This window comes from Triturus cristatus, chromosome 1_2, assembly GCF_964204655.1.
Source record: "Triturus cristatus chromosome 1_2, aTriCri1.1, whole genome shotgun sequence".
Classification (NCBI taxonomy): domain Eukaryota; kingdom Metazoa; phylum Chordata; class Amphibia; order Caudata; family Salamandridae; genus Triturus; species Triturus cristatus.
The window spans coordinates 1,169,306,142-1,169,378,230 of record NC_140580.1 but is presented as its reverse complement, the minus strand read 5'-3'; positions in this window follow the sequence as shown (position 1 = coordinate 1,169,378,230).

Genomic DNA, 72,089 nt, shown 5'->3' with positions numbered 1-72,089 from the left:
GGAAGGCACGTACCTCTCTTTGTGTAGATGGCACAGACATTTGCGCAATTGCTTGGATACGTTCTGGGGTTAATCATCTTCCCTCCTTTGACAAGATATGACCCAAGTAGGTAACCTCTCGACGAACATATTGTAGCTTGGAAGGTGAAACCTTATGATTAAGATCGGACAAGTGTCGAAATAATGCAACCGTCACATTCTTACATATTTCCTCTGAAACAGCAGCGATCAACAAATCGTCCATGTACTGAATAAGAGCAGCACCAGACGGCAAAGAGAAAGCATCAAGATGACATTTCAAAGCTTGAATATAAATAGAAGGACTTTCACAATAGCCTTGAGGTGCGCGCTTAAACCGGAAGCTTCGGCCTCCAAGAGAGAAGCCAAAAATATCTCTACTTTCTTCAGCAATAGGAATACTAAAGAAAGCATTTTTCAGATCGATAACAGAAAACCAAACTGCTGTGGAAGGTATCATTGTCAACAGTGCAGTGATATCTGGGACAACTGGAAACTGTGGTACAACAATTTTGTTTACCTCCCGAAGATCAATCACAAAACGATAAACAGGAGGCTGAGAAGGATCAGTGCATTTAAGAACAGGAAGAATAGGGCTATTACATATGTTTCCTCTCGTTTCCTCAACCACTCCCTTCTGAATCAAATCATGAATGATTTCCAAAAGCGCTTTTTCACCTTCAGTGGAAATTCTATATTGAGGAACGCGTGGTAATTCAGCATTGGGCTTGAGAGTAACAACATACGGTGGGATCTCAAGACAACCAACATCATTTGGACCCGTAGCCCAAAGCGTCACAGGAAGAGAGAGCAATTCAGGTGGGAACTGGTCTTTAGACAAATACATTGGAGAAGTCAATTTCTGTCCTAAAGTAAGATATACACCAGAAGGAGAACAAGATATTGTGGCATGCAATCTTTTTAGTAGATCTAAGCCCAATAGATTCTCACCGCAACCATTCGTTAAGAGAAGCGGAGCTTCCAAATCATAAGGGCCAATTGAAATAGGCAAAGGGCCAGAGACCGGATTACGAACTAGGGCGCCAGAAAAACCTACAGATACATTTGTTAAGCCAGACAAAGGTGCCCCAGGGAGTTTTGAATGAATGATAGAACTTCTCATCGCACCAGTATCTAAAAGAAATGGCTCTGAAACACCCATTGTAGTGACATTAACATAAGGTCCACTCTGATCTACTGGAATCGACACAACTCCCTTACTTTGTCCATGGCTGTCCTAGTTAGCATGAAGACCTTCATTATCGCCTTCAACATAACAATCCTCATTGTAGTATTGTGTAGACCGAACGTTTTGCTGATCAAAGTAGTTCACAGAATTAGGAGGAGGAAGGGAACGCTGTTCTTCAGTCAACATACCCCGACCTCTACCTCTGTTTACTGACTGGAGGCCATCACGACCTCGTGAAGCAGATGGTGTGCCATTACGCTGCAATAAAACCGGACAACTATTCTTAAAATGACCTTCCTCCCTACAATAGGCACATTGATTAGGACCTAACAAAGGTCGCGAAATATATGGCTCAGGTTTTTGATACACCCTCTGAAACTGCGGAGGCTGTTGAAACTGGGGCTGAGCATAACGAGGTGGATAAGCCTGTTGCAAGAGAACCTTAGTTTTTAATTCTTTAGTCTTTTTCTCTTGCTTATCTTTTTCTTCTTTATCTCTATTTTCATAATACTGAGCAGTAGCCAATATCTGGGCTGAAGAAGAAACAGCCCATGAACTCTCGGAGTCTTTCAACTTGTGTGACAGTTCGGGAAGCAAATTAAATACGAACTTATCCACAAATAATCGCTGTCCACCCTCCGTAGTCATATCCTGACCACTGTGATCAATGAATGTCCCCTCGAAACGAGTGAAGAAATCGGAGACACTCTCATCTTTCTTCTGTTTACACGCGGCTAGTTTATCCCAGTTAACTCTCAAGGCAGGCATCATTGTTTTCATTAATGTAATAATCCTACCAGGCAGTTCTGAAATCAAAGGGTCAGGCTTCGCACCACCCACTTGGTTGTTATCTGCGGCAGTTATAGCATCCCAATTTCCACCTAATTCTTGGGCATGATTCTCTTTACGAATTTTAGCCCATAATGCTTGTGGGACTACATTCCCCATCAACATGTCAATATCTGCTAAATTCATGATACAGGCATCAACGGTTTGTGACAATTATTTATAATAACCTGCAGGGTTCTTACGAGGATCCGGTAAAGACTGTTTAAGAGCCAAAACCTCAGATCTTTTCCAGGGAACATGTACCCATATACGCTGGAAGTGAGCAGGAATAGCTAGATTAGCACCTGCTGCTGGAACCTCTTCTCTCCATACCGGGGGAACCTCTCTCATTGGGTAATTTTTCAGTGTCAACCTAACTGAGGGATCGGAGTCAAGAAAAGTCTGTGAGGTAAATAAGGTTCTAAAGGTAACAAGTCACTTTACGGCGTCCTCAACCTTGGAGCCCACAATGAGACCCTTATCAAAATCAGCCTGAATATCAACAGACCCTGAGGAACCGAACCCAAATCCATATCCTCCCATCCTTTAACGAGTGTATCACACATGACATTAAAGACATATCTCTGCGTAGGCGCATTCCACTGTGAGAAGGTAGGCATAATGTCGAGCACACTATACTGGGGACCCTTCTCAATCCATTTACGAGCGAGGGAGTTTAACCTTTCTCGTTCTTCAGAAGCGGGGAACTGACTACGAGACTGTCTTTGAGAAAAAGCCGGAGACACATTTAAGGCCTCAAAGAAAGGAGATAAAAGACCAGAAACCGTATCTGTGAGTCGTTTACGCATAGACAGAGAATTGGACATAAGAATAGGGGACAAAGTATTGGGCAAACTAATTGAAAAGGAATCGGTAATTACCGGGGGAGCAGAGGGCAAAGAAGATGAAGGCAAAGGAGTCAAAGGCAAAGCCGGCAGAGGCGGCAATACTTGAGGGGGCAAATGTGGAAGAGCCGGAGCAAGCGGAGGCGCAGCTGGCGGCTGAGCAGGCTGAAACAATGGGGGTGCATTAGCACCTTGTACACAGGGCGGAGGCACTCTCAATAAGTGAGACATCAAGGGAGCTTCCTCTGAATCCTTTCTTTTATCGGAAGGGGAAGCTGGCAACATCGGATAGCATTTATCTATCGCCATATGATGCTGTCTCTCTGAAATTTCCATTGCATTATCGACTTCATCATCTTTAAATTGTTGAGCAGCCTGTATAATTATCATACCCTGTGTTTTCCTATCTCATTTTTCTTGCTTAATTTTTCTCTGGCTTCCTTACGCCAAAGGCGGAAAGAGTCAAACATTGCCGACCAGGCTTTTCTTTTAAATAAAATAGCTTCCAAATTATCTAGTATGTCAGGCTCAAAACTACCATTTTCTGGCCATTTTAAAACACCATCATTCTTCGTGTATCGGATCCATGCCTCGTTAAAGGCATTGGGGCCAACACCCTGTTTAGAATAGAGCTCATAAGTGGGAGTTCCAACCGAAGGAATCGGACAAGAGTCCTCCAGCCGGGAATCTCTATTACAGCCAAAGCAACAAAGTTTCCTAAACTTAGTCAGACCAGGCATCGTTATTTCACTGGACTGTTCACAAACATCAAGGGGGTCAAATTCAGTTAACACAGCACAAATGTACTTACCCCTCAGCTTCGGTTATTGCAATACCCGAATCAAAGACCCAAAGAACCTAAGAACCAAAGAACCAAAGGACCAAAGAACCAAAGAACCAAAGGACCAAAGAACCAATGTGGGAGCGACCCACCAATACTTAACTAAGATGTCTTCTTACACCAACAGAGGCCCGTCTATCGTCTTGCCTTACCATACATCATCAAAAAGAGGGCCAAGGCAGGGCGGTAGTCAGGGCAGCAGTCGTCAGTAGCCGTCAGGAAGGAGTAACCACGCTGCAAAAGACCTTCGGACCACTTTCGACATACAGGGGTCGCTTGACGTGGCTCGCGATTCCTCCAGAATTTTCTTGCGGGGTTCCTCACGACCTTCAGGCAGAACCACTACCTCTGAAACCGCCCAACATTGGGCGCCAGTTGAAGAACCAGAACCTTTTGGGTCTGGCGGCGCAGGGTACGCCTTAATCTCCTGGGTTCTCCTGCTTCAGCTAACAGAGACACGGGGACACTCTGTCGGCGTAAAAGATCAGATTTTATTAGCTGCAGCTAGTACAGTTGTCCTAGAAGTACACACGGTATGTTCTCAGGAGACAGCCACTTCACTCCGTGGCGTACAATCTTATATTGGTATAGAAGACATATACATTAACCAGAAAACACACCTCTTACACACATCGAGAGCCAATAAGGAAAGTTTGAGATGGGACAGAGCCAATAGAGAAGATTGGAAAACAAGGTATCGTGTAACTCGAAGAAGCCTCTCCTTCAATTGTGTTTGCCACCCCTCCCCACAGGTTAAGGTATTAACGTGTCTGTAACTGACTTGCAGGTGGCGAGATACGTTTGTGTGTTTTGGAGGACAGTTGTGAAACGAGAGAATACGAGCAGAAGACAGCGAAGGCCAGAAGATAAGATAAAGTCAGGAGAGAATAGTGTGAACCAACAGATAGTTGAGACAGGGATTAGAAAAACCAGACAGGGATTAGTGTACTCGGCCAGTCTCTAACACCAGCTTCGTAAACAGAGGCAGAAGGCTATTTTGACACAATATTGCAGGAAAAGCAGAAAAGACTTCGTCCGTCGTGCTGCCTGAGTGAGGGCAACACAAAATGGCGGCAGTTTACAAAATGGCGGGTCAATACGATCGAGATCGAAAATTGAATTTCCTCACTGTCCCTCTGTCCCGCACTCTGTCCTGCCACCTATCCTCATGTTCTTGCCTCGCCATGCCTGTCTCTCTGCCCCGCACTCTGTCCTGCCATCTATCGCCATGTTCTTGCCTTGCCGTGCCTGTCCCTCTGCCCCGCGCTCTGTACTGCCACCTATCCTCATGTTGTTGCCTCGCCATGCCTTTCACTCTGCCCCGCACTCTGTCCTGCCACCTATCCTTATGTTCTTGCCTCGCCGTGCCTGTCCCTTTGCCCCGCACTCTGTCCTGCCACCTATCTTCATGTTCTTGCCTCGCCGTGCCTGTTCCTCTGCCCGCACTCTGTCCTGCCACCTATCCTCATGTTCTTCCTCACTATGCCTTTCTCTTTGACCCGCACTCTGTCCTGCCACCTATCCTCATGTTCACACTGATCTCTCTCCTTCCGTGCCTGTGCGCACGCAGGACAAAACATATGCATGTGCTCTGCCTCTGCTTGCGTTGTTAAACTCCTGGTCGCTCGCTCCCTTTCTGTCTTTATTAGGTCCCTCGTGTTCTATTCTCTGCCGCATGGTATTTACTTGAGCTTATCTTCACTTTTGCCCCCTCAACACACAATAGTGCCGTACTCTGTTCTGCCATCTATCCTCATGTTCTTGCCTCACCGTGCCTGTCCCTCTGCCCCGCACTCTGTCCTGCCAGCTATCCTCATGTTCTTGCCTCGCCGTGCCTGTCCCTCTGCCTTGCACTCTGTCCTACCAGCTATCCTTATGTTCTTGCCTCGCAGTGCCTGTCCCTCTGCTTCGCACTCTGTTCTGCCACCTATCCTCATGTTCTTGCCTTGCCGTGCCTGTCCCTTTGCCCCGCACTCTGTCCTGCCACCTATCCTCATGTTCTTGCCTCGCCTGTCCCTTTTCCCCGCACTCTGTCCTGCTACCTAGCCTCATTGAGGATATTTGATTACGGTTCCATCTTGCGTATTGACACCATTGTGATGTTGCCCTCTCTCAGGCGCCGACGACCTTCGTACCTTTCCTTCGTACTCTGAACTGTAACATGTTAAATAACCTTTTTCTGTCCCTCTGAGCAAAGGATATTCTGGGACCCGGCTCGAAGCAACTAATTTCCGTGATAACCATCTATTGACCCTTGGTGATCTTTCTCTGCCTCCCCCTTTGTTTTACGAACCACCACCTGCATCACGCAAACACGTCCTGTTGTAAATTAATTAAACTTAGGAATGCTCATGCGACCTGGCCTATGGGGTCAGGTAGAGAACACGACCCTAGGGAAGGAATTTCTATTACCTGTTATCCTGTATCTTGTAAAAGGAATGTTTGCTAGTGGATGACATGTTTTTGCACAATGAGGGTGTTGTTGCTTTAGGGGATTTAAGCGCTATAAAAGACTGTGAGCCGCGGATTGAAGTGGCAGTCTCCTGAGAACCTACCACTGGTGTACTTCTAGGACAACTGTACCTAGCTGCGGCTAATATATTGAAGTTCCTATGCCAACAGAGTGTTCCGTGTCTCTGTACAATTAAGCAGGCGAACTCAGAAGATTTCAGGCGTACCCTGCGCCGCCAGGCCTAATTCAGCCTGGTTCTTCAAATGGTGCCCTCTGTGGGGAGGCCTCAGAGGTCGTGGGTCCAGCCCGAGGATCATGAGGAGCACCGCAAGGAAATTCCGGAGGACGCGCACCACGTGATCGACCCCTGCATGTCGTAAGTGGACGAAGGTTTTTACAGTGTGGCTTCTCCTTTCCAACGGCTGCGAAGACCTGCTGCCCTGACTGCGGCCACGCTTTGGCTCCCATGGTGATTAGTATTACGAGACATTAGACGGACCTCTGTTGGCGTAAGAAAACATCTGGTTAAGTTAAGTATAGTGGCCACTCCTTTGTCTTTGTTTTGTCTTTGTTCGACTTTTGCAAAAGCCGAAACCGAGGGGTGAGTGCAGTTTTTGTACTATAAAGTGACTAATTAACCCCTTGAAGTTTGTGAGGAAACTAGTGTGATAGCGATGCCTGGTTTCTGTAAGTTTAGAAGATGGTGTTGTTGTTGTTGCGATAGGGATTCCCGACTGGAAGACTCTTGTCCAATTCCTCCGGCCGGGACTCCCACTTATGAAGTATATTCTAAACATGGTACTGGCTCCATAGCCTTTAATGAGGCGTGGGTTCGCTATACTAGGAAAGGTGGTGTTTTACGGTGGCCGCAGAATGGCAGTTTTGAGCTCAATATCTTAGATAATTTGGAGGGAACTTTGTTTAAACTAAAAGCCCGGCCGGCTATGTTTGACTCTTTTCGCTTATGGCATAAGGAGGCCAAACAGAAAGAAATAAAACAAGCTAAAAGAGATAGGAGGGATATGTCTATTATACAAGCTGCCCAACAGTTTAAAGATAATGAGACTGATCATGCGATTGAGGTTTCAGATAGGCAACGTCGTATGGCGGTAGATAAATGTTATCCAGTGTTGCCAACTTCCCCTACAGAGGAAAATGTGGACCCTGAGAAGGATCCTTTAATGTCCCATCTGTTGAGATTACCTCCGCCCTATGTGCAGGGGGCTAATGTACCTTTTGCACTATCGCCTGTCCCGGGAGCGAATGCACCTTTATTATTAGCACCTGTCCCACCTGTCCCACCTGTTCCACCTGTTGTTCCACCTGTCGCTCCTCAATCGGTTCCTGCACCCCCATCACAGCCTCTTCCGGTATTACTGAGCTCTCCCTTACCTTCGTCTCCCTTTGTACCTATTACTCCCTCTTCTGCCCCGCCTAATATTCTGTCTCCTGTCCTAATGACGAATTCTCCCTCCGTTCGGAGGCGAATGGTTGATGCCGTTTCTAGCCTTTTGTCCCCTCTCTTTGGGACACTTCAAATGACCCCTGTTCCTCCTCGTAGACAAACTCGTAGTCAGCTCCCAGGTCCAGATGAACGGGAAGTGTTAGATCTTCTTGCCCGAAGGTGGATCACGAATGGCCCCCAGTATAGCATGCAAGACATTATGGTCACCTTTCAGCAGTGGGAGGCACCAACGCAGAGATATGTTTTTGATACTATGTGCAACATTTTAGGTCAAGAGTGGGAGGATATGGGATTGGGACCAGCCCCTCAGGGCCGGCTAGATGTTCAGGCCGAGTTTGATAAAGAGCTGATTGTGGGCGCAGAGGTTCAGGATGCGGTAGGGAAGCTTGTCACATTTAGAATGATGTTTGCTTGCCGGTCTTTGCCAGAACGCGATTCCTCTGTTAGACGAAAATTAAAACACTATCCTATGAGAGAGGTTCCCCCAGTGTGGAGAGAGGAGGTCGCAGCTCAGGGTGGTAATCCTCTCATACCTGCTCACTTTCAATGTGTGTGGGTACACGTTCCTTGGAAACGATCTGAGGTATTGGCCCTTAAACAGTCCTTACCGGACCCCCGTAAAAATCCTGCTGGGTACTACAAAGAGTTGTCCCAAACTGTTGATGCATGTATTATGAATTTGGCTGATATAGACATGCTAATGGGTAATGTGGTCCCACAACCATTATGGGCTAGGATTCGAAAGGAGGACCATCCCGGGGAATTGGGGGGTGATTGGGCTGCCATACTTGCCGCGGACAGACTCCTAGTGGGTGGTGCCAAACCTGAGGCTTTAATTACAGAACTCCCAGCAAGGATCATTGCCTTACTGAAAACTATGATGCCCCCTCTGCGAGTTAATTGGGATAAGTTAGCAGCTTGTAAGCAGAAAACGGATGAAAGCGTCTCTGATTTCTTCACTCGTTTTGAGGAGACGTTTATCGATCATAGTGGTCAGGATATGAGCACGGAAGGTGGCCAACGACTGTTTGTAGATAAATTTATGTCTAATTTGGTTCCGGAAATATCTAATGAATTGAAGAATTCCGAAAGTGCGTGGGCGGTCTCCTCTTCTGCCCGGATATTGGCTAATGCTCAGTATTATGAAACTGGGATAAAGAGGAAAGAAACAAACTTGATAAAAAGACTAAAGAGCTGCAACAAGACAGTTGCAGAGGCCTGGCCCTTTTGTTCCCCGACCCTCACTGGGCCAGAATCAATGCGCTTACTGTAAAGAAGAAGGCCATTTAAAGTATAATTGCCCGGTTTTGTTACAGCGTACGGGCGGCATTCCCCGGTCACGAGGCCGGGGTGGTTATCAGTCAGCACCCAGAGGTAGAGGACGAGGTACACCGCCTAATAACCAACGTTCCATGCCCCCTGGAAACTCCACAAATTATTTTGATCAGCCAAATGTTCAGTCTACCAACTATTACAATGATGATTATTATACCGAGGATGAGAGTCAGAATTTCCAACCTAGCTAGGACAGCCATTGACAAAGTAAGGGAGTAGTATCAGTTCCAGTGGACCAAAGCGGGCCTTATGTTGATGTGGTAGCACTAGGTGTTACAGAGCCATTCCTATTAGACACTGGTGCGACGAAGAGCTCTATAATTCACTCTAAACTCCCTGGGGCACCTTTGTCTGGCTGTACGAATGTTTCTGTAGGTTTTTCTGGCGCCCCAGTTCAAAACCCAGTTTCACGCCCTTTGCCCATTTCAATAGGTCCTTACAAATTGGAGGCCCCGCTCCTTTTAACAACTGGTTGTGGTGAAAACTTGTTGGGTTTGGATTTATTGAAGAGATTGTATGCGACATTGCACTGTTCCCCTTCTGGTGTACGTCTTACCTTAGGTAAGAAATTGACCTCACCGATGTACTTGTCTAAAGACCAGCTCCCCCCTGAATTACACTCTCTCCCCGCCACCCTCTGGGCCACCGGCCCCAATGATGTGGGCCTCCTGCGGATTCCGCCCTACAGTGTTACCCTCAAGCCTAATGTTAAATTTCCTCGCATTCCACAGTATAGAATTTCCAGTGACGGCGAAAAAGCTCTTTTGACTATAGTTCATGATTTGGTACAAAATGGTGTGAATGAAGAGACTAGGGGAAATGTATGCAATAGCCCTGTTCTGCCTGTTTTTAAACGAACCGACCCCTCGCAGCCACCTGTCTATCGTTTTGTGATTGATCTCAGAGAGGTAAACAAGATTGTAGTACCTCAATTCCCTGTTGTCCCGGATATTAATGCCCTATTGATACCCGCCTCAGCTTCCTGGTTTTCTGTCAGTGACCTCAAAAATGCTTTCTTCAGCATTCCTATTGCTGAGGAAAGTAGGGATAATTTTTGGCTTCTCCTTAGCAGGCCGAAGCTTCCGGTTCAAGCGGGCTCCTCAAGATTATTGCGAGAGCCCCTCCATTTATAGTCAAGCATTAAAATCACAGCTCGATACTATGTCTTTACCACCAGGGGCCACTCTCATTCAATATGTGGATGACCTGTTGGTTGCAGCAGATTCTGAGGACACTTGTAAAATGTTACTATTTCACTGTTACGCCACTTATCTGACCACCACCACAAGGTTACACCATCTAAATTGCAATATTGCTGCCAAGAGGTTACCTATCTAGGTCATCTCTTGTCAAAGGAGGGACGGCGATTGACCCCAGAACATATTCAAGCAATTGCCCAAATGCCTATTCCATGTACGCAAAAAGAGGTGCGTGCCTTCTTAGGTATTACCTCTTATTGTAGACAATGGATCCCCAATTTTTCCCTTCTGGCGAAACCCTTGTTGGCACTTACTCTTAAAGATACACTGCACCCTCTCCCATGGACTGCGGAATGTCAGAAAAGTTTCACTGATTTACGTATTGCCGTGTGCTCTGCTCCTGTGTTAGGTACTCCTGATTACAGTAAGCCTTTCACACTCTATGTTCATGAGAAAGAAGGTTGCGCATTATCAGTTTTAACGCAACGATTTGGGGACAAGCAACGTCCATGTGCCTATTTTTCGGCCACGTTAGATCCAGTGGCCAAGGCGTTACCTAGCTGTTTGAGGGCAACAGCAGCAGCGGCAGTTTCCATTCGCCAGTCTGCTGGATTGGTATTAGATAATACCCTCATTGTCATGGTGCCGCATGCAGTAGACACCCTCCTAAATAGAACGAAGACTCAACACCTCACGAGTGCCCGCCTTTCGGGGTACGAATTGACGCTCTTGGCTAGCCACATACACATTAAGCGATGTATTGCCCTGAACCCGGCAACATTGCTGCCAATTCCAGTAGAAAATGGTACTCAGGAACAGCATGATTGCTTCCTCCGCACGGAGGAAGAGACAAGAGGCAGAGTGGATTTAAAGGATACTCCACTCCCGGACCCGGATGGGATCCTATGGGTGGACGGTTCTTGTTTTAAGCTTCCCAATGGTGTAACGACCTCAGCCTATGCAGTCACTACCTTGTACACTGTTGTGGAAACAGCGTGTATTATGCATAATTCAGCTCAGGCAGCCGAATTGATAGCACTGACTAGAGCTTGTGTGTTGGCTGAAGGGAAAAGGGTGAATGTGTATACTGATAGTCAGTATGCGTTTGGAGTGGCCCATAGTTTTGGCCGCCTGTGGAAGGAAAGAGGGTTTCTCTCATCCCATGGCACTAAGATACAGCATGGCCAATTGGTAAATCACCTTCTTGAATCGCTTACCTTGCCCACTCAGGTAGCAATTGTGAAGTGTAGTGCACATAAGAAGATTACTGATGATGTAGGTCAAGGAAATGCTTTCGCAGACCAGATAGCGAAAGAGACAGCTAGAGACACTACAAGCCGCATGTATGTTGCGGACTCTGCTAGATGGGTTGCACAAGGAGGGATGTGTGAGAATACTGTGGACAGTGTGAAAATGATCCAGGCAGAAGCCACAGAGAAAGAATTAAGTAAGTGGAAAGAGAGTATGGGAAGGTTGGATGTGACAGGATGCTGGAAAGACTTGTCAGAACATCAACGCTGGTTGTTACCAGATGCTTATGTACTCCCAGTAGTTACCATGGCACATGGTCCAGCCCACATTAGCGCTAAAGGTATATGCAAACTTCTGGCTCCGGTATGGCAGAATGTGGGGATCCCTAAATGCGCAGACAATCTGGTTAAGCATTGTATTATATGCTTGATGCATAACCCGGGGAAGGGAACACCAACACCGGCAGGCCACTTTGCTCCCCCAACGTACCCTTTTGAGGTGTTGCAAATAGATTACATTCACATGGAACGATGTAACAATCTGAAGTGTGTTCTTGTTGTGGTATGTGCCTTTTCCCGATGGATAGAGGCCTATCCCCTGAAAGATAATACTGCTCTATCCACGGCAAAAGTCCTTTTGAAAAAGTTTCTGCCGAGATTTGGGTTACCCAGAATTATTTGGAGTGACAATGGAAGTGAATTTGTGGGTCAGATCATGCAGAAAGTATGTGCAGGTCTTGGCATAAGACAGAAATTCCACGCAGCAAACCATCCTCAGTCAGCGGGTTTGGTAGAATGCTATAATGGCACTCTTAAGCTTAAACTCACGAAGATACAAGCCAGCACGGGTCTTGCTTGGCCTGATGCTTTGCCCTTGGCTCTCTTAGCCACTAGAACAACCACCCATTCCCGTATGGGGCTTAGTCCTTATGAGGTTGTGTTTGGATGCCTTCAAATGTTGGGGAGTCCCAAGGCCAAAGAAGTACTCCGAGATAGAGCATCCATTGTTAATTGACTATTTGCATGATCTAGCCACTAAGTTATGTGTCCTTCACCAACAGGTACAAGATACTTTGCCTCAGGCTTCAACGGATCCTGGTCATACCATACGGCCCGGAGATTGGGTCTGCATTAAAAACTTCCAGAGGTCGAAGAACTTGGAACCCCGCTGGAGAGAGCCTCGTCAAGTACTGTTAACGACGCGTACTGCAGTGAAGGTGGTCGGCAAAAAGAACTGGGTACATGGGGTACATTGCAAAAAAGTGCCCCTACCCTTGCCTTATGATCAGTGGGTTCGTAACCAAATTGGCGATTCTGAAAGCGAAAGGATACCAAGATTTGGACCGTTTAGCGATGCACACCTAGACTTTGTCAGATCAGAGAAAGAAGACGACGAGGTCCTCCAAGCAGCTATACCACCGGCATTGAAGTTGGACACTACTGAACCACATCTCCTTTTCCAAGAACAAACTGTACCTGGTTCCCAGAGGTACGATTTGAGGCCCAGACTGAACAAAAATACCTCAATAGTACCTCATTGACTTTGTCTTTATCCCGATTTCCACATGTTGCAGGGCCATGATCGTAGTCTCAGAATTGTGACCCAAGGTGTGGCTCTGGGCCTGTGGGACTTGTAGGAAAATAAAAAGAACTATAGACAATAACAGCTGAGTGAAGCAACCTCCCGTCACGGGCAACATTTAGAGATGGAAATGACTGTTCAAAAGGGAATGGACAAAATACAAACAATGAGCACGAAGCATTGTAAATTATTGCATAATCGTTTTGTAGTGGCTTTAATAATATTGATTTTAATGTGTATTATATTGTCTTGCATAGGATGGGGACTACATGTAATTTTTACGCAGCCTATTCCCAAAGTTACCGTTGAAATGCATACACATGTCGCTCTACCTCCTCATGTTGAGTCGAGAAGGAGTGAATTCCGTAACAACACATTTGTTTCTATGCTACACCAACATCAATTGGCTACTAATGCGACGAACTGTTGGGTTTGTGGTCTTCTGCCAAGTTCGGTGAATACTGGAATACCATACATTACCCTTCCTTTTTCATTTAATGGTTCTTGTAGTGCAGGTGGGAATTGAGTGCCAGTTGGGTATTTTCTGGAGATGGTGATACCCGAGACGTAAGGAGCTTGGGAGTACATCTATACCATTTATGTTGGCGGGACAGTAAAAGAATATATGGGACGAATAATGAGAAGTCAGAATATGCTGATCGCCAAACCAGATCTACGGATTTGTATTTCCTCCCTTCTAATAAAACCTCTCGGAAAGGACAAACTTTTCTAGTGGTACCTGGACAAGCACCATTCTGTATTAGGAAAGGAGGGTTAGAATATAAAGGTACAAGCAAATGCCAACATATTGTGACCTTGAATGGAACAGATTGGCCACGCATGGTTCCCTCATGTAATACATACTTCGTGTGTGGAAATAAGGCTTCCACTTCTCTACCTGGTAATTGGAGAGGCACTTGTTATATCGCTTGGTTGTTGCCCCCTACATATATAGCGGATGCCAAGCATCATTTACAGAAAAGAAGGGTGGTGTCTGACCAGGATATGTCAGGACAAGAAGTCGGGGATGTCTTGAAAGGACTCCTTCCATTTTGGGGCCCAATAGCCAACAGTAGAGACATAAGACAACTAATTTGAGTTGTAGAAGCCACTGTCAATGAAACAGCTGGAGCTTTGAGTAATCTCACTGCAGAACTCGTTGCTGACCGTCTTGTCACGCTTCAGAACTGGATGGTATTAGATATTATTCTTGCTGACCGTGGGGGCGTATGCAAATTGATCGGATCTAGCTGTTGCATTTATATTCCAGACAACGCCCCTACAGTATACCAAGCCATCTCTAAACTACATAAGATCGCTGAGTCTGTTCACCAGCATGAAGGGAATTGGTCTCTGATGGGATGGTTTTGGGGACTACTGTCTACGTGGGGATGGAAGATTCTTACCTTTGTCGGATCGACTTTGGCTATTCTCTCTCATGTTGCCTTTGCCTACAATGTAGTCCCGCTATATGCGGGCTCTGCGCCACCCTGTGTGTTCCAAATCCTGTATCCCAGAAAGCAGAAAACACGAAAATAATGCTGCAACAACAGCTTGTAGATTTCATGGCTATTGAAGTCGATTCTGATTAACAACAGCCTGTGTGTTTTTGCCTGAGTAATGGCAAAAGGAGGGTCTGAGGAAATTTGATTACGGCTCCATCTTGCGTATTGACACCATTGTGATGTTGCCCTCACTCAGGCGCCGACGACCTTCGTATCTTTCCTTCGTACTCTGAACTGTAACATGTTAAATAACCTTTTTCTGTCCCTCTGAGCAAAGGACATTCTGGGACCCGTCTCGAAGCAACTAATTACCCTGATAACCATCTATTGACCCTTGGTGATCTTTCTCTGCGTCCCCCTTTGTTCTACGTACCACCACCTGCATCATGCAAACACGTCCTGTTGTAAATTAATTAAACTTAGGAATGCTCATGCGACCTGGCCTATGGGGTCAGGTAGAGAACACGACCCTAGGGAAGGAATTTCTCTTACCTGTTATCCTGTATCTTGATAAAAGGAATGTTTGCTAGTGGATGACATGTTTTTGCACAATGAGGGTGTTGTTGCTTTAGGGGATTTAAGCGCTATAAAAGACTGTGACCCACGGATTGAAGTGGCAGTCTCCTGAGAACCTACCACTGATGTACTTCTAGGACAACTGTAGCTAGCTGCAGCTAATAAATTGAAGTTCATATGCCAACAGAGTGTTCCGTGTCTCTGTACAATTAAGCAGGCGAACTCAGAAGATTTCAGGCGTACCCTGCGCCGCCAGGCCTAATTCAGCCTGGTTCTTCATCATGTTCTTGCCTCGCCGTGCCTGTCCCTCTGCCCCGCACCCTATCCTGCCACCTATCCTCATGTTCTTGCCTCGCCGTGCTTGTCTCTCTGCCCCGCACTCTGTCCTGCCACCTATTCTCATGTTCACACTGATCTCTCTCCTTCCGTGTCTGCACGCATGCAGGACAAAACATATGCACGTGCTCTGCCTCTGGTTGCGTTGTTACACTCCTGGTCGCTCGCTTCCTTTCTGTCTTTATTAGGTCCATCGTGTTCTATTCTCTGTCGCATGGCATTTACTTTCGCTTTTTTTCACTTTCACTGCCTCAACACACAATAGTGCCGTACTCTGTTCTGCCACCTATCCTCATGTTCTTGCCACGCCGTGCCTGTCCCTCTGCCCCACACTCTGTCCTGCCACCTATCCTCATGTTCTTTCCTCGCCGTGCCTGTCCCTCTGCCCGCACTCTGTCCTGCCACCTATCCTCATGTTTTTGCCTCGCCGTGCCTGTCCCTCTGCCCCGCACTCTGTCCTGCCACCTATCCTCATGTTTTTGCCTCGCTGTGCCTGTCCCTCTGCCCCGCACTCTGCCCTGCCACCTATCCTCATGTTCTTGTCTCGCCGTGCCTGTCCCTCTGCCCCGCACTCTGTCCTGCCACTTATCCTTATGTTATTGCCTCGCCGTGCCTTTCACTCTGCCCGCACTCTGTCCTGCCATCTAGCCTCATGTTCTTGCCTCGCCGTGCCTGTCCCTTTGCCCCGCACTCTGTCCTGGCACCTATCCTCATGTTCTTGCCTCGCTGTGCCTGTCCCTCTGCCCCGCACTCTGTCCTGCCACCTATCCTCATGTTCTTTCCTCGCCATGCCTGTCCCTCTGCCCCACATTCTGTCCTGCCACCTATCCTCATGTTCACACTGATCTCTCTCCGTGTCTGCGCGCATGCAGGATAAAACATATGCACGCGCTCTGCCTCTGCTTGCGTTGTTAAACTCCTGGTCGCTCGCTTCCTTTCTGTCTTTATTAGGTCCCTCGTGTTCTATTCTCTGCCGCATGGTATTTACTTTCGCTTTTTTTTCACTTTTGCTGCCTCAACACACAATAGTGCCGTACTCTGTTCTGCCACCTATCCTCATGTTCTTGCCACGCCGTGCCTGTCCCTCTGCCCCGCACTCTGTCCTGCCACCTATCCTCATGTTTTTGCCTCGCCGTGCCTGTCCCTCTGCCCCGCACTCTGTCCTGCCACCTATCCTCATGTTTTTGCCTCGCCGTGCCTGTCCCTCTGCCCCGCACTCTGTCCTGCCACCTATCCTCATGTTTTTGCCTCGCCGTGCCTGTCCCTCTGCCCCGCACTCTGTCCTGCCACCTATCCTCATGTTTTTGCCTCGCCGTGCCTGTCCCTCTGCCCCACACTCTGTCCTGCCACCTATCCTCATGTTCTTTCCTCGCCATGCCTGTCCCTCTGCCCCGCACTCTGCCCTGCCACCTATCCTCATGTTCTTGCCTCGCCGTGCCTGTCCCTCTGCCCCGCACTCTGTCCTGCCACTTATCCTTATGTTATTGCCTCGCCGTGCCTTTCACTCTGCCCGCACTCTGTCCTGCCATCTAGCCTCATGTTCTTGCCTCGCCGTGCCTGTCCCTCTGCCCCGCACTCTGTCCTGCCACCTATCCTCATGTTCTTGCCTCGCCGTGCCTTTCCCTTTGCCCCGCACTCTGTCCTGGCACCTATCCTCATGTTCTTGCCTCGCCGTGCCTGTCCCTCTGCCCCGCATTATGTCCTGCCACCTATCCTCATGTTCACACTGATCTCTCTCCGTGTCTGCGCGCACGCAGGACAAAACATATGCACGCGCTCTGCCTCTGCTTGCGTTGTTAAACTCCTGGTCGCCTGCTCCCTTTCTGTCTTTATTAAGCCCCTCATGTTCTATTCTCTGCCGCATGGTATTTACTTTAGCTTTTTTTTCACTTTTGCCACCTCAACACACAATAGTGCCATACTCTGTTCTGCCACCGATCCTCATGTACTTGCCTCGCCGTGCCTGTCCCTCTGCCCCGCACTCTGTACTGCCACCTATCCTCATGTTCTTGCCTCGCCGTGCCTGTCCCTCTGCCTCGCAGTCTGTCCTGCCACCTATCGTCTATATACCCACTAACTCAAAACAACACCAATAAACAACACAAAATTACCAATCCAATAACTCTAACTCAACCTAATGCGAGACCTGTTGCATTGCAAATGCTTATTATTATTTCTTCTTCTCAATATCTCTGCTTCTTCTTTCTTTTAGCCCTGGTGCTTTTCATTCTCCCGGATCCTTCTTTTCTTTCTCCCAACTTCTTTCTTTTAATTCTCCCTGCTTATTGTTTTTCCATTCAAACATTGTCTTTTCATTTTGTGGGTTAAAACCACTTCTAATTGGTTGGGGTCCCCCACTTCAGGAGCGCGTGCTGTCACGTGGGATTGCGGGTTGCCTTGCGGGTGTGGTTGTTTTTGTGTTGTTGTGTTTTGACAAAAGGAAACCGTATTGTTGGTTTGGAGTTATGTGGCCTGCACTACTGATATCTCCTGATTTACCCTTTTTGCACCGCCAAGAGATTTTTCTGTATGTATGTCATATGCTACTGCTACTCTAGCGGCCGGCCAGACGGTTGTAGGCCCATACTTGTAACTATTTGAGATTGTAATAAACGGTTTCCAAAAAACAAAAAAAAAAAAACAAAAAAAAAAAACCCACTTCTAATGTGTTTGTGTTTCCTAAGTTGAAGTTCTTTCTGAGGATCCAATGTTTTGAGTGTCAATTCCCCTGCTCGCTCTTACATTTTGTGGGTTGAAGTATCAATTGGTGTTCGGATGATTTATAGTTTTAAATAGATACTGAAGTGTTGATCTTTTATTGGTTGAACTATTTTGTGATGTGATGATCTTTTGTGGGTTAAAGTATCCTCTGGCATGTTGATGTTTTGTGATTTGAATTTGTGATTTGAAGTATCACCTGGTGTACTGACGTTTTGTTGGTTAAAGTACCCTCTAGTGTGTTGTGTTTTGTGGTTTGAAGTCTCACCTGGTGTATTGATGTTTTGTTGGTTAAAGTACCCTCTAGTGTGTTGATGTTTTGTGGTTTGAAGTATCACCGTTACATGTTGATGTTTTGTAGGTTGAATATTTCTTACTGTATGAAGTATCTTCTGGTGTGCTCATATTTTGTGAGTTGAAGTATCTTCTGGTGTGCGGATATTTTGTGGGTTGAAGTATCTTCTGGTGTGCTGATATTTTTGGGTTGAAGTATCTTCTGATGTGCTGATATGTTGTGGGTTGAAGTATCTTCTGGTGTGCTGAGATTTTTGGGTTGAAGTATCTTCTGGTGTGCTGATATTTTTGGGTTGAAGTATCTTCTGGTGTGCTGATATTTTGTGAGTTGAAGTATCTTCAGGTGTGCGGATACTTTGTGGGTTGAAGTATCTTCTTGTGTGCGGATATTTTGTGGGTTGAAGTATTTTCTGGTGTGCTGATATTTTTGGGTTGAGGTATCTTCTGGTGTGCTGATATTTTGTGGGTTGAAGTATCTTCTGGTGCGAAGATGTTTTGTGGGATTAAGTATCTTCTGGTGTGCTGATGTTTGTGGGTTGAAGAATCTTCTGGTGTGATGATATTTTGTGCTTTGAAGTATCTTCTAGTGTGACGATGTTTTGTTGGTTAAAGTACCCTCCGGTGTGTTGATGTTTTGTGGTTTGAAGTGTCACCTGGTGTGTTGATGTTTTGTAGGTTGAGATATTTCTTAGTGTGTGAAGTTTTTGGTTCGAAGTATCTTCTGGTGTGCCGATATTTTGTGGGTTGAAGAATCTTCTGGTGTGATGATGTTTTGTTGGTTAAAGTATCCTCCGGCATGTTAATGTGTTGAGGTTTGAAGAATTAACTGTCATGTTGATGTTATGTAGGTTGAAATATTTCCTACTGTGTGAAGTATTGTGGGTTGTAGTATCTTCTGATGTGTTGATATTTTGTAGGTTGAAATATTTCCTACTGTGTAAAGTTTTGTGGGTTGAAATGTCTTCTGGTTTGTTGCTATTTTGTGGTTTGAAGTAGCTTCTGGTGTGATAATGTTTTGTTGGTTAAAGTATCCTACAGCGTGTTGATGTTTTTGTGGGTTGAAGTTTCACCTGGTGTGTTGATATTTTGTTGGTTGAAATATTTCCTACTGTGTGAAGTTTTGGGGTCGGAGTATCTTCTGGTGTGCTGATATTTTTGGGGTTGAAGTATCCTCTGGTGTGCTGATATTTTGTGGGTTGAAGTATCTTCTGGTGCGATGATGTTTTGTGGGTTGAAGTACCTGCTGGTGTTGCATGGCTGAGTCTGATATAGATTTGTTTCAACATATACCCATGATTATACTGAGCGTGCGGTTCCCCCTGCCCTTCTCCCAGCATCATATACAGCCATACATGGCCATTCATTTAGCCCCGGTTACAAAATGCCAAATGTACACTGCACGTGAAAGACAGACGAGATCGAACAGTTTTATTTAGTTTGCAGTTAAACTATTGTAAATTACGTAGGTTTAGTGTCAATGATATTCAATGGTATGCATACAATGCAAATTACTTTATGTGACAATTGACACCCTACCAACACTGTTCTTTTAAATGTAACAGTGACATTATGCATAATAATGCTATCAAAATCGGAACTATGTCTTACTCGCTGAAAATCAATAAAGACAATGAAAAAAAATAAGTATCTTCTGGTGTGCGGATATTTTGTGGGTTGAAGTATCTTCTGGTGTGCTGATATTTTGTGGGTTGAAGTATCTTCTGGTGTGCTGATATTTTGTGGGTTGAAGTATCTTCTGATGTGCCTATATTTTGTGGGTTGAAGTATCTTCTGGTGTGCTGATATTTTGTGGGTTGAAGTATCTTCTGGTGTGCTGATATTTTGTGGGTTGAAGTATCTTCTGGTGTGCTGATATTTTGTGGGTTGAAGTATCTTTTGGTGTGATAATGTTTTGTTGGTTAAAGTATACTCTGGCATGTTAATGCGTTGTGGTTTGAATAATTATCTGTTATGTTGATGTTCTGTAGGTTGAAATCTTTCTTACTGTGTGAAGTATTGTGGGTTGAAGTATCTTCTGGTGTGTTGATATATTTTTTTTAAAAACATTTTAATTAACATTTTACATAAGTTGGTACTGAATACATGGTTCTGAAATTATGGGTGTGTACAAAATACAATATTATGACAGTCCTTGAAGTACGACATTATCAGTCTTTCATCACAATCTTCTCACACATGTACTAACGTCATGACCACATTAATAACAAATGTCTCAGAGCACCTCTGATCATGTCTATTATTCACTTAGCCCCGGTTCCGACTCATCCGAGGGCGGGGTACATATATTCCCTCTAAAGGCATTCCACTTCCCCCACACTCGTGTCCATTTCTTGGGGCAACCTCTGCGGACAGTTTCTCCGCCACCATTGCGCCATCCATGTCGCTACACCACAGTCGATGAGTGGGAACTGCCTGTGCTCCCCGGTGTTGAGCTATGTTTCTTTTAGCTCATAATGCCTAATGTCGCCCAATCTTGAGCCGCGTGGTTAAGATCTGTCGGTTCCCAGATGTTGAGGAGACATCTCTTGGGTTCTGGGAGGACACTAGCCCCACAAACCTGGGAGATTGTGCCCATGACAGCTTCCCAGTAGGGCGTAATCATGGGGCATTCCCACAATATATGGTAGAAAGTACCGGGTGCCCCGCAACTCCGCAGACAGAGTGGTGTGTCGGTTTTTACAATTTTATACATTGTCATTCTTGTGTAGTAGGTTCGGTGCAGGATTTTTAGTTGCACTAACTTTAATCTGGAGGGTATTGCTACTTCCCGTGGGGACGCGAGCGCCTCTTGCCAGTCCGTTTCGTCCAGTTCCCCTATTTCTGTCTGCCATTTCTCACGAAGAGTTTTTGTGGGGTTTGGTTGGTTGTTAACAATTTTACGATATGTTAGGGAAATGGCTTTTCTAGTCATGTGGTCCATCAACAGTCTGTCTTCTAGCTGTGTAGTCTCCGGGAGGTCAGTGCCTGACGGAATAGCTTTAGTGAGTGCATGTTTGATCTGTAGGCAATGGAAAACTTCCGTCAATGCGATCTCGTATGTTGCTTGGAGCTGGGAGAATTTAATGACCTCTCCTTCACTCCACAGGTCCCCCACCCTTGAAGTGCCTATGCGAGGTGTGTTGATATTTTCTAGGTTGAAATATTTCCTAATGTGTAAAGTTTTGTTGGTTGAAATGTCTTCTGGTTTATTTTTATTTTGTGGGTTGAAGTATCTTCTGGTGTGATAATGTTTTGTTGGTTAAAGTATCCTCCAGCCTGTGGATGTTTTGTGGGTTGAAATATTTCCTACTGTGTGAAGTTTTGTGGGTTGAAGAATCTTCTGACGCATTGACGGTTTGTGTGCTGAATCCTAGGGATTGCAGATGTTTTGTGGTTTCAAATATCCCTGTGTGTGTTGATGGTTTGTGGGCTGAAGGTTTTTTGCGGTCTGCTGATATTTTGTTGGTTGAGTTCTTCCCTGGTATGTTGATGTTTTGTGGGTTTATTTCTTCTCTGGTGTGTTGATGTTTTGTGAGTTGAATCCTCTCTTCGTGTGTTGATGTTTTGTGGTCTGTTGAAGTATCATCCCCTGGTGTGCTGCTGATTTGTGGATTTAAATAGCTTCTGGCATGTTAATGTTTTGTGGGTTGAAGTCTCATGTGATGTGTTGATGTTTTGGGTTAAAGTCTTGTAGTGTGATGTTTTTGGGGCTGAAGTGTCCTGTGGAGTGTTGATGTTTTGTGGCTTGAGGTAACCCCAACCATGTTGATGTGTTGAGGGCTGCAGTATTCCACGGTCTGGTGGCGTTTCGTGGGACAAATTTGTGCCTGGTATGTTATGAGTTTGAGTCCTCTCTTTCTGTGCTGAAATTTTGTGGGTTGATTACTTCTTGGGTGTGCTAATTCTTCATGTTTGCTGACATGGTCTCGGGTCATCTTTTGTGTTCATCATTATGTTTCTGAGCATAAGACAGAAAAATAACATAATATGTATTTGTAAAGCACACATTCACTCCTTGGGACATCATGGCACTGAATAACAGATGTTTATTGTTACCAATTCAATGGTACTCATTTTATTGGCTTCAGAAGGATGAAAGGCTGAGTGGAGCTGCTGGGATTTGAACCTGTTGCATGAGGTCAAATACATGTTTGTGGAGAGGATGCATTAGTGTGCTGAGCTTCCAGCCCTGGCTTGAAGCGTCCCTGTGGGCGAATTCCTGGCTAGGCCTGAAGCAGGCCCTGCTGATGCTGTTGGGGAGACTCCTCTGGCAGTGCAGGGGTGCCAGCGCTGAAAACATGAGACAGACTGGAGCAGCACTTCTCAGCTCCTCTCAGCTCACTCACCAAAGGTGTTTCAGTTAAATGGTTCTCATAGAAAAACACAGAGAGAAAAGAGTTCCTTGGAGTTTGGAACTGGTGAGTCTATGCAGGGGATAGGACGGGTGTGTACAACGGACTCAGTGGCAGTGCCAGGCCCTGGTCAAGAGGCCACAGCAGCTTGCACCACCCATTGCCCGTGGCAGTGCCGCCAATGACAGTACTAGCACAACTAACCACTACCCTCATACATGCGTGACAAGTCAGACTATTCCAGGCACCCAGAGCTGTTAGAATGGCTGCGGCAGCAGGTACGAGTCCCATTTAATGTGTACAGGAATAATTGACTGTTGTGCTCATTTCTAAATTAGACAGACAGCGCCAACATGTGGCAGACCATCATAAGTGCCGATATTCACAATTAAGTGCCCGAGTTGAGCACCAGAAACCACCGGCTGGAATTAAGCACTGACAAGAGACAGGGATTTGTGTATTTGTACAAAAGGCTGCTTGCACCATAGCGTCATAAATGAAGCAGACAAGTAGAGTGTGGTGATGAGGAATCTCTGTTATATCTAATTAATTAAAGGCTTAAGGATTAGTGTTAAAATATAATACATTTCAGTTTCTTTTTATGTACATTCATTTTTAATAATAAAAAAGAATCCAATGCAAAAGTCAGAAATTCAAGAATTTTCGATGTATGTGATTTGATTTAGATGCATTTACTTTGAAAAGGACACAAGGTGCTAGAGAGCACGCTAAGCTGGCGCGTGTTCCGTATATCTCATCTCTGGCGCCCCCTGCCGATGGGCAGAGACCACAGTGCCACAGCGCAGTAAGTGTGTAACCCCTGTACCACCTAGTGGGGTGTCCCATGCAGGCGCGCAGTGGACGCAGGGCAGTATGTGAACCAGTGCTTCATTTTAGCCGGTAGTTTCCGGTACTCGGCACCAGCACTTAATTTTCAACACCGGCGCTTGTGACAGTCTGCCACCAATGGCGCTGTCTGGCTAATTTAGAGATTACTACAACAACAGGTAATTATTAATTCAATATTCATTAAAAATGACTATTACCTGCCACCCAAGCCATCTTATAGCTTTGCGGGCCTGAAATAGTCCAAATTGTCACCCTTGTATGAGTCTGATGATTAGGAGCTGTGTTGTTACTATCATTGCCTTGCTCACTTTGCCACTGGATTCAAGCTGGCCTGGCTCATGAGGGTCCCAGGATGCTTGGTTCCAGTCCAGGGAAGGCATGGCTTGGCAGTTCGGGCTGGACTGTTCCCATGAGGCGCAGGGTCAGACTGATTTGCATATGGCCATGTCTGAACTGGGGTGGTGGAGTGAGCTAAAGAATGATGATGGATTAAACCCAGATCAGTTGACTGGGGGTGAGTGTTTGATTTGCTCAAATGCTCCGTCCATCATCCACTTTGGTATCGTCTTACGCAGAAGGGCAGTAGACCCAGGGCAATACATGTGGGTAACCCCTGTTACCCCTGCACCACCTAAGGTGGTGATATCTCTCCTCCCTCACTGTCACCTACAGCGTAGCTGTAAGTCTAGGGTAACCAACACACGCGTGGTTGCACAGTCTCTCCTGCACTGTAGTGCCCGGATAGTGCTCGGTGAGGGGCACCACATCTGGTGTGCTGCCACAATGCCTGCTCCACCACCCAGGAGCACCACTTCAGGCACACCGGACTCTGTCGCTGTTTATGGGTTTTTAACCACATTCCTGGCTTTTTGCTCATAGTGCAAGAAAGTGCATTCCTAGGACGCCCTGTTCCTCCTGTGTGGTATTGGAGCCTGCACGTATGGCCTGTCGTTCGTAGCACTAGGCACAATGAGGGTGCAGCAGGGGGGCACATGTGAGGCACTGCCGTAGTATCTGTTCTTTTATACTACCATAGCTGCCAAGGTTTCAGATTGCTATCTGTGATATTTTCAAAATTTCAGTGTAATTATGATTAACATTTCAACAACGATGAGTGACACTTTCTCGCGAACAAAATCAAGCAATGAAGACAAGGAAAACGTCTAAATATCAGAGATCACACCCATTTGAGCAACGAGAAACTCTAAGAAGATCTTAAAACTGCTGCAAAGCACCAGAAATGGAAGAACACTTCACTGACCTAGTGCCCCTACTGAGCAGTATAATTAAAATCAATAGATGAGTACAGCCCGGGGTCCGGCATATGGTGCCGCCTGCTATTATTAACAAGGGTGAGAGTTGCACAGCTAACTAAGGAATTAAATTACAGTAACGGTGTGAGAGAAGCATTTACTTTATTAGGACAATACCGCCACTCACTTGGGCACTTACTTGAGGCAGGCGGCGCGGCCCGGTGGGCTGGAGTCAAGTCTCAGAACTCACTGGCCTACCGTACGAGTCAGCCAGACCAGCTGGTGGGCCTGAGGTGGACTCATGAGGCTGGGGCGGGATCCCTATGCATCCGGAATTGTTCCAACTGCTGGCCACAACTGCGGTGAGCAGCTGGCTCTCAGCCCGATCCCCTCTCCCCACCTGCCCCTCACCACGGACCGGTGCAATGACGGAGGAGCTGTCTGCAGCGCCGCTTGCATTTGACTCAGTTTGCCTAAACTAAAACGCAGCCAAAACGTTAGCGCCGCCCGCTCGCACCGTGGGCAGCACCTGAGCAGGAAGGACTGTGACTCTCAACCCCCACTGACCTTAGCCTATAACTCTGTGCGTCTCTCGCACAGTCTTCTTACAAGCCATGATTGGCCGGGCACTGACTGTGACGTCAGTTATGCCCGTGTGTCGGGCCCAGGGTATGTGTCTAACATAGATACATTGTAGAGAGAGGAGTACTCATAGAGCTGCAAGCTGCCGGCCCCTTAGCCTGCCGGGAACAGCGTGCACGCTACTACTGCAGCTCACAGAGCCATGACATGGTGCATTATAGCATCGCTCGGCATGACAGCTGAGCCGCGCTATAATACGTGATTGATGCATTTCAGTGCGGTGATGCGGACCCCCACACTGAAATGCGTTAGACTAACGCCTGATGCGTGGTACTTGGCAGGGCTGTACTACAGCACACTGGGTGAGCAGGGAGGCAGCAGGCCCAACAAATCCTATAGCTACCTGGCTAGTAGGGCGCCTCTTTCCTCAGTCGACCACTGGTCCCCGCCACATCCCTGCGCACAAGGGATCTGGGGAAGCATGCAATCTCAGAGCATGGTGGGTGTCCCCAGAGATTTGGGCTAGCAGTGGGCACAGCTCCACCACTACTATCAGTTCCCACTTACAGCTAACTGGGCAATGTGCAGCTGCATTACCAGAATGCACTGCAAGATATGACACGTTAAGACTAATTAGTTCTCAAGAATAGATTCATGTGTGGGGCTTTGAACGCGCGCATCCTCCTCACATGGTGTCCTCCCTGAAAGATAAGGTAGTGACTGCGACAGTCCATCCTCCTGGGCCTTCACTGGAAGTGCCATTCCGCGCCTGGCACACCAGCCTCCATTTTGGAGACGTGAAGAGGAGCAGGGCATGAAAGAGGAGTCCCTGGGGTGTGGGGGGGGGGTTAATGTAAGCAACTGAGCTGGTCAGCGCTCCACCAAGGGTAGCATGCATGGCTTCTGCACAAAGGGATCGATGTCTGCCATGGCAAGTGCCAGTGTGTGTGTGGCGCGCACTGGGCTAGTCTCGTCCAGTGTGTATCATGGTTCATTTATGGAAATGGCAATTTCCATAAATCAGAACATTCCTAGCAGCCCCAAAGGCAATGGAGCGAGCTGCAATTATAAAACATTGGTGTGGTGCAGTGCAGCCCACCCTGGTGTGGTGTGCAGCCCTCCCTGGTGTGGTGCAGTGCAGCCCTCCCTGGTGTGGTGCAGTGCAACCCTCCCTGGTGTGGTGGCAGCACTCCCCGGTGTGGTGCAGTGCAGCCCTCCCTGGTGGGGTGTGCAGCCCTCCCCGGTGTAGTGCAGTGCAGCCCTCCCTGGTGTGCAGCTCTCCTCGATGTGGTGCAGTGCAGCCCTCCCTGGTGTGCAGCCCTCCTCGGTGTGGTGCAGTGCAGCCCTCCCTGGTGTGCAGCCCTCCCCGGTGTAGTGCAGTGCAGCCCTCCCTGGTGTGCAACCCTCCTCGGTGTGGTGCAGTGCAGCCCTCCCTGGTGTGGTGTGCAGCCCTCCCCAGTGTGGTGCAGTGCAGCCCTCCCTGGTGTTGTGTGCAGCCCTCCCTGGTGTGGTGCAGTGCAGCCCTCCCTGGTGTGGTGTGCAGCCCTCCCCAATGTGGTGCAGTGCAGCCCTCCCCGATGTGGTGCAGTGCAGCCCTTCCCGGTGTGCTGCAGTGCAGCCCTCCCTGGTGTGGTGCAGTGCAGGCCTCCCTGGTGTGGTGCAGTGCAGCCCTCCCTGGTGTGGTGCAGTGCAGCCCTCCCTGGTGTGGTGTGCAGCCCTCCCCAATGTGGTGCAGTGCAGCCCTCCCGATGTGGTGCAGTGCAGCCCTTCCCGGTGTGCTGCAGTGCAGCCCTCCCTGGTGTGGTGCAGTCCAGGCCTCCCTGGTGTGGTGCAGTGCAGCCCTCCCTGGTGTGGTGCAGTCCTCCCTGGTGTGGTGTGCAGGCCTCCCTGGTGTGGTGTGCAGCTCTCCCTGGTGTGCAGTGCAGCCCTCCCTGGTGTGGTGCAGTGCAGGCCTCCCTGGTGTGGTGCAGTGCAGCCCTCCCTGGTGTGGTGCAGTGCAGCCCTCCCTGGTGTGGTGTGCAGCCCTCCCCAATGTGGTGCAGTGCAGCCCTCCCCGATGTGGTGCAGTGCAGCCCTTCCCGGTGTGCTGCAGTGCAGCCCTCCCTGGTGTGGTGCAGTGCAGGCCTCCCTGGTGTGGTGCAGTGCAGCCCTCCCTGGTGTGGTGCAGTCCTCCCTGGTGTGGTGTGCAGGCCTCCCTGGTGTGGTGTGCAGCTCTCCCTGGTGTGCAGTGCAGCCCTCCCTGGTGTAGTGCAGTGCATCCTCTCTGGTAGGGTGCAGTGCAGCCCTCTCTAGTGTGCTGTAGCCTCTCTGGTGGGGTGCAGTGCAGCCCTCTCTAGTGTGATGTAGCCTCTTTCGTGGGGTCAGTGCAGCCCTCTCTGGTGTTGTGCAGTGCAGCCTTCTCTTGTCTGCTGTAGCCTCTCTGGTGGAGTCCAGTGCAGCCCTATCTGGTGAGGTGCAGTGTAACCCTCTCTAGTGCTCTGTAGCCTCTCTGGTGGGGTACAGAGCAGCCCTCTCTGGTGGGGTGCACGCCTCCCTGGTGTGATGCAGCCCTCTCTGGTGTGCAGCTCTCCCTGGTCTGGTGCTGCTCTCCCTGGTCTGGTGTGCAGCTCTCCCTGGTCTGGTGCTGCTCTCCCTGGTCTGGTGTGCAGCTCTCCCTGGTCTGGTGTGCTGCTCTCCCTGGTCTGGTGTGCTGCTCTCCCTGGTCTGGTGTGCTGCTCTCCCTGGTGTGGTGTGCAGCCCTCCCTGGTGTGGTACTTCTCTCCCTGGGGTGGTGCAGCTCTCCCTGGTCTGGTGTGCAGCTCTCCCTGGCCTGGTGCTGCTCTCCCTGGGGTGGTGTGCTGTTGCCTTCCCTGGTGTGGTGTGCAGCCCTCCCTGGTGTGGTACTTCTCTCCCTGGGGTGGTGTGCTGTAGCCTTCCCTGGTGTGGTGTGCTGCTCTCTCTGGTGGGGTGCAGTGCGTCCCTTCCTGGTGTGGTGCTGCTCTCCCTGGTCTGGTGTGCAGCTCTCCCTGGCCTGGTGCTGCTCTCCCTGGGGTGGTGTGCTGTTGCCTTCCCTGGTGTGGTGTGCAGCCCTCCCTGGTGTGGTACTTCTCTCCCCGGGGTGGTGTGGTGTGCTGCAGCCTCTCTGGTGGGGTGCAGTGCGTTCCTCCCTGGTCTGGTGCTGCTCTCCCTGGGGTGGTGTGGGGGCTGCAGCCTCTCTGGTGGGGTGCAGTGCGGCCCTCCCTGGGGTGGTGCAGAGGGGCCCTCCCTTGTGTGGTGCTGCAGCCCTCGGTGGTGGGGTGCGGTGCAGCCCACCCTGGTGAGTGCCAGTTCAGCATTGCAGTGTCTCTGATGGGGCAGCCAGGGGAGGGGCGGGGGGGGGGGGCATTCTTTGCTGTCTGGGCCCAGCCCGGCTGCGCCAGGTCACTGTGCACATTCCAGTGTTCCCCCCACGCCCCCTCCCTTCAGGGATATACCGGGTGACTGGACAGACACGGCTGTGCCCCCCTCCCCCTCTAGAGCCCCGTGGCTTCTGTAGGCCCCTTGGGGCCCTCTTGGGGGGTCAGTGTGATGAACCCTTGTGTTCCGGGTCAGGGCGGGGCTCCCTGTAGTGTGAGGCGCTGCGGCCTTTAATTGAATCAGGTGATAAGATCTCGGCGCCCTATAGCGTTAACGAGGGCCGTGCTCAGACCAGGGGGTGTAATGCGGCCCCCACCCCGCGTCCCTGCCCTGATCTCTTCAGAGATGCGTCTCTGCGGGCAGTAATCCCACCCCCGAGGCAACCATTACTGGCTCTGGCACTAATGCCAGCTCCAAGGCACATGGCGGGTACTGGGAGGCAACACCCGTCCCCAAGCACAGCACACCCCACACTGTCCGTAAACACCGCTCCAAGTGCGTGGCCAGGGGGCTGCTGGGTCACAAACATCGGGGTGCCAAGCCCACCCCTCTTCACAACACGGCCATTCACTGGTGCCACACTTCACACGCCCGGGCAGAGCAGGGACTTGGGGCATTATACGGTGTTTAATTGCATTTATATAGCGTTTAATAACTGTTTTGGACGGCCTTCGCTATCTTCTGTCCCAATCCCCACCCCCGTATTAATAGGGGCTCTGCAAAGCCACCATCTGCTGATGAAAGCGCTATATAAAACAATTCATAAAAACAGATCTCCGCTGGAACAAGCAACCTCTCCCCAGCACCTCACACGTACCTGTGCCCTTTGACCTCCCCCCCCCCCTCCCCCCGGTTCCTGTGAGTGGCACCGAGAAGCAGGGTTCCGTCTGCCGCCCGCCTACCAAAGAGAGAGGTACTTATCTTCTCTCACGCACACACAGCACCCCCCTCTCTCTCACACGCATGTACGCACACATAGCCCGCCCTCTTTTATGCACAAACACACAGACGCCCCAAACCAAACACCTAGTCCAATCTCTCTTTCTCACAGACACACACACAGCCCACCCTCTCACACACTCGAACAACATACCACATTGGTCTCTCATGCACTCAGTCACCACTGACTCAGATTAACACATCCCCACACAGGCACACCCCATAAGTCTCTCTCACGTACACACTTCTATGCACTCCTAAACGCTGACATGTCCACGACACCTCTCAGACACAGAGCTCATATCTCTCACACACCCAGCTCATATGTCACAGACACACAACCACGCAGCTCATCTCTCACACATGTTCACAGCACGTTCCTCCCTCTCACACACAAACACACACTAATAGAGCCAATCCTTCTCTCATGGCACAAACACATCGAAAACCTTACCTCTCACACACACACAACCCAGCTCCTCTCTACCGTACACACACCCAGCCTTATCCTCATATGCACAAAACACACATGCCCAAAACACCTCTGTCCTACACACACACACACTGATACAGCTCATATCATTCATACACCCGCAGCTCATATCTTTCACACAAACGCATGCATGCGTGTGCACCCGCCCAGAGTTCTTATCTCACACACTGTTTATTTCACACACACAAATACCCACCTTATCTCTCTAACATCCTCATACACGCACACAGCCAGTCTGGTCTCTCTCTCACACACCCACTAATAGAGCTAAGCCTTCTGCGAGATGCACAAGCATGCACACACACATCCCAGCCTTCTCTCATGCACACACACAGCCCATACTCATTCTCTCTCATACACACAAACGGACGGCCCATCCTCTCCGTCTCACTCTCACACACACACAAATGGTCCACCCTCTCTCTCTCCCACTCTCATACACACACACACGCGCACGCACACACACAGACTGTCCATCCTCTCTCTCACTCTCATACACATACACAGTCCATCCTCTCTCTCTCTCTGATACACACACCCTCCATCCTCTCTCTCTCACTCTCATACACACACACAAGCACACAGCCCACCCTCTATCTCACTCACTCGCATACACACACACAAACTGTCCATCCTACCCTCTCTCATATACACACACACAGTCCATCCTCTTTCTCACTCTCATACAATCACACAGGGTCCATCGTCTCTCTCACTCTCATACACACACACACACACACGCATGAACACAGTCCATCCTCTCTCTCTCTCTCCTACACACACATTCTTTGTTTCTCTGCCACACACACACACACACACACACACACACTACTTCTCTCACACACACTGTGCATATCACTCACACAAATACACAGCTGATCTCTCTAACATACTCATACATAGAGCCAAGCCTTCTCCAATATGCACAAGCACACGCACACATATCTCACGCCTTCTCTCCCACACGTACAGCCCACCCTAAAATCTCATACACACACAGCCCATCCCCTCTTTCTTACACACACACAGACCATCACCCTCTCTCACACACACAGCGCATCCCTTCTCTCCCACATAGTCACACAGCCCATCCTCTTGCTCTTTCTCTCTCTCACACACACATACATACAGACGCACACAGCCCTTCCCCTCTCTATCTCTCACACACAGCGCATCCCTTCTCTCACACATAGTCACACAGCTTATCCTCTCGCTCTTTCTGTCTGTCTGTCTCTCTCTCTCTCACACACACACACCCACACACACACACAGACGCACACAGCCCCTCTCCTCTCTATCTCTCTCACACACAGCACATCCCTTCTCTCACACATAGTCACGCAGACCATCCTCTTGCTCTTTCTCTCTCTCTCTCTCACGCACACACACACACACATACACACGCACACAGCCCATCCCCTCTCTATCTCTGTCACACACAGCACATCCCTTCTCTCACACATAGTCACATACAGCCCATCCTCTCACTCTCTCTCTCACACACACACAGGTTATGCTCTCACGCATAGGCGGCCACAACAACACACAGCCCCTTCTTCTCTGATACTCCCGCACGCACACAGCCTACCATTTTCATTTTCACATACACACAGCCTCACCGTCCTTTTCTCTTACAGACACACATCCGTGAGGACGGGCTCCCCGGTCCCACCGCACTGCGCTTTCACACCTCCCCGGGCTGAAACCGCTGCTGGCTCAGCACATGCTTTGAGGAGGGTGTGAGGGGGCTTATCCCGGCAGGGGGTCCTCGCGGTCTGTGAGTTCTCTGTCCCCCTTGAACCCCAGGCACAGCCCTCAATCAGTCACGGGTCCGGAGTCTGCTTACCTGGCTGCTCCCAGGCGGTGTCATTGAGGGGTGGCTGGGCTGCACTCACTGCCCTTCACCGAGGGGGGGGGGGGGGGGCGACGAGGAAACGACGCCAGCTGACAAGAAAGGGAGTGCAGCGACATGTTCAAGTAAAGCAGCTTGTTTGAGCCCCCCAGAGGTCTCTGAAGGGCAGCCTGCTGGGGGCAGATGGTTTGGGTCGGGGTGGAGGGGACTAGTGGGTGGTGTGAGAGGGTTGTACTGATGGGTGCTCAGGGGCCGCAGATGACTTTCGACAGACGCGAGTGCTGAGTTGAACTGGGTTTTGAGAGGGCACCAGCTGCTGTCCAGGACCCTGAGTTGAGTTGCCGTCAAACTGGACACCGATGACGTAACTTTTGACCTGACTGTCGATGGGTTTGGAGTTCACGGGACTGAGTTGAGATTTGTGCTGAGGTGACTGGAGTGAGTTTGATGTCCAGACTTCCTGAGTTCAGGGACGAGTTGCCGATAGATAAGTTGAATAATCATGTGGCGACAGATGAGTTGGGTAATGATGTGGTGATAGGTACGTTGGGTAACAATATATTTATAGATGAGTTGGGTAATGAGATGTCGATAGATGAGTCGGGTAATGATGTGGCAATAGATGAGCTGGGTTATGAGATGTGGCGATAGATGAGTTGGGTGATGATGGGTCGATAGATGAGTTGCGTAATGATATGTCAATAGATAAGTTGAGTACCAAAATGTTGATAGATGAGTTGGGTAATGATGTGTCGATAGATGAGTTGGGTAATGATGTGTCGATAGATGAGTTGGGTAATGACGTGGTGATAGATGAGGTGAGTAGTATGTCAATAGATGAGTTGGATACTGATATGTCGATAGATGAGTTGGGTAATGAAAAGTCGCTAGATGCGTTAAGTAAAAATGTGGTGATAGATGAGTTGGGTAATGATGTGGTAATCGATGAGTTGGGTAATGATGTGGTGATAGGTACGTTGGGTAACAATATATTTATAGATGAGTTGGGTAATGATATGTCGATAGATGAGTCGGTTAATGTTATGTCTATAGATGAGTTAGGTAATGAGATGTGGCGATAGATGAGTTGGGTGATGATGGGTCGAGAGATGAGTTGTGTAATGATATGTCAATAGATAAATTGAGTACCAATATGTTGATAGATGAGTTGGGTAATGAAAAGTCGCTAGATGCATTAAGTAACAATGTGGTGATAGATGAGTTGGGTAATGATGTGGCAACAGATGAGTTGGGTAATGACGTGGTAATCGATGAGTTGGGTAATGATGTGGTGATAGATGAGGTGAGTAATGATATTTCGATAGATGAGTTGGGTAACGATACGTTGATAGATGAGATGAGAAGTATGTCAATAGATGAGTTGGATAATGAAAAGTCGCTAGATGCGTTAGGTAACGATGTGGTGATAGATGAGTTGGGTAATGATGTGGTGATAGATGAATTGGGTAATTATGTGGTGATAGGTGAGTTGGGTGATGATATTTCAATAGATGAGATGAGTATTATGTCGGTAGATGAGTTGGATAATGATATGTCGATAGATGAGTTGGGAAATGATATTTCGATAACTGAGTTTGTGGAAATATGGATTTTTCTGGTCAGTTATGTCCCCTATCTTGGACCCCAACGGTTCTATGTGCATGTCGCAAGTACATGTATGTTCCCTCCAGTTCCAGTATTGATGACGCAAACACATGTGCGTCCACCGTCAACATGTCCTCTGTCAGATCCGCCATAAATGGGCTGGATATTCCATTCCTAAATATGAAAGGCCACCGGCTTTATATGGTTCACTTATGCCATTTTACAGTCCAGGCAAGTAGGCCCTGATTCTGTCATCAAACTCCTCTTGCCTTCTGCCTCTGAAAGCTCCAGTTCAAGCTTGCATCTGTGACCATGAACTTTGTCTCATTCTCTGCGCGGCTCACGAAGCCTGACATCAGCCTATTCTCTGCCAAGAACTGTATTTCACCTTCGAATTATCTGCTTCCCCCTCAGCCGATGCATTCCTGCCTAGTAGCTTAAGTAAACATTCTTCCAGTTACCAAGCAAAAAGGCCCATCTTCTCTGTCCTCATGCAAGTAATTCATAGCCCTGTTACCATGGAATATTCCTACCCCCTCGCATTTAGGGTAGACACTTAGACGCTTGTACATGCACGCACAGTCAGTATAGAATAGATTCTGTCCGAAAGTCCTTCTTTTGTGGATAACATAGTTCTTTAAACATAGGATGTTAGATATGATTTGGGATTAGGTTGACTTGACCCCCCAGACTTCTTGTCTCCACACGTAGAGCTAAATGTCAAGTCCCCTTCACCCCCTAGTTACACGTCAATTACACGTCAGACTGCTGCGCGCGCATCAATGCCAAATATTATCTTATAGATCCACCTATGTATTTCATCATAACCAATCATGTTCCTTTTTACTCATTATTACACCCATTTTCGGTTACGTAGACCAAACGTCAATGTTCTTATCAATTGTTACGCCTACTGTATTCACTTCATTATGATGTATGTACTATAAAAGTTACTTCTTGTCAATAAAGTATGTACTTCACTTCCTGAACCCCCGTGGTGATGGAACTTGAGGCATCCGATTATAATCGCCTATTGGAATAAAGCCCGTTCCGAACCTCTAATACCACGGATTCTGCCTCTCATTTTACTGAGCTATTTTATAATGTTTCTGTATCAAATTCAGTCCCGGTAAAGGAGAAATATTTACCACATGATGGCGCCCGAACAGGGACACTTTCTCATCTCACGCGCCGGCGGTGCGTTGCAGGCCCGGTCTCCTGCCACAGCTGGACGGACAATAACGCGTACCAGCAGGATTTCCTGTATCTCCCTCCGGTCAAGCGGGGGCGACTGAGACTGCGATCAACACCCAGACGAGGCGGTGAGAAGTGCGAAGTATCCCGACCAGAGCCTAGCTGAGAGAGCAAGATCCGAGGTATACAGAGACCCACCAGTCCGAAGTTAAGCCCAGTGTCCGACGAATCGAGTCGAGTCGAGTCCAGTCCAGTCCGAGTCAAGTTCAAGTTACTGAGGCCTTCCGTTTCCGAAGCTACCCGGTGAGTACCATTGCTGGGGAGGCATTTCTGACGTGCACATAGGTTGTGCCGGTCAAGACGGGTTTGGGTACACAAATCCGGTCTGCACTGTTTTAGCAGTGTATCTGTACTGTTTAGCAGTATATCAAGTATTCCGAAGTATTCCGAAGTGTCTAGTTATTGTCTAGTTATTATCGAGAATTAAGCTTGGTGATTAGTTATGCAGACGATCATCATTGTTGTTTCAGTTAAAGGTTTAATGTTTAATGTTTGAAGTGTTTAAGTATATCGTGGTATGAATGACTGTTCATTATCGTGTTTATTGTATTAAGTCTGTTCAAATTCAAGTATCAGGTCAAAATCAAGTATAAGGTCAGTTCTCAATATGCCGCTCTTTTCGAAATTAAGACAGATCACTACCAGAAAAGGGGTTCTCGAAGAAGCCGTCCCTATTCCTCCTAGGGACACCCCAGGGCACTTTATGTACCACAAACATGGATTAGACGCTATATTATTTCTTGATTTATGGGCAGACTATACCAAGGGATTACCAGAAAGTCAGAGGTGGCCCACAGCGGGGACCTGGGATGCAGAGTGCATCATGAAAGTCGAGGAAGAGTTATGGAAAAGGAAAGTCAGACAGTCACAGAAGGACGCCGTTGAATTATGGCGTAAAGAATCACATAGACGAACAGAAAAAGCACGTAGACAGGAAGAGAAGAGTAAAGAGAATTCCAATAAAGTTCGAGAGAATCTATTAATTGAGGAAGGTATCCGAGTGAAATCAGAACAAGTAGACAGACAAAGAAATGCCCTTATGACCGGTATGTATCCCCTTCTGGCCGAAGGATTACCTAAGGCTACTCCAGAAACACCAAAAGACTTGCCAACCCCATTGTTCCCCATAAAGGTACATCCTAAGGGGCATCCTAGAACCGCAGAAGATGTTTTTCTTTCCTCATATTTAGATGACGCAGCTCCCGAGTATGCCAATTCCGCCCCACATAGACCGCATACCAGGGAGGTTCAACGCCAAGATCCAGTGCCCGTATCCCTACAGCAACAAATCGAGTCACAAGTTCCGGCAAGCACATCTGTTTCTGTATCCGCTCCTACAGCTACTTCTATGGCTGTGTCCACACCTGTAGTTGCTGTGTCACGTTCAACGAATCCTTTTACACCCGACGCCCCAGATGGGGCCGCGGGAGGAGCTACCAATGTCTTTTCTACGCCACCCAGAATAAATAAACTTACTTTTCAAGAGTCAGCGCATTCACGTACACCCAAACTCCTTAGTGCCCGTGCGCTTAAGGAACTTCTTATAGATTGTAGATATGACCCGGTGCCTGGAAAGGAGGACGAAATGACCCTAGCATCATTGCGTATCAGACGAGCCGCAGTGTATTTAGCGAAGTTACCAGGAATGACTGCGCATCTAGATAATATATATCATTTTGTCCAAACAGGGCGAGATCCAGAATGTATTTACAGAGCTATGGAATACCAGAAAGTAGAGATACAGGGGGAACTGTTACGTTTCCTCATAAACTGTGTGATCAGAAATCAAGACCGACCGGGGGTAGACCCGGAAGCCATGAAAATTCTTACAAGATGGAGCCAGAATATATCAGAAGGGAGACATGATAAACAAAACTGTATAATAGCCATGTGCCGAAAGATCCGTAAAGAAATAGAACGCCTACACGAAGAGAGATTAGAGACAGACGAGTTCGAACAAAACGAGGAAGAAGGGTCAGGACTGCCCACAGGACAGTCAGACACCATAGCCTATGTAGGTAGAGGAAGACCTTGTAATAGGAATCAGACTAGATATCATACTGACTCAATACATCCGACATGTCCAGATAATAACAGGAATTTTCAAATACCTATAATTAATATAAGGTCTAACGAGCATTCGTTCCAAACCGCCGACAAACTACTCCGAGAACGAAGGGGTTATCATTTCCTCGATTCTATGGATGAACAAGATTTAGCCAGGGCAGCTGTCCATTGGGTGGACAGTCCCGGAAAATATAGTGATGATACAGTAGTACGCACATTTTTGAATCTTACCCCAGATGAACAAAGGTTAGCTGGGATTTATATGATTCAACAACTCATTATACTATATCGGAGTCAGCATTCGGACCCTGGTCCCTTGGCTGACATACTAACAGAATTACTTATGAATAAATGGAGAGGTCTAAGTACTGAATTAATTAAAGAAATTCTAGAATCAAGAAAGCAGTATATTCTTTTTGTATGTTCAGAACATGTTCCATTGTCCGTCAAGGAAAGAACTACGTATCACATAGATAGACAGAATCCCTTACGAGAAGTGCACCCAATAAAGGGTGAGGACAATGAGTTTAAACGCGTAGTTGTATATACGCCTATATCGAAAATAGAATTGTTAGAAATGAAGAAAGTAGTACCCAGTCATGACAAGGACCCAGCGGGGTTTCACCGAGAAATTAAAGACATGTTACTCATGGGAGAGTATACCTACCCCGACATTATGACAATATTAAAGGTGTTGATGCCTGCTGGCATTTATGAGAAACTCAAAGAAAAAGAGTGGGAGGTAGGTGATCAAAAGATAGAATGGTCAGCATTAGAAGCAGAAGAAAGGGCCCGAGGTCCAGGTTCGGGGCTTGGGGACAAAACTAAGGCATTACCAGGACTACTAGTACAGGTACTGCCACGTTTATTAACTACGAAAAAGGAAGATTGGGGTACGATTTCAGCCTGTAAACAGAAGCAAGATGAAGACACTAGTGATTACTATGCCCGTTTTGAAAAATGTTTTGGTATAAATAGTGGCATAAAAGCAAGTAGCGAATCATACCCACATCTGTTTGTAACGAAATTAGTAGAAAATGCTCTGCCCCCAGTAAAGAATAGAGTATTAAAATTCGAAAGTACCTGGCAAGGTAACACTCCAACACAAATGTTACAAATGTTACAGTACCACCACAATAGAATTAAAGAGGAACAAGAACATGAACACAGACGCATGAAAGACACGAAAATGAAAATGCTAGTTTCCCAGACAGTTCCAGCTGAAGGACATAAAAAGGGTATGACACATTCCGATTCAGCAGGACCTGTAAAAGGGACATGCAATTATTGTAAAAAGCCAGGCCATTACGTACACGATTGTCCAGTTTTAAAACATAATATCGCCATAGGTAAAACACAAGAAAGATCACGGCCACTCAGACAAGACCAGAATGAACCAGGAGCTATACAGCATGTCCAGGCCATGCCAGCCGCACAACAGCCAATACAGTTTGTGCCAGCTGCACCCCCATTGCCTGTTGCTGCCACACAGACAACAACACGACAAATGTATCAGACCGCACAGTATGAATATCCCGAGTATCAGCGTTACGCATGAACTAGCCTAGAGAGGGAAGTTGACTTACCCCTTATCGAGATTCCTGTAGATCAAGAAGGACCTTATGTACATAGTAAATTATTAGGTCAAGATAGAAAATTTTTACTCGATACAGGGGCAAGTCGAACAACTATAAAACGTAGTGAAGTTCCAGGGGCACCCCTCTCAGGCTCACAGAATATTTCCCTTGGTTTTTCAGGAAAACCTATTGTTAATGAAGTGTCACAGCCTCTTCCACTTACGATAGGACCTCTGACCCGAACTACAGATTTACTGCTTACTAAATCATGTCCAGAAAATTTATTAGGAATAAAAACGTTAAAAGCTCTAGGAGCTATAATATGTTGTTCTCCGGAAGGAGTAAGATTGTTTTTACGTGATTTTAAAGGTCACTATGTGTCTAGAGACATGGATCCCCGATTACAGATTTTACCTACACGTCTATGGGCACAAGGCCCTACTGATGTTGGATGCATGAATATTACTCCATATCGAGTCACATTAAAGGCAGGAGTGGTGCTACCACGAATGCGACAATACAAGCTACCACCAGATGCTGTAGTGGCTTTACTACAAATCATTGACGAGCTTATTGCCCAAGGAGTAGTTGTGGAAACAGACTCCAATATATGTAATTCACCGATAATACCGATTCTTAAACGAACAGATCCGAAGGCCCCGCCAGTATATCGATTGGTTATTGATCTGCGCGAGTTAAACAAATGCATTGTGCCACAATTCCCTGTGGTCCCAGATATCTCGTCATTACTGACAGCTATTGATTCCGAAGCGACATTCTTCACTGTAATCGATCTCAAGAATGCCTTTTTCAGCGTCCCAATAGATCCGGAAAGCCAATATTTGTTCGGATTTAGTTTAAATGGACGAAGCTTTAAATTCTCACGCGCACCTCAAGGATTTACAGAAAGCCCCAGCATCTATAGCCAAGCACTGAAACGAGAACTTGACAGTATCCACATGCCAGTTAACACTGCTCTGCTTCAATACGTCGATGATCTGCTGATCACCGCAAGAAGTGAACCTGAATGTGAGAAAGCATCACTGACAGTTTTACAATTTCTAGCCGAAAAAGGGCACAAGGTGTCCCCTTCTAAGCTGCAATTCTGTGTCCAGCGAGTTGTTTATCTTGGACACTCGCTGGACAAGGAGGGAAGGCAGCTTACACCCGACCGCATTCAGTTGATAGCTAACATGCCAATACCCAAGACACAAAAGGAGGTGCGGGCTTTCATAGGCCTCACTTCATATTGTAGACAGTGGATCCCTCAATATGCATTCCTAGCAAAACCACTCATTCAGTTAACCACACAGGAGGCAGCCACATCGACTGTTCTCCCTTGGACTCGGGAACACACACTAGCTTTTGAAAGCCTAAAGAAAGCTTTATGTCAAGCACCTGTTTTAGCAACACCATGTTACAGAAAACAGTTTACACTCTTTGTTACAGAACGCGAAGGTACTGCTTTGTCAGTACTCACACAGGAACAAGCAGGAGCACACAAACCATGTGCTTATTTTTCTAGTACATTAGATCCCGTAGCTCAGGCTTTGCCTGCATGTCTGAAATCAGTGGCAGCGACAGCTTTAGCAATCAGACAAAGCGATGCCATAGTGTTAGGACATCCATTGACAGTTCAAGTACCACATGCAGTAGAGGTTCTTGTAAATAGAACACAAACACAACACTTGACCGTAGCACGACTTACAGGGTATGAACTTACATTGTTTCAGCCACATATAGAAATAAGACGCTGTAACACATTGAATCCTGCCACACTTTTACCAGTAGTCGGAACAGACCCACTAGCCCATGACTGTATTGAAGTTATTACTGTAACGACAAAACCCAGACAAGACTTGACCGATGTTCCATTGTCAGATCCAGACTTGACATTTTATGTCGATGGTTCATGCATGAGAACAAGTACAGGAGAGTTAGTAGCCGCTTATGCAGTCACAACAGATACTGAAGTCATTGAAACCAATCGTATAAATACTTTGTCAGCTCAAGCCGCAGAGCTCATCGCTCTGACACAAGCCTGTATTCAAGCCACGAATAAAAAAGTCAACATATACACTGATTCACGTTATGCATTCGGAGTTGTACATGACTTCGGCGTGCTGTGGCGAGAGAGAGGTTATTTAACTTCCCACGGTGCCCACATTCAGCACGGACCCCTCATTCATGCATTATTAGATGCAATACATCTACCCACTGCAATATCAATTATGAAATGTAAAGCCCATACAAAGGTCACTGATACCATTTCCCAAGGCAATGATCTAGCCGACAGAACAGCTAAACTGACTGCTCAAACTCAAACCCCCGATATGACAAAGATAATAGTCCCGACACCGACACATTGTATGACAGTTAAAGATCCTACTCTTGACGTAATTGACATACAGACACATGCTACACCGGACGAAATAAAGAAATGGACTGAGTTAGGAGGGATCCAAACGGACCAAGGATGGATGATGAAGGAAAGGTCTGTATGGTTCCTCCCTGATTCAATGGTCCAAGTCATAATTAACACTATACATAGTCCAGCACATCTAGGAGAAAAAGCTATGCTAGACAGCATTCAACACATTTGGTTTAATAAACATTTACGAGCAGCAGCCAAACAAAAGGTCCGTACCTGTATGATCTGTTGCCAGTTCAACCCAGGAAAAAGTGTTCCCGTAGAACAGGGTGGATTTCATCCTCCTGATCACCCTTTTGAAGTCCTACAGATGGATTATATCCAGATGGAACGATGTCGAGGATTCAAATATGTTCTCGTAGTTGTCTGCGCTCTGTCCCGTTGGACAGAGGCGTACCCGGTTTCAGATTACACTGCCCCGACTACTGCCAAACAGTTGGTTCGAGAATTCTTCCCACGATACGGTTTACCACGTGTTGTCTACTCAGATAACGGCCAGCCGTTCTCATCCGAATTAATGAAACACGTTTCACTTTTGTTAGGTTATCAGTGGAAATTCCACTGTGTCCGACATCCCGAGGCAGCAGGTCTCGTAGAAAGACATAACCAGATACTGAAAATCAGACTGTCCAAAATATGCAGAGAGAAAGGGGTCGACTGGATAGTAGCATTACCAGTTGCACTCTTTTACATGAGAATGGTAGCACACTCGCGAACAGGGCTATCCCCGTATGAGGTGATCTTCGGTAGACCACCGAATATGTGGGGGACGCCCATACCCCGCAAAATAACTGATATTGACTGTAATATGCTGACAGATTACTTGGCTTCCTTGATGTCTGCACTACAATCTTCTCGTTCACAGGTAGCTGCAGCCTTTCCCGACAACACTGAGGTGAAACCCCATGACGTTGTTCCGGGTAATCTTGTCTTTGTGAGAAATTTTGACCGAAAGACTCAGCTGGAGCCCAGGTGGAAAGCCCCCAAGTTGGTTCTGCTGACCACAAGAACAGCCGTAAAGATCGAGGGCCGCAAGGGCTGGATTCATTCAAGCCACATCAAGAAATTTCATGGACTATCCTCCTCGGATATAGACATTGTGCCCTGCACTCCCTCACAAACTGATACAAAACTCCCTTTTGTTGAACAGAACAAATCTGAAAATTACAAACTAAAGCTTAGGCCCACCAAGTCGAGCAATTTGATTGTTTAAGTCCTCTCCAAGGTGAAGCGGTTGAATTGTCTCTGACATGTATCCCTTGGACCTAAGTAGAGGAAATACCGGAAAAATGTTGAAACGACAGGCGTATTGTAAATCACTGCGTAGCCACTGCATAGTGACATTATTAATTTCGTTTTTATTGAGTCTCTTAATAATCATTACAAGTATGTTGTTGCACATATATTACCCTATTTCTAGACATGTTTATAATGTTGCTGCTGAACATTCTTTTAGTGACTTACCTCCGCATGAATTGTCTTATAGACTTGCGCTGCGCAATAACACTTTCATTAGTATGTTACATCATTCCCATCAGACTAGTAACGCCACTAATTGTTGGGTGTGTGGCCGACTCCCTCCCTATCAGAATTATGAAGGAGTCCTGCCTTTCTTTCCACATCCATTTACACATAATGGCTCCTGTGGAGCATGGTTTAGTTTAATTAATTCCATAGACTCAGACACAGCAGTTTACCAAGATCGTTGGGTATGGGGAAATCTGAACCTAGTTTTACTTAAAGTCTGTTACCCTGACAAGGAGGGTCGCCCCAAAAGAACAGGAACTGATCTAGAAAATGAAGTGTATGGATTAGGTAATTTTACACCTAATCTCATGATTCTAAATGTCGTATCCGAAGTTGAGCTAGTCTTACCCACCATGTCAGTTTTCCCAGCAAAAGGTGAATTGTGTGTAAGAAAGGTTGGTTCCATACATATGGGCCATAGTCAATGCACTACTACAGTAGAATTCAGTGATCAAGGCAAATCTTCATTCAGAGCTTATCGCCACTCCTACTTTATATGTGGTCAGACTGCATATATGCGTCTACCTCTAGATTGGGATGGTACCTGCTACATTGCATTCCTTTTGCCACCTGTTTTCCTAGCACCTCCTGATTATTATAGAAATATTCATTTAGTACACAACAGAGAACGGAGAGATCTCCCCATTGTCGATTACACTGAGACGGCATGGGACAAGTATGTAGATTTTAATAAAGGCATCTTTCCCTATATAGGTACTGTTACTAATAGTAAGCTGATACGTAGATTAACTAGAACCCTTGAAGCAGTAGTGAATGAAACTATTTCCGCCTTAGGCAATTTAACAGAAGAGCAGTCTGCTATGCGGATTGTTGTGCTTCAAAATCGTCTTGTCCTTGACGTCATCCTGGCTGATAGAGGCGGAGCTTGTAGGGTCATCGGATCAAGCTGCTGCGTATTCATACCAGAAAATTCGCCATCTGTATATAAAGCCATCACTCGCCTTCATAAGATTGTAAGCCAGATACACCAGAACCCAGGCACTTGGACTTGGTCCAGTTGGTTTTGGAATGCGGTATCAGCCTGGGGATGGAGAGTTTTATCCTTCCTAGGTATTGGCCTTCTCATACTATTCAGTTGCTGTCTATGCCTACAATGTGGACCAGCAATTTGTGGTCTGTGTGCCACATCGTGCATTCCACATCAAGATTTTCATTCAAGATCCCGGAAGAAGAAAGAAGAACAAATGATGCTATATGAACAGATCAATGGATTGATGAAGATTGATATCTCTTGAAGGGCAAGAAGGGGACAAGGAGGGAATGTGGAAATATGGATTTTTCTGGTCAGTTATGTCCCCTATCTTGGACCCCAACGGTTCTATGTGCATGTCGCAAGTACATGTATGTTCCCTCCAGTTCCAGTATTGATGACGCAAACACATGTGCGTCCACCGTCAACATGTCCTCTGTCAGATCCGCCATAAATGGGCTGGATATTCCATTCCTAAATATGAAAGGCCACCGGCTTTATATGGTTCACTTATGCCATTTTACAGTCCAGGCAAGTAGGCCCTGATTCTGTCATCAAACTCCTCTTGCCTTCTGCCTCTGAAAGCTCCAGTTCAAGCTTGCATCTGTGACCATGAACTTTGTCTCATTCTCTGCGCGGCTCACGAAGCCTGACATCAGCCTATTCTCTGCCAAGAACTGTATTTCACCTTCGAATTATCTGCTTCCCCCTCAGCCGATGCATTCCTGCCTAGTAGCTTAAGTAAACATTCTTCCAGTTACCAAGCAAAAAGGCCCATCTTCTCTGTCCTCATGCAAGTAATTCATAGCCCTGTTACCATGGAATATTCCTACCCCCTCGCATTTAGGGTAGACACTTAGACGCTTGTACATGCACGCACAGTCAGTATAGAATAGATTCTGTCCGAAAGTCCTTCTTTTGTGGATAACATAGTTCTTTAAACATAGGATGTTAGATATGATTTGGGATTAGGTTGACTTGACCCCCCAGACTTCTTGTCTCCACACGTAGAGCTAAATGTCAAGTCCCCTTCACCCCCTAGTTACACGTCAATTACACGTCAGACTGCTGCGCGCGCATCAATGCCAAATATTATCTTATAGATCCACCTATGTATTTCATCATAACCAATCATGTTCCTTTTTACTCATTATTACACCCATTTTCGGTTACGTAGACCAAACGTCAATGTTCTTATCAATTGTTACGCCTACTGTATTCACTTCATTATGATGTATGTACTATAAAAGTTACTTCTTGTCAATAAAGTATGTACTTCACTTCCTGAACCCCCGTGGTGATGGAACTTGAGGCATCCGATTATAATCGCCTATTGGAATAAAGCCCGTTCCGAACCTCTAATACCACGGATTCTGCCTCTCATTTTACTGAGCTATTTTATAATGTTTCTGTATCAAATTCAGTCCCGGTAAAGGAGAAATATTTACCACAGTTGGGTAATGATATGTCAATAGAGGAGTTGGATAATGATATGTCGATAGATGAGTTGAGTAATTATATCTTGATAGATGAGTTTCGTAATGATGTGGCGATAGTTGAGTTGGGTAATGATGTGGTGATAGATGAGTTGGGTAATATGTCAATAGTTGAGTTGGGTAATGATGTGGTGATAGATGAGTTGGATAATATGTCAATAGTTGAGTTGGGTGATGACGTGGTGATAGATGAATTGGGTAATGATATGTCAATAGATTATGTGGGTAATGATATGTCAATAGATACGTTGGACAATGATATGTCGATAGATGTGTTGGATAATGTTAATTTGATAGATGAGTTGGATAATGATATGTCAATAGATGAGTTGAGTAATGATGTGTTGATAGATGAGTTGGGTAATGATGTGGTGATAGGTGAGTTGGATAATGATATGTCGATAGATGAGTTGAGTAATGATATGTCGATAGATGAGTTGAGTAATGATGTGTTGATAGATGAGTTGGGTAATGATATGTCGATAGATGAGTTGAGTAATGATATGTCAATAGATGAGTTGAGTAATGATATGTCGATAGATTAGTTGAGTAATGATGTGTTGATAGATGAGTTGGGTAATGATATGTCGATAGATGAGTTGAGTAATGATATGTCAATAGATGAGTTGAGTAATGATGTGTTGATAGATGAGTTGGGTAATGATATGTCAATAGATGAGTTGAGTAATGATGTGTCAATAGATAAGTTGAGTAACAATATGTTGATAGATGAGTTAGGTAATGATGTGGTGATAGATGAGTTGGGTAATGATGTGGTGATAAATGATTTGGGTAAGATTGGGATAGATGAGTTGGGTAATGATGTGGCGATAGATGAGTTGGGTAATGCTGTGGTGATAGGTGAATTGGATAATGATATGCCAATAGATGAGCTGAGTAATGATGTGGTGATAGATGAGTTGGGTAATGATATGTCGATAGATGAGTTGTGTATTGATATGTCAATAGATAAGTTGAGTAACAATATGTTGATAGATGAGTTAGGTAATGATGTGGCGATAGATGAGTTGGGTAATGATGTGGTGATAAATGATTTGGGTAAGATTGGGATAGATGAGTTGGGTAATGAGGTGGCGATAGATGAGTTGGGTAATGATGTGGCGATAGATGAGTTGGGTAATGATGTGGTGATACATGGGTTTGATAATGATGTAGTGATAGATGAGTTGGGTAATGATATGTCGATAGATGAGTTGGTTAATGATGTTGTGAAAGATGAGCTTTACACCCAGAGAGGATGAGTTGAGTTTTGTGCTGAGGTGATTGGAGTGAGTTTGCTGTCCAGCCTTCCTGAGTTGAGTGACGAGGTGTCGATAGATGAGTTGGGTAATGATGCCGGGATAGATAAGTTGGGTGCCCAAACAGCCTGAGTTGAGCTCTGTATTGAGATGGCTTCAGATAACTCAGGTGTCTGGGGAACCAGAATTGAGTGTTGAAATCACTGTTGATGAGTTGGGTATTGTTATGGCTGGAGGTAAGTCTGAGGTGTCCACGTGGGCCGAGTTGAGTTTGGTTTTGAGATCGCTGAAGATGAGTTGGATAATGAGATGTCCATTGATGGGTGAATGTCTAGGTCAGATGAGGTGAGCGGTCCAGTAGTTAGAGTGATATTCAATTTCAAGGACGTTAGAGAAGACTTTGGTATTGAGAAAGATATAGATGAGTTGGGTGCTAGGGTGGCTAGACATTTTAGGTGCCAAGGCGGCCGGAGCAAACTGGGTCACTCGGCCAGGTTTGAGCAGAGAGAGTTTGAAGTAAGTGTAACAAGGAGTATATTCGGGTGGACATTGATGAACTGGTTGTTAATCTAGGTCTGTGTTAAGGACAGAAATTGTGTTCCCGTCAGGGCAGATGAAAACAGTATTAGATGCCGAGGCAACTAGACATGAGGAAGTAGGTATTAATAAGATATCCATCTTATAGGCTCTGCAAATGGCAGCCCCAAAAGAAGCCCTTTGAACCAGCTGAACCAATCTACAAACTCCAGCCCCTCAAAGTGTTCACAGGTTGTGCAAACCATAGTCCCTGTAAAGGGCCTTTCACCCAGCTCAGGGTGTCTTCAAATTCCAAGCCCCCAAGAGGATCCACGCTCATGCTACAGGCTCTGCAAACTTCAGCCCCTCAAGAGGGCCTTTGTCCCAGCCCAAGCGTTCTACAGACATCAACCCCTCGAGAAGGCCTTCGACCCAGCTCAAATGGTCTCCAGATTCCGGCCATTAATAGGGTCTCTGATCATCTGATAGGATCTGCAAACTCCAGCCCCTCAAGTAGAGGTGATGATGAGGTTCTCTTGGTCCCAGGCCAGTTCATGAGGTCACATAGGTGCAGGAGATGCCTTCTACATTCAGGGGTCAATGAGCAGTAAAGGATAGCCATTCCAGGGTCCCCACTGCCACTGCACCTGCTGCACTAAGTGTGCCATCAGAAGTTTCTATTACCAGAAGCTGCCCACCCCGCCTGGCAGTGCCTTCTTTGTTCGCCTCTGTGCTCTCTGTCTCTAAATCTGACTGCTCCCCACCTCCTTACCCGGGAAGCACAAGGGGAGAGACAACGCATTGGGGAGTGTGGTTAGGAAGGGTGGCTATCTGACCAGGATGTGTGTTGGGTGAGGTGGGTGGTGTGAGGCTTCCTGATCCCAACCTGTAACAGGAGCTCCCCCACCCCCAGGGGTTTTTATCCAGTCCCCTGCGGTGCAGGGGTCTTCAACCCTTCAGGGGACCCTCTCGACCCTTCAGAATGGGCCCTTCAGCTCAAGGCCAAATAAAATCTGTGAGATATGGAGGACTAACAGCTCTGCCAAGTGTCACTCATCAGGGGTTAAGTTAACACAAATCTGTTACTATTTTCACATTCCCATAATAAAATGTTTTTTCATGCAAATTAGCATTTCAACGTCATTCAAATTACTGTGCAAATCCAAATTATTGGACAATGGTGCACTGGGCACTGGGACTCACTCCGTTCTCTTTGTCCACTGATGATTCGCTTCCTCTTCTGCAGCTCTCTGACCAATCCCGGGCGAGGAGAGGCCAGGAGTGTCCTCATGACGCATCACTCCTGGCGTGATGCAGCCAGCTCTGCCCAGTGCTTACAGGGGCCGAAAGCCTATTTCAGGCAGTTTTCAATGCCAGCTTCAGTCTGCTGTGCGTCCATTACTAGACCTGGGAGAAGCACGCGGCAGGTAGACGCGGCACCCGGAAGTACGCTGCCAGTGGCACAGTGACCGGCTAGGCTCTCTTGCATCCGTATCAGGGACAGCCGCCTCCAGCCACCGACCTGCCACTGCACCTCGAGCTCTGCGCCCACAACTGCCACCCTGTCTCTGGGAAAGGTCGAGACATAAACCAAGCAAGCTGTCAGGTTGTGGGTGGACATCTAGCTCAGGGTGGGCATCACCTCCTTGGCAGCATCAGAGGTGGGTATCACCTTCTTGGCAGCATCAGCATCAGCGATGGGTATGACCTTTGCAGCATTAGGGGTGGGTATCACCTCCTTGGCAGCATCAGGGGTGGGAATCCCTTTCTTGGCAGCCTCAGTCTGGTCAAGTTAGCAGGGAGGAAACAAACCTGCGATGCAAAGCACCCACCACAGCGCACTTACAGCATGTGCTCGCCTTCTGGAAGAGGGACCTGCAGGAGGGCCGAATGGCTCAGCAAAGAGCTGCCAAGCCAGGTCCTTCTGCCGACTCACATGTATTATCTGCCCAGTCACAGCGCCCTGAGCCCGATACTGGGGAGACAATGGATGGTTGGAATGTATATGTGAAGCCTGAACCCCTCTATCATGAAAGCAGTGCATGAAGCTGTTTATGTGTGGGATGTCTGTCTGTTGCAGAAGTAATGTGTGCCCTATGCAGAGTCCATTACTGTTAAACGGGCTGTATTAATTGTGAAGTATGCACAATAAATATACCTTTTTTGGGGATGAAACTGTAGGAATTGTTTTCAGGTTTTCCAAGGCCATGGTGCAAGGGTGCTTGTGCTGTATGGAGGATTGCTTTTGTGCAGAAGGTACTTCCTGCACAAAAAAGAATCCGGAGAGGCATTTTCCTTTTGCTATGTTTGCTGCAGAATGAGGAGAAATAAAGATATTTCTCCTCGCTACACCTCACCTGGGAAGGCATAGCATTCTGGCATGTTCCCAGGCCTACCACTTTTGGTAAATCTGGGAATGCATCAAAATCGAGGGAAGTTGAAAGGCAACGCCCACGCAACACCTTCTCAGGGCAGCTGTGTAGATTCGCCCTAAGTTTATGAAGCGACTCAGGGCTACGCAAGGTGGCCATTCTTGGCTTCATAATTTGCGTTTTGGGCTTGCATCGCGCATGCACCGCAGTGCGTGCTGCACACAAAAACATGCCTCATAGTTACTTGCGCAAAGAGGCCGTTTACTAATATTCATCCCAAGACATGGACATAACAGCTTTGTCATACTCACAATGACGTGTCACTCTAACTGGCACATGCATCAAGGAAGGCTTTTGCGATTCCTTAATTGCGATTATTAAGGAATCGCAATTAAGGAATCCCAAAAACCTATGCATGTAGGAATCGCTATAAAAATAGCGATTCCTAAACATTCCTTAATTGCGACTCGCAAATTCTGAGTCACAATTAAGGAATGCCTTCCTATTCATTCCTATGGGCCTACAGGCCCATAGGAATGAATGGGAGATTGCATGCGCAATTTGCGAGTACCAGTAGGTACTCGAAAATTGCTCATGCAGTTTCAAGGGTGCAAGGGTGTCAAAATGACACCCTATTGCACCCCTGAAATTGCGATGTGCACCCATGTTGCACACAAACATGCCCCAAGGGCATATGTGTGTGTAACCTAAAACTTAAAAAAATGCATTTTAGTGCATTTTTCAAAGTTTTTGCAAATTACAGACAAGTTTGATTTGTCTGTAATTTGCAGTCTCAAATAGCAAAATCGCTATTTGAAAGTGCTTCTAGCATTCCATTTAAGGAATCACAAATTGTGATTCCTTAAATGCAGTCGCAATTTAGGAATTCACAAATAATTGCGAATTCTTAAATTGCGCATAGGTAACACTCATGCATCTCCAAAGGCTAATTTGCGGTCGCAAACGGCCGATTTTTGCGAATCGCACCGTTTGCGATCGCAAAAACCTTTGATGCATGTGCCCCTAAGTGTCACACATACGTTATGGCAATATCACACATAAACACACAGAAAACGTGAAGAAGTCACACATAATCAAACTGAAAACTTGGCGGCTATGCAAGGGCCCCTTTTCGCAGCCTGCAGGGAGTCCTGCCATTTAGTGTTTCGCCACCGTCTGCCCACCCAATGGGGAACCGGTAAACACAAGGGTGCTGCAAGTCCTCGACTCAGGCAGGTCTTGTCTCCTGATCCTTCTGGACCTATCCGCAGCCTTTGACACTGTTAATCATATCACTCTTCTGAACACATTAAAACATAGAATGGGCTTTGAAGGCGCAGTGCTGAAAGGGTTTGAATCATACCTCTCGGGCACACCTCAAAAGACTAAAATCGCAAACTGTCTCCCTACATCAAAGGCTATGGATCAAGGCGTCCCTCAGGGCTCGATCCTCGCACCTACCCTTTTAAATCTTTACATGGAACCACTGGGAAACCTTCTAAAAAACCCGGGATCCATTATCACCTCTATGCTGATGACACCCAACTCTACCCAAGGGTGTCCTCCGCACACGACATTTCAATCCTCGACACCACCCTCAATTCCATCCAAAATTGAAAGTCATCTCATCCTCTAATTCTGAAACCATCCAAAACCGAATTCCTTCTAATCTCAACCTGTAACTCTCTACCGCCTGTTCAATCTTGGATGTTTAGTCTGGACATTCTTAGCATCAAACCTACCCTCGGTGACAGTGCCAAATCCCTAGGTGTCACCCTGGACAAAAGACTCCGCTAACATTCCCAAATCTACACCATGGCCAAGGACGTTCGCTACCAACTGCACCTTCTCTGGGAGGTTCGGCGTTTCATTCCGGGGCAAGACCTAAAAACTCTTGTCCAATCTTTGGTTCTCTGCAGACTGAAGTACTGTAGTTCTCTCCTTGCTGCCCTCTCCAAAACCCGCCCATCCCCTCTAAAATCCACCCTCCATTCAGTGCCACGCTTCATCAATGGGGCCGAAAGGAAGGATGATACTCCACCCCTCTAAAATCCACCCTCCATTCAGCGCCACGCTTCATCAATGGGGCCGAAAGAAAGGATGATACTCCATGCCTCAAAAATCCACCCTCCATTCAGCGCCACGCTTCATCAACGGGGCCGAAAGGAAGGATGATACTACACCCCTCTAAAATCCACCCTCCATTCAGCGCCACGCTTCATCAATGGGGCCGAAAGGAAGGATGATACTCCACGCCTCTAAAATCCACCCTCCATTCAGCGCCACGCTTCATCAATGGGGCCGAAAGGAAGGATGATACTCCACCCCTCTAAAATCCACCCTCCATTCAGCGCCACGCTTCATCAACGGGGCCGAAAGGAAGGATGATACTCCACGCCTCTAAAATCCACCCTCCATTCAGCGCCACGCTTCATCAATGGGGCGGAAAGGAAGGATGATACTCCACGCTTCATCAATGGGGCCGAAAGGAAGGATGATACTCCACGCCTCTAAAATCCACCCTCCATTCAGCGCCAAGCTTCATCAACGGGGCCGAAAGAAAGGATGATACTACACCCCTCTAAAATCCACCCTCCATTCAGCGCCACGCTTCATCAATGGGGCCGAAAGGAAGGATGATACTCCACGCCTCTAAAATAGACCCTCCATTCAGCGCCACGCTTCATCAATGGGGCCGAAAGGAAGGATGATACTCCACCCCTCTAAAATCCACCCTCCATTCAGCGCCACGCTTCATCAACGGGGCCGAAAGGAAGGATGATACTACACCCCTCTAAAATCCACCCTCCATTCAGCGCCACGCTTCATCAACGGGGCCGAAAGGAAGGATGATACTCCACGCCTCTAAAATCCACCCTCCATTCAGCGCCAAGCTTCATCAACGGGGCCGAAAGAAAGGATGATACTCCACGCCTCTAAAATCCACCCTCCATTCAGCGCCACGCTTCATCAACGGGGCCGAAAGGAAGGATGATACTACACCCCTCTAAAATCCACCCTCCATTCAGCGCCAAGCTTCATCAACGGGGCCGAAAGAAAGGATGATACTCCACGCCTGTAAAATCCACCCTCCATTCAGCGCCACGCTTCATCAACGGGGCCGAAAGGAAGGATGATACTCCACCCCTCTAAAATCCACCCTCCATTCAGCGCCACGCTTCATCAACGGGGCCGAAAGGAAGGATGATACTCCACCCCTCTAAAATCCACCCTCCATTCAGCGCCACGCTTCATCAACGGGGCCGAAAGGAAGCATGATACTCCACGCCTCTAAAATCCACCCTCCATTCAGCGCCAAGCTTCATCAACGGGGCCGAAAGAAAGGATGATACTCCACGCCTCTAAAATCCACCCTCCATTCAGCGCCACGCTTCATCAACGGGGCCGAAAGGAAGGATGATACTCCACGCCTCTAAAATCCACCCTCCATTCAGCGCCACGCTTCATCAACGGGGCCGAAAGGAAGGATGATACTACACCCCTCTAAAATCCACCCTCCATTCAGCGCCACGCTTCATCAACGGGGCCGAAAGGAAGGATGATACTCCACGCCTCTAAAATCCACCCTCCATTCAGCGCCACGCTTCATCAACGGGGCCGAAAGGAAGGATGATACTCCACGCCTCTAAAATCCACCCTCCATTCAGCGCCACGCTTCATCAACGGGGCCGAAAGAGAGGATGATACTCCACGCAGGCTGACTTCTCTTCGCTGGCTTCCCATTGAAGCTGGGTCTATTTACAAGACCGACTGCATCACCCATAAAGCCTTGCGCACGTCCACCCCTCGCTGCCTGGCAACAGACTCCAAATATCAGGGGCCTCCAGACCTTCACACAACGCGGGAAGCTCACCGGTCGAACCTCCAACTTTCAAAAGGGAAAGACTTATGGGGCAGTCCTGCCCAGGAAATGCGACCAGACATTGGAACTCGCCACCTCCAATCCTTCGGACCACGTCCTATTTCCGGACTTTCAAAACAGATCTTAAAACCCTTCACTTCCAAAGACACGTCTATTAATTCCCCCAATCACAGGTGATGCCCCTGGTGGCCACGCGACACTCACGAGAGCTCAATGTTGTAAATGTGTTTTGTATTCAGTACTTGTGTAACCCTAATCGCTCCACCTTCTCGAACTTTGTAATCCTGAATGTATCTGTAACTTGTTCATTTGTAACTTTCCCCACGAGTGCCTATAGGTAGTTGTACCTATGTACATGCTGCTCTCGTTTCTTGTGTAATTTACTTCGCTCTATTGTAAAGGGCTCTGACACCTCGGGGTAAAGTTTACACTATATAAAAATGTATAACTAAATAAACGGATGGAGCAGGCCGGAGCTTGGGGCAGGCTGTCTTGACAGGGTGTGTGTCCGATGGGGGTGGTCTGGAGAGGGTGGGGGGGGGGAGCCGCTGATCCCTTCCTGTAACAGGAGCTCCCCCTGGCCTCGATCTCCCTGCAGTTGGAGTGTGAGGAATGTGTGCTCAGTGAAGGGCGTGAGAAGGGTTACACGGAACCTTAGAGCAGCTCTTTCACCACTGCTCACCAGGCCCTGGGGGGGGGGGGGGGGGGGCCGGGGGTGAACAGGCTCTCACAGCAGCTCTGGCACCACTGCTCACCAGGCCCTGGGGGGGGGGGAGGGGGGGTGTAAACGGGCTCTCACAGCAGCTCTTTCACCACTGTTCACCAGGCCCTGGGGGGGGGGGGCCGGGGGTGAACAGGCTCTCACAGCAGCTCTGGCACCACTGCTCACCAGGCCCTGGGGGGGGGAGGGGGGGGTGTAAACGGGCTCTCACAGCAGCTCTTGCACCACTGCTCACCCGGATCCTGTCTGGGGCGGGGGGGGGGGGGGGGATGGGGGTGTTTTCGGAGGAGGGAGGAATGCGCCACATCCTGCTACTGCTCACCAGGGCCCATCTGTGGCCCTAGAATCCATGCCTTGGGGCGTGGGGGGCGGGTGGAGGAGGAATGGAGTCCCACATAACAGCTGATGGTGAAGGCGCGCTATCGTTTGGGTCTCTCAGGCGACCATTGCAGACCTGTGTCCCCTCACCGAGTGCAACATGGCCAATGACAGATGGAGTGCTGGACAGTGTCGAACGCTCACCCCAGTACAGAGACCCGCCTCTGAAGCCATCGTTCATTTGCTCGCCGCGCCATTCCAGGGTGGACCCGACCCAGCCATGTCAGTCTTGACCCTGCTCCCCACGGGACCAGTGCAGCCCGACCCGCAGGCCAGGTCCTCCCTGGACCTGCTCCGTGGTCTCACTCCTCATCAGCCAGGATAGCTCGACTCTGGTGGCATGGTGAGAGGTCGAAGGCTGCCAGCGCAGGAGGGAAGGACCGGAATGCACCGTATTGGATACATATGGAGCCTTCCTGTCCGTCCCTATAGGGCAATGCGCCACCATTCCTATAGATATGCCCTTGAGTGTTTGGAACTGGCCACGATTAAGAGCCCTGGAGTGGATGCTGAAGGCAGTGTGAGTTTCTCACAGTGCCTTGACGTGGATCAGAAAGGTGTACGAAATACATGATCATCCAATCCTTGGCCTCTCAGCGGAGTGCACAGAGCACTGGTCATGAATTGCAGTTGCAATTGCGATTCTGTGCAAATGTGCATCAAGGAAGTACAGAGTTGTCAAAAGACTGACAAGGTGGAAGTAAAGACAATATTGTGCTTACAGGTGAGCGGATGCATTGTTTGTTTTGGAGGCGATGAAGTGAAGGTGATGTGAGGAAGTGAAAGAGGGCGCTGAAGAGGAAAGAGATGAGGTGTAAGATATGCATATGGATGAGACGTGGAGAGGAAAGGGGCCTAAATGCCCAACAGAGTGAACACACCAGGACTGACTGAGACCCTCTGAAGACCACCGCCCCTTCCACGGGCCTCAGTAATGTCTCATTCACAGTCTCACAATCTCATAATGAAACATTTTGAGTATTAAATATTTATAACAAAATCATTGCTGTTACTCCTTCATTCAAACAACTAATGACCATTGACAAAGCCAATAGTCCTGGCTGATTAGAGGTGTATGTCAGTGTTTGTGTTATGTATCTAGATGCAATAGCAGAAAGCTCAGAGAGGCACCAAACACGGATCAGGAAGCACACCATGGAAATCGCAGACTTTTAGGGGCATATTTATGAGCCTCTTGCACCGCCGCAACGTCACTTTTTGTGGCGCTTCGGAGACGCGAATTACAAAATCATATTTAGGAGGCCACGCACAGACACTTTCATGGCTTTGAATGGCCTCTCAGGTATGGAGTAACGCAAGGGAGCGCAAACCGCTGCCTTGCCTTACTCTGCGCTAGAGAGGCGGGTGTTCCCACGCAACACCCATGGATTTTGACGTTTCCCCAGATTTTCAAAACCATGTAAACCTGGGGATGCGCCAATTCCTTACGCCTCGCCAAGGGAGGCGCAGCTAGGAGATTTTTTTATCTCTCCTCATTTTTTCTCTTTCCTTGTGCGCTCCATTCTGCAGCACACATAGAAAGAGGAAAATGCCTCCCAGGATTGTTTTCGTGCAGGAAGGTGTCCCTTCCTGCATGAAAACAATCCTGCCGACAACAAAGGCCCCCTTGCACCATGGTGTCAGAGTGCCTGTGTTGAGGGTAGGCTGTCAAAATGATACCAGCACAAGGGGAAAGGATAGGAATGCACCTTAGTGGATAAAAACGGCGTATTCTTGCCCTTTCACTTTGATGTAGGGCAGTGCAGCAAGGTGGCTCGCTGCACTGCCCTACGCCAAAACCCCAGAAATGAGGCCCTGAGTCTACTGCAAGTACTGCAGCGTCACTGAGGACTCACCTAGGAGCTCACTCGGGGAGCCCTGTACAAGGGGCGTCTGCAGTGACTGGGGGGTGTGCCGACCATCTGCCTCCTGGTTCCTGAGTCTCACTGAGAGGTTGGTAGAATTATCCAAGAGTGATTCCACCACCGGCTCTGCGTTGGAGAAACAGTTGTGCATATCCAACACCAATGCCAGCGTTAGAGGGGCTTGCTCCTGATGGCCATGCCGCACATTAAGTTGCTTGACAGAAATATCTCCAAATGTCTCCCTTGAACATGGTAAAAACCCTTAGTGGAATAGCCCCCCCACTCCACATCCGAGCGTCCTCCTCTCTTCTTGAGCCCCCCCACTCCACATCAGAGCGTCCTCCTCTCTTCTTGAGACCCCCCCACTCCACATCAGAGCGTCCTCCTCTCTTCTTGAAATCTGCAAGAAGCTGAAGACCTGGCTTTTCTAGTAACCATCCTACCCTAGGCAGGGATAGGCACACGCAGCTGCTTAGCTCCTGGGTACCCTCGCAAGATATTGCAATTGTACTTGGATTTATATAGCACTTAGTAGCCCTGACTAGGCGTCAAAGCGCTTTTTCGGCAAGTAGCAGGCTACACCGGAATCCAAAAAGGATTAGTGGTGAATTAGTATAGGGAAATGTGAAATCAATTTGAGAGGTGGACACGTTAGTCTGTTATTTGGATTGAAAGGGAAAGTGGAGGGATAGAAGAGGGAAGGGTTTGCATTTACATAGCGCTTGCTACCCCTGATGAGGTGTTGATGCGCTTTTTGGCAGGTAGCACGTTACTCCGGTACCCAAAAAGAATTAGTGGGAAATTAGTAGAGGGAAATATGAAATTAAATTGAGCGGTGGACATGTGAGTTTGGTATTTGTAATGAAAAAGGATAGTGGAGGGACAGAAGAGGGAAGGGTTTGTTTTTATATGGAGCTTTCTACCCCCGATGAAGTGTTAAAGTGCTTTTTGGCAGGTAGCACCCTACTCCAGAAACCAAACAGTATTAGTGGGGAATTAGTATAGGGAAATAATACATTATTTGAGCGGTTGACATGTTAGTCTGTATTTTGGATTGAAAGGATAGTGGAAGGATAGAAGATGGAAGGATCGAGAAAGGAGATAGTGTGCTTTACAAATACAGATTACATAACATAGTGCATAGGGAGACATGGTTGCTTCCTCCTGCAGAAAGACACCCCTAAACACATTTTTGGATCTCTCGTCAGACACAAGTGCTGGTGAGTCTGCAACGCTGGAATGGAGAACCTACCGTCCGTGTTACCATCACCCCTTCTCCTCTGAAGTGGTCTCACCATTGAGACCCTTCGGCAGAACGCCCAGCTGCCTCTCATGGAGAGAACTGTCAGTGGTGGGAAGTGGTATAGCAACGCTTACTATAATTTCAAATTCATTAAGGCATGGCCAACGCAATGAGGTACACCTTAGGTGGAGGACAGAGACCCTTGTATTTTTCTGGGATTTGAAGCTACAGACACCCAAAAAGTCAATTGTTGCAGCAGCCTCTTACAGCCACTCTTCATCTTAGTGGCCACCAGGATGATGTGCCCAGAAGAACCAGAGTGAAGTTCAGTCATCACCAGCAGGCACAACCCATCAGTGCCTCTGGCACGTCTTTGACCATGGTGCAGCGTCCGTCCAGGACAGCTGCAGCCGAGCCACAATGCTGCTTGGCAGGCTGGCAGGCTGTCTCCCCCGAGCAGTCCTCCATGTGGGCTCAGTCAGGGGGTATTGTCCAGGGTAGATAAAGTCCTCAAAGAGCAGTCCATCTCCTTGTCTTAGTACAGGCAGTAGCTTCACCCTTCTCTGATCCAAGTGGCACCCATAGACCCCCTGTTTTGAAGTGGTAGAGTCCGCACATGGAAGCCTTATCTGAACCTCGCTCAGCTGGAAACGGAGGGATAGTCGGTGATGTGAAGAATATCTGTGTCTGGAGAAGCTTCCGTTGGTGAAGGAATAGCCTCTCAGATGGACTGACGAAGGTCAGGATACTGCTGAAGCTGCGTTCACTCTGAGGGACGGCAGAAGCGTCTTGGCATGTGTCTTGCCCATATGGAGCGTAGGGCAGCAGGAAGTGCTCCCACTCAGTTCTCACTACTGTGCAACCAGTAGTACACAGTGTGAGAGCTCAAACGAGTACACTGAGTTTAGCCCCTTTCAGGGCTGTTGATGTCAGACCCGGATACCTCCAGGTCCCAGACTCAGGGATCAACTGATGCTCTTTGGCACTAGAACCTAGATGGTCTTTGGCATGACCTCTGGCCTGTTAAAGGCACAACATATGAAATACATGTTGTTATCGATGTTGTGATGTAAGGTTCTGGTATTGTTGCAGGGATTTTTTTAGGGACCAGAACTATGCCTGGGATCACCGAAAGTCAGTATGTAGGGACTGAGTCACCATACTACATCAGTACCTATGGGCCCCAATCCAGACTAGTTCATAGTGCCTTACCTGCCCTCCTAACCTTCCCAGAGTAACAGGTAAGTTGGCACCCTAGAACACAACACTGTAGTCCCCTCAGGGCCCCACAGTAACAGGTCATCACCTTTCATTCTCTCACTCATGCATGTCCATCATAAACAAAAATAAGACACAAGAACAGTTTACAATATTTATTGAAACTAGTGTGCACTATTATGAAGCAACTGTGCTGCAACTATAAAACATACAAAACTTAGTAGTGTAATTAGCGTCACTAATTAACTGTACACAATGGAAAGCCCTATAATGGTTAATGGTGCATCTGCATAAGCCTAGCCTCACAATAATATATCAGTGATCTCTGGGATGGTACCTGGCGTCACACCTGGCATTTGCAGTTAGCTGGTCTGCATCTCAAATTGTGCAGAGCTGGTGCGCTCGTCCCCGGACCTTTCACCTGCTAGAAATTCTTCTCTCTATTTTCAAAATGGCAAGTCTCGGCTCATATGATTGAAATGCCCTAATCGTAAACCGCATCTGGGTGTCTTCTATTGTGTCTAGATCAGGGCACAAGTCCTAAAAAAGAAATGGGGGGATGCTGACGTCACAACAGGATGTGACGTCGCGAAAGGTGGCTTGCACCATCAGACTCATTGCCTCCCCTCGCTCACCCCTTAGTTGCGATTGCATCAGAGAAGCCAGCGCGTGAGCAGCGTTCTGAATGAGCTCCGATCTCGCCCCAGAGAGGCCAAAGAGTGAATGTGTGGCTCCATTTGCTCCAGTTATCGAGCTCCCGGTAAAATAAGTGGGGGGATGCCGTCCACCCACGTGGTACCCCGACTCGAGCCCTGGTCTAGATGTTAGTGTTCGACCACAGAGAAAAACAGGGCACAATGTTGAATGACCGTGGACAAAATGTTCAGACTGAATCCCAGCAGAAGAGCTGACTCATAAAACATGTGCAGCCTATTTCTAAAATAACAGTGCGGCACAAAAACAAGCATGTTACCTCTGAACATGTGCAAAGCAAAAGCAGCCTACAACGTGTGTAGTTAGGCTAACATAGGGGAAAACTACAGTGGGCCCCATGGGGACTCCCAACAGTATGTGGAAAGGTTCAAGTGAAAACCCTTAGGGTGTAAAGAGAGGAAGCAAGGGTGGACGCACGAGAATCAGTTCAACTGCTGCCTCTTCCACTAGGGTACAGCTCGGCGGCAACAACACAATTCAATTCAAGATCCCTCATACGCAGAAAATGTCCTGATAAATCATCAAAGACTTAGTGTATCAAAAACGTCCAGCCTCAATGCATTGAAACCAGCCGAAACAGCACTTCCAGTCCATTTGTAATACACTTTGCCCATAAGTTGAATAATGTTACACAATTCTCGGGAATGCTAACAATTCAGGCTAAAACTAACTGTGTCTTTGCAGGTTCTAAAGGCATGTTGTACAAACATAGTGCAGTACCAATACCTCCACCCACAACCTAGTCGCCGCATGAAAAAAGTAGGTGTTGAAGAGTCTGAGATTGTGACGACAAATCCTACAGGCTTCATTTTTATACCAAAATGAAGACTATGAAAGTCGTAATTTCCCTACAGGAACCATCAAGAACCTTAACCAAATTATTTGAGGCCAAACTGGTTTCGAGAGCCCTTCATGAAGGTACTCTTGTTTAGACAGATTCAGATAAGACTCCATAACAGACCCCAAATAATGTTCCAATTCCAAGTCTATGGGAACAGTAGCCTTTGAAATTAATTTTCTTTGCTTGGACGCAGTCTCCTGAGTGTTCGGAAAGCAGTGAACCCCACAAATGATGAACCTACCAAGAATCAAGTGCTTCTAATAAGGCTTTAGCCTTTTATTCCGCTGCGTCATGCAATTACTATGTTCATTATGAGCAATTATGTCCCAAACACGCTTCTCCATGTGCCTTCCAAGACATTTCAAAGACAATGACTCAGTTTCAGATAATCAGCCTTTACCTCCAGGGTTTTCTTAAATAAACCAAAGTCCAGTCTCACTTGGGTTTGCTCGACTTTTGATATCAAACTCAAAAAAGCGTCTATGGGTCTTACAAGCGGTCTGACCAGAAGGAATCAACTTGTCTCTATCTACTTCAAGTTGAGGCTACTCGAGGGATTGCATTGAAGTAATCCCGAGCGGTCTGACCAGAAGGAATCAACTCAGCTCTTAATACTTCAAGATGGGGCTGCTCGAGCGAATGCATATTTTGTTGTAGAATCGACAAACAGCATAAAATAGAGAGGGACACTTCCATTTAATTGCCGCTAGGTGGAAGCGAGAAGAACCCTTAACGTTAAGCAAAACTCCCAAATAGGTGTAAGTAGTAGTCCCTATGACTGGGCTTCTTGCCTTTCCTGCAGATCATCACTTTTGTTTTACTGTGGTAAATAATTTAATTACCGGGACTTAATTTGATGCGGAAAATTAATAAGAATAGCTCAATAAAATAAGAGGCAGAATCCGTGGTATTAGAGGTTCGGAACGGGCTTTATTCCTATACAAAGGAACATAATTCGAATTATGGGCCTTCTATTCCATCACCACGAAAGTTCAGGAAGGAAGGGACAATACATTATTGACAGGTAATCATTTTTATAGAAAAGGCATTACAGTGAAACAGATGCAGGAGGCGTAACAGTCGATAACAGAGATAAAACATACATGCGTAACTAAAATGGGTGTAACTAGGCGTAACTAAAGAACGTCATTGGGTATGATGTCACAAATGGGTGGTTCCATGAAAGAATTTCGCAATGTCAGCAGAAATACTTGGCAGAGATGCGCGTGCAGCAGCATGACGTGTGATTTGACGTGCAACTAGAAGGAGAAAGAGACTTGACATTTAGCTCTACATGTGGAGACAAAAGTCTGGGGTTATGTCAACCTAATCCCAAATCATATCTAATATCTTATGTTTAAAGAACTGTGTTATCCAAAAAGAGAGGTCTCTTAGGATAGAATCTTATTCTATACTGACTATACTGACTATACTGACTGTTAGTGCGTGTACAAGCGTCTAAGTGTCTACACTAGATGCGAGGGGGTAGGAATATTCCATGGTAACAGGGCTATGAATTACTTGCATGAGGGCAGCGAGGCCTGGCCCCTTTGCACGGTAGCTGGAGGAATGTTTACCTAAACTACTAGACAGGAATGCATCGGATGAGGAGCGAAGGAGATAATCTCGAAGGTGAAATACAGTTTTTGGCAGGCGACGGGCTGGATCAGGCACCGTTGGCCGCGCAGGGAGTAAGACAAAGTTCATGGTCACAGATGCAGGCTCAGACTGGAGCTTTCAGAGGCAGAAGGCAGAAAAGGCTTGATGACAGAATTCGGGCCTACTCGCCTGGACTGTAAAATGTGGGAAGTGAACCATATAAAGCCGGTGGCCTTTCATACTTAAGAATAGAATATCCGGCCCATTCATGGCGGATCTGAAAGAGGACATGTTGACGGTGGACGCACATGTGTTTGCGTCTTCATAACTGGAACTGGAGGGAACATACATGTACTTGTGATTTATACATGAAACCGTTGGGGTCCAAGATAGGGGACATAACTGATCATAAAAATCCATATTTCCACATTACTCAAATTGACGTGCAAGCGGTTTGAAAGGTTATAGGACCGTAGCTGCTCCAAACACCTAAGCGAACCAATGCGCGTCTAGTCAAATGTGACCTGTCAGCTCCTACTCCCAGTGGGCGGACACCATGCACAATAACACACATTTCATTAATGGAGGCCAAATCTAAACCCTTTAAATGATCGTAGATGGTGCTTCCCCTTGGCCACACCATTGTGGAGAGATATCTGTTTAGGTCTCGCTGAGCCAGCGCATGCGCTGCTCTGCGAGACATTTAGTGTGTAGCTCCAGAAAATGCTACCACACGCTTTTGCTTGTGGCGACCTAGAGCTTGAGGTTACGCGCACAAGCGTGCGCGCCTCGCTCTGCCTCTCCAAGGCTTGCTATGCCTCTCCTTCCTCAGTGACGTTCTTGTGTCTATTATGCTTGTTTTCCAAGTATTGGCCGCGCGCGCACACAACTCCCGCTTCTCCCCCTCCCCGACCACATACCACGTCTCGCGTGCGCGGCCAATGCTTGTTTTAACCCCTTATTAATTTCACCTAGGTCCGGTGGCGCCAACTCTGAGGGCTTCCATTCTTAATAACGGCAACTCGCACCCTGATTGACATTATGGCTGTTAATCACCGAATTCATTGGAACTATACCCCCATGCTCCAATTAAGTAAGTGACTTCACTGCACGCTCTCCCGTAATTCCAGCCCTTCCTTAGACCTCCAAGTAATTACACTAATTTTCCCCGCAGCGTCCTGCATTATCCTCGCTGTGTCACACAAGGGCACCTTCAACCCGGATGTTCTGCTAATTACTTACGCTCGTTGCATACCTTAAGTAAGTGCTAGCTGCTGCAGTACGGTTCCCCCCCTGTGCCTATCACCATACTTATTGTACCCTCTCCCCCACTGGTATATGGCTTGAATACAGCGCTCGCCGCCCTGAGAAGCTCCCACAAGTGTTCCTCGACGCATGAGTCATTCCTGAATACAACGTTATCTCAGTAAGTGTACCATTAGTTTTCTTCACTCTGCGCCTGCCATCCTGGCTGCTGTGAGCTCTCTGCATTCATTACCTCCTCGTCCAGTCTTCCTCGCCACAGTATTCACATATGAGCCTCCGGCTCCACACAGAACTCCAAGTAAATTAAAAAAGCAGCGCTCTAGTCTCCCCTCCCTCCTCCAATATGGCCCCCAGTGTCTTCAGCCAATCCCATAAAGGGATACATAGCAAACAACACGACCTGTTCTTTTTTTCTGCACTTCTCCAAGTGCTGTGTCGCCTGTGTCCAGGTGAATGGGGCTAGGTTCCTGCTTCAGCGGTACCGTTATGTCCTTGGGTATCTAGTTTGGGGGTAGTAGTGAGGTGTTTTTACTCGATGGTTTGTTGTCTTTTAGCTGTATTGTATTTACCTCCTGCTTCTGCCTTTGCGCCTCTGGTCCTGCTTTAGCGGACTTTCAGTGGCGTTCGTTTTTGTTTATGTGGCATGTGTCATACTCAGGTACTGAAACGCTGACACTACCTCGTGGTTTGTTTCATTTCCCGGCCGCGCGTCCTGCTAAGCGGACATTGCGCGGCCGGATGCTTTTGATCTGGGGGCCCGAGGCTCCCGCTGTCATTCTTACCTCCTGTTGATGCCGCGTGTGCGTGCTGTGGGGGCGGGTGTATCCCGTCCGCGTTTCTTTTTTGTTACTGGTTCGTTGCGCGTTCCGTGATGTTCCACTCGGTATCGGACCTCGCTTGCACTGTCTATGGGCATGCGCGCGACTGTTTTTCTTCCGGCATTTATGCTGGATTATCTGATTACAGGTGCTGGCTTGTTTGATTGCCTAGCAACCCCGGGGCCTTTTCTGCCAGGCGTGTTGTCTTCTTCCCTGCCTGTGTTTCTCTTCATGTGTTCACTGGTGTGTTGCTATCATGGAGAGTGGTTCTGTGCCTGATTCTGCTCCTGAGGCTTCTGGTTCTGGTATCCAGGTCCCGTCTATGGAAGTCTTGCAGCAGATGATCAATTCTGCTGTGGCTGCTGCTATGCAAAGTCAGACGCCTGTTCCTCCTGTGAAGCGGGCTAAGGTGGATGACGCTGCGGCTGCTGATTCTGACATTGAGGAGGAGGTTGATGTCAGAGGTCGTTTTGTGCAGGGTGCCGACCTGAAGGAGGTGCTGGGTCACATTAGAGAGAACTTGGTGTTTCCTGCTTCTGTTGTTCCTCTGGAAGACAATCTCTTTGCGCAATACCAGCGTCCTGAGCATGATTCTTTGCCTCTACACTCTTCTGTCTTGAAGGTCCTGGAGAATGAATGGAAAGATGTGGACAAGGGTTCCTTTCCACGCTTTTTGAATAAAAGGTACCCGCTACAGGACTTTGATGTGAAATTCCCTTCTTCGGTGAAGGTTGATCCATTGTTGGCCAGCATGGCGTCTCATGGAACTATAGTTTCTGAGGATTCTTCTCCTGCTGACCCGGTTGACCGTAAAGTGGATGGTGCGGTGAAACGCACTTTTGCGGATGCAAATTTCTCTATCAGGGCGGCTGCCTATGCGTCTTACACTATACAATCCTTGCTTATGGATTTTCAGTCTCTGTCTGACTTGATGGACCAGGGGGAGGATGTTTCTTCTACCCTGGCTATGATGGAGCAACAAGTTTGGTTGCTTTCGGATGTCTCCTTTGACTCTTTAGGAGCAGCGGCTTCCGCGGCTGGGTCTTCAGTGGCTGCGAGGCGACAGTTGTGGCTTTGTTCATGGAAGGCGGATGCTGCGCAGAAAAATCTCCTGATGAAGATTCCTTTTTCTGGGGTTAAGCTTTTTGGGTCGCTGATGGATGACATGGTTAAGAAAACGGCGGAGGACCGTAAGCTCCTGGCTCCTGAGAGGGCGGGTCACTTCCGTTCCTTTGGTTCTCAGAGGGCTTTTGGCCCTTCTCGGAGGGGTCGAGCTGGTCAGCCCTTTCGTGGGAGGGGGCGTGGCCGGGGTGCTCCTTCCTTTGGAAAAACCCAGTTCTCCGGTTCTTCTTCCTCCTCCACTCCTGCACCAAAGTCGTGACTGGATCACTCCTGGTATGGGTCCGGTTGGGGGTCGCCTCAGTTTCTTCCTGGAGTCTTGGAGACTGACTGTATCAGACAAATGGGTGCTGCAGGTGGTTTCGGAGGGTTTGCGTATTGGATTTATCCAAACTCCCCCAGACTGTTTCAGGGCTACTCCTTGTACCAGAGATCCTGTAAGGAGAGTGGCGCTTTTGGACGGCATCGAATCCCTGGTGGTGAAGGGTGCGGTGATTCCTGTTCCCATCGATCAGTTAGGGTTGGGTGTGTATTCCATCCTATTCCTGGTGTCGAAGCGCACTGGGGATCTTCGACCTGTGATGGACCTGAAGTGGGTGAAAACTTACATCCCTCACCAAAAGTTCAAGATGGTTTCCCTTCAATTGTTCCTTCCTCTAATTTCTCAGGGCGACTTCCTTGCATCGATAGACTTGAGGGATGCTTATCTCCATATCCCTGTTCATCCCGACTCTCAGAAGTTTCTCCGGTTTTGCGTGCTGGGTCGTCATTACCAATTCCAGGTAATGCCATTTGGACTCTGCTCTGCTCCCAGGGTCTTTACTAAGGTTCTGGCTCCTCTTATTGGCCATTTGCATGGGGAGGGCATTAGTGTTTTTCCTTATCTGGACAACATTTTAATTTCTGCTTCTTCTCTTCCTAAGGCGGAGTTGCATGTCCGGAGAGTGTGCCATATCCTGGAGCATCATGGGTTCCTAGTGAATGTACCAAAGTCCTCCCTGGTTCCTGCACAGGAATTGACTTTCATTGGGGCTCTGTTCAGGACTCAGTTGGGTATGGTGTTCCTGCCACCTCCCAGGATTCTGTCCCTGGTGTCTGCCGTTCGTACCCTGTTGGTGGGGCATTCTCATCCTGTGAGCCTGTGGTTGAGGGTTCAGGGTCTGATGTCGGCGTCATTGTTGACGGTGCCGTGGGCTCGTCTCCACATGTACCCGGTGGTTTCCCACGTTTTGTCGCATTGGGACCCCTGTTCCCTAGATATGACTGTTTTGGTTCCTATGTCGGAAGAAATTCGGGTGGTCCTGGATTGGTGGTTGGACGAGGTTCATCTGTCCAGGGGACGCCCCTTTCTGATTGTTCCCACCCGCGTGGTCACTACCGATGCCAGCATGCTGGGGTGGGGTGCTACTCTGGGGGATTCGACAACTCAGGGGGTTTGGCCTCCGTCGGTGTTGTCATGTTCCTCCAACTACAAGGAGCTGAAAGCCATCCTTCTGGGTTTGTTGGATTTCTCGGATCTGGTTCAGGGTCAACATGTGCAGGTCCGAACGGACAATCAGGTTGTGATGTCGTATGTAAACCATCAAGGAGGGTGCATGGTTCGTTCCCTCAGTTGCCTCAGCCGTCGGATTTGTTGTTGGGCGGAGTTACATCTGGAGTCCCTATCTGCCATTTATCTCCCTGGCACGGAGAACACTGTGGCGGATTGTCTGAGCCAGGTGTTTCCCTCCATGGGCTCTTTGTCCCTAACACATGTGATGTTCAGGAGGTTGCGGCGGATGTTTGGTTATCCGATTGTCGACCTCTTTGCTTCCCAGGACAATTTCAAGATCCGTTGTTTTTGCACAATTATGCCTTGCCAGGATGCGTGGAGGGTGGATGCCCTGTCGTTCCCTTGGCCGTCGGGTCTCTTGTATGCCTTTCCCCCTGTTCCGCTGATTCCGGCGGTCTTGCAAAAGATCAAGAGGGAGGGATCCTTTGTGCTTCTCATTGCTCCGGGTTGGATGCGTCGCCCTTGGTATCCCCTGATGTTGGAATTGGCTGTGTCTCCGGGGTGGGCGTTGCCATTCAGTCCTTATCCTCTGTTGGGTCCTCTTCTTCCTCTGCCTGTGTTCCGTTCCTTGGGTCTGCGGGCCTGGCTATTGAGAGGGACTCGTTGATGCGATCTGGCTGTTCATTGGCTGTGGCTGGGGTCATTCAGCAATCCAGGAGACCTTCTACTCTTAAATCCTATGCGAAACACTGGGATAATTTTGTTTCTTGGTGTCTGTGTCACGATCTGTCGGTGGCTTCTTTGGATCCGGCTCGCATTTTGGATTTTTTGAATGATGGTTTTGTGCTGGGCTTGGCCATTTCGACTCTTCGAGCTCAGTGGGCTGCAATTCAGGCGTTCCATGTCCTCCCTTTGATTTCAATTTCACCATTGGTGGCTGGACTTTTTAAGTCTCTCTCTTTCCAACGCCCCCGTCCTATTATGTGTCCTCCACCTTGGGACCTGCCTTTGGTTTTGCGCTCCTTGCAGTTGGCTCCCTTCGAGCCTTTGGAGTCGGTGGGGTTGAAGTTTTTAACACTCAAGGTGGTGTTTCTTGTGGCGATTGCTTCTGCCAGGCGTATGGGTGAGTTGGGTGCCTTCCTTCGTTCTGCTCCTTTTTTGTTGGTTTTGTCGGATCGGGTGGTGTTACGCCCTCATCCTACGTTCATTCCGAAAGTGGATTCCTATTTTCACAGGTCTTCTGAGGTGGTGCTTCCATGTCTTTGTCCTGATCCTTCCTCGGATGAGGAATCCCTGTTGCACCTCTTAGATGTTCGTCGTGCTTTATTGATATATTTGTCACGCACGTCTTCCTTTTGCAAAGTGGACAACTTGTTTGTCAATTATGGTTTGTCGCGTCAGGGACTGAAACCCTCCCTCTCGACGATCAGTCGCTGGATTAAGGAGGCCATTTTGTTGGCGTATGCTTCGGTTTCTGAAGTTCCCTCCCTTCCTGTTCAGGGGCGTTCCACCCGCTCTGTTGCTGTGTCTTGGGCCTCCTTCAAAGGGGTGTCCATGGAGGATGTTTGCCGGGCTGCTACTTGGTCTTCACCTCATACATTCATGTCCCATTACCGCCTCCAGATTGGGGGTGGGGGTTCTGTTTCGTTTGCATCTTCTGTTCTGACTGCGGGGATGCCTTGAGAGGTTGTCTTTGATTGCTGTACCTCTGTATATTAAATTTTGTTTTTCACTGCACTTTGGTGTGGTCTTTTTCCTTACATGAAGCTGATTGCTTTGGTATCGGATCATATGTGAATACTGTGGCGAGGAAGACTGGACGAGGAGTTAATGCCCCGATTACTTACCGGTAATCTTCATTACTCCGAGTCCTAGTCTTCCTCGCCACAGTATAGTTTCCCTTCCCTCCCGGCCCTGGTGGTGGCTTCATGTCTGCGGCTTTGTTTATCAGGTCGAGATGGTTGGTATGTATCCCTTTATGGGATTGGCTGAAGACACTGGGGGCCATATTGGAGGAGGGAGGGGAGACTAGAGCTCTGCTCTTTTAATTTACTTGGAGTTCTGTGTGGAGCCGGAGGCTCATATGTGAATACTGTGGCGAGGAAGACTAGGACTCGGAGTAATGAAGATTACCGGTAAGTAATCGGGGCATTCTAAGAGCCCACCCCTACTACATCACTCCAGTTAAGGGCATCACAGCTCCACATTATTTACCAGCTGCGCCCTTTTTGTTCTTGCGCCCTTCGACTTCACCCGAAGAGCACACTTTACTTTACTCACTAGAACCTATTCAGTTTTCTTTAGATTCTTCTTAATCAGCATCCGCAGTGAGACACCTCGAGGTATAGCAGTGCCTTGGGGTGCCCTGTATACCATGCAGCCCTCTCTGGGTCCCGTTTTACTGTCCTTGGTATCTGACACGATCAGTAGAACAAGGTCGCCCTGCTCCCTAAAGAAATCCCAAAACTCAGTGCAATGCAGATCAACAGAAAAACGGGCTCTCTGGCTCGATTGGTCTAGGCTGCTTTAGAAAGATTAGAAATGTCTGCCGCTTTTCCCCGTCGCACATAGAAGGGCAATTACTTTGGACGGCGCGGAATGCCAATGCGAGTGTCCTGTGTTTTGTCAACATGAGGAGGCCTGCCTGCTTACATTCCACTCTGATGCCATTTCATTGAAACAGGAAGAAGGCGTTCCCACACACACGGAGCACCCTGAGTGGACACGTGGAACAACACTGCCTTTTTCAAAGGTCGGTCCATCTCTCCACAAGCCTCAGTCTCTGCCTCTCTCTGTTTTCCAGGGCGTCTTTCTATCTTTGCCTGTTTGTCTTTTCTGCTGTCTGTCTCTATCTTTTCCACTGACTCTGCATCTCTCGCTTTTCCACAACTTGCCCCGGCCTCGCTCTGTGCCCCAGTTTCTCTGACTTTTACACTGTGCCTATCTCTGCCTCTTGTCTGCTTTTCCTCTCTCTCTCTCTCTCTCTTCCACTGACCGTCCCTGCCTCTCTCTCAAGCGCCAGTCTCTGCCTCTCCCTTTATCTTTCATACATGGCCATGGCGCAGCACGCCAGAACCAAAAACAAACTGCAGAAATATTTCCGAGCATGCAACAACTTCAAGTCGCACAAACAAAAAGCATTGGCATAGCCAATAGGTCTCGCTTTTGGGACCTTATAAGTATTTAGTTATGCAGCACAATATCCTTACTGCAACAACATTAACTGTTGCATGGCTAAAGACTTATAAGTTCCCAAAGGCGAGACCTATTGGCTATGCCAATGCTTGTTTTAGATTTGCCGTCAGTAATCCATAGCTAATTCCTGACTTGGCACCTTTTATTCCTGATCCCTTCAATGAAGTTTGTCGCATGTTTATCCGTAGGTGTCCTTTTCACATGTACTGAAGTATTCTCCTCACCAAGCAATCAACATAGCAGCACTGTCACCCCTGGGGGTATCTGGGCGCTGGGGGGCGAGGTCTGCATTATGCCAGCTCCCCCTGCGGCAGGTCTTGAGGAAACTGCGGGAAGAAACAAACAGAAAAAGGCCAAACAGAGGGCAGAACAACAAGCAGAAAAGGCCAGAGGGCAGACAAACGAGCAGAAAAGGCCAAACAGAGGGCAGAAAAACGAGCAGAAAAGGCCAAACAGAGGGCAGAAAAGGCGAAAAGGCAAAACAGAGGGCAGAAAAGGCCAAACAGAGGGCAGAACAACAAGCAGAAAAGGCAAAACAGAGCAGGAAATGAGCAGAGGATGCACAAACCGAAAGCAGCAGGTAGACAGGTAGCAGAGGGTAGCGGATTGCGGGCAAGCTGGACTGAACTGTTGCGGGGGGAGCTGGCGCCAGAGTCTCTATCCATGTGGGGATGCAAACATTAAATGCGAGGCAACAAAACCACGTCATTTTCCATATCCCAGTGCCACTGCCGTCAATCCATCCTGGTCAGGGTTCACATGGTTCAGTAGAGTCTTTACAAACAGAAGACATAAAAAACATAACCACCCCGTTGCAAGAGGCGGGATCTCCCCCGCTCGAGGTGTTGAGTAGTTTCCATATCCTCGTGACGCAACAAGGGGGTCTAGCGGAGGCCTGCATTGGTGAAGCTGGAAATCACTAAAACCTCATTTACGAAATGCAGGAAGGGTTTTCGACATATATCTTTGATTGCGGTTTAACTAATCTTTACGTTACCACAACCCAAGAACTCCCCAAATAAAACTAGTGTTTGTTGAGCAGCGCCGGCTGCTCCTGGCTATAGGAGTCGTTGGCGGAATGCATTAAAGCCTTGGATGCGGGAGATGCAGCGCGAGCCATCCATGGTCCTAGCCCTGGGATGGGACTTTGAACTCCACTGAAGTCTGTGGTGACCTGAAGCGAGTCACCCAAAGCTTGGACCACTTAAGATAGGCTTCTCCACTTCCAGGGTCCAAACACCTTCACATATCTAGACTTCACCTCTGGAAACTGGAACCAAAATAAACTGTCTTTTAGAGTTGAAAATAACAATGGTGTTCAGCATATCAGGATTGTTCTTAAACATATGTTTATTGGCATTTGTTTTTTTTTTTTTTTGAAACCGTTTATTACAAAACTCAAAAAATATACAAAGATGGGCCTACAACCTTCCGGCCGGCCGCTAGTAAACAAAAGGAGCATATGATACACATTGTAGAGTGCGCGTTGCGGCTAAGGAAGATGCACAGGAGTTAGCAGCGTTGATAGCCACACCATCCGGACCCCACTGTACGGTTTCATTTTAACCCCTTCGCTGCTGCGGACATTCCGCTGCAGCGCTGGGGGGGGCAGGGGGGCAGCGCGGCGGGCCTGTGCTCATGACGGAGCCGCTCCGTCATGAGCCACAGTTGAGCTGTGCTCATGACGGAACGGTTCCGTCATGACTCCGCCCATTTGCGTTGTCGCCCCGCACAGGCGGGGAAACAGCGCCGCGCAGGCGGAGCGGCCGCCGGCAGGATTGTCATGACGGAACCGTTCCGTCATGAGCACACGACAACCGTGGCTCATGACGGAACGGTTCCGTCATGAGCAGGGAAGGGGTTAAACTGAAATAACAACCAGAAAAAACAAAAACCACAAGGCAATCTACAATCAGAAATAGCAGCATGTGCTCCCCTGAGAGGGGGACCCTACCAATCCATAGGAGTATCAAGAAGGGGAAGAGATCAGGATTAGGGCTGGGTAAAACTCAATGCCCGGAACAGGGAAGATGGGTCGGCTACGGGGATGGGGCAGGCGACGGATCGGGCAATAACGGTGGAGTACAGATTCCCCCGCGGTAGGCGTTCCAGGGGCCCCAGACTTTCACCCATGTCCCAGGCTTACCTCTCGCAACATACACCACCTTTTCCCGAAACATGCACCAATCCATATGTTCCTTCCAGGCCGAGACAGTCGGGGACCTCTGAGATCCCCACAGTTGAGCAATATCACGCTTGGCCACCATATATCCCAGAGTCACCCACCACGTCTGTGGCGCCGAGTAGTCGGTAGGTTCCCACACATTCAACAGGCATCTCCTCGCTTCGGGTAGCAGCACCACATGCGTAACCACACGCAGGACCTCATGCACACCACGCCAGAATCGCTCCACCTCCGGGCATTCCCACAATATATGCAGAAAGGTCCCCAAAGCGCCACACCCACGCCTACACAACCCGTCCACAGCATAGCCCATACGCAGAAGCTTCGGCCCCGTCATGTAGACTCTGTGGAGTATCTTGAGCTGGACGAAGCGAAGGCGAGCCGGTATG